This window comes from Notolepis coatsorum (assembly GCF_963971535.1).
Source record: "Notolepis coatsorum genome assembly, chromosome: 11".
Lineage (NCBI taxonomy): Eukaryota > Metazoa > Chordata > Actinopteri > Aulopiformes > Paralepididae > Notolepis > Notolepis coatsorum.
Genome location: NC_140175.1, coordinates 90109311 through 90181399, shown reverse-complemented (window position 1 = coordinate 90181399; position 72089 = coordinate 90109311). Strand labels below are relative to the sequence as shown.

At 42.7% G+C, this 72089-nt stretch overlaps 4 protein-coding genes across 5 annotated transcripts; 2 read left to right on the top strand and 2 right to left on the bottom strand.

The window, feature by feature from the left end:
• Positions 1-10279: 10279 nt before the first annotated feature.
• On the bottom strand, positions 10280-11935 carry LOC311237184 (tripartite motif-containing protein 16-like; the record flags this gene model as incomplete). Its single annotated transcript, XM_084324993.1, has 1 exon — positions 10280-11935. One exon carries the CDS (start codon positions 11933-11935, stop codon positions 10280-10282), a length of 1656 nt encoding a protein of 551 aa, XP_084181119.1.
• Positions 11936-26028: 14093 nt separating this feature from the next.
• On the bottom strand, positions 26029-27910 carry LOC311237342 (tripartite motif-containing protein 16-like; the record flags this gene model as incomplete). Its single annotated transcript, XM_084325164.1, has 1 exon — positions 26029-27910. One exon carries the CDS (start codon positions 27908-27910, stop codon positions 26237-26239), a length of 1674 nt encoding a protein of 557 aa, XP_084181290.1. The 3' UTR covers positions 26029-26236.
• A 3956-nt stretch (positions 27911-31866) lies between these two features.
• rad1 (RAD1 homolog (S. pombe)) lies at positions 31867-37331 on the top strand. 2 transcript variants are annotated; one of them, XM_084324480.1, is made up of 6 exons: positions 31867-32295; positions 32558-32651; positions 33318-33475; positions 33632-33732; positions 34855-34953; positions 36772-37331. In XM_084324480.1, exons 1-6 carry the CDS (start codon positions 32101-32103, stop codon positions 36947-36949), a joined length of 825 nt encoding a protein of 274 aa, XP_084180606.1. In that variant the 5' UTR covers positions 31867-32100; the 3' UTR covers positions 36950-37331. The 2 variants fall into 2 exon arrangements, with proteins under 2 accessions (XP_084180606.1, XP_084180605.1); XM_084324479.1 differs by having other exon boundaries at positions 32543-32651.
• A 244-nt stretch (positions 37332-37575) lies between these two features.
• bxdc2 (brix domain containing 2) lies at positions 37576-45739 on the top strand. The gene is made up of 10 exons (XM_084324742.1): positions 37576-37740; positions 38930-39041; positions 41292-41335; positions 41455-41525; positions 41817-41866; positions 41971-42044; positions 43758-43808; positions 43925-44026; positions 44642-44770; positions 45059-45739. Exons 1-10 carry the CDS (start codon positions 37591-37593, stop codon positions 45299-45301), a joined length of 1026 nt encoding a protein of 341 aa, XP_084180868.1. The 5' UTR covers positions 37576-37590; the 3' UTR covers positions 45302-45739.
• Positions 45740-72089: the final 26350 nt, after the last annotated feature.

Here is a 72089-nt window from a genome sequence, read left to right as displayed (position 1 = left end):
TGGTGCGCCTGCGCAGTAGAATCAGGAAGTGTCGGGGGCAGCGTGAGCCTCCCACGCGTTACTCCTCGCCAGAGGCGTAGCTGGGGGGGGGGTAGCTTAGGACGATTCCAAGGGCCCAGCACTGAGGGGGGGCCCCAAATTTTTTTTATTTTTTTTTATCACTCAGGAGTATTATTGATGCTCTCATTGATACTATGTTTGTTTCTGAAGTGTGTGTGTGTGTGTGTGTGTGTGTGTGTGTGTGTGTGTGTGTGTGTGTGTGTGTGTGTGTGTGTGTGTGTGTGTGTGTGTGTGAGATATATAGAGAGAGAGGGGGGGCTTTGGTAGACTATTGCATTGGTCCATTCATTGAAGATGAACGCAATGTGACATCCTTTACTAGGCTCACCCACCAACAGTGCAGGTGCTGAACTGCTGATCCAAATGTATAGGTAAAAACCATATTATGCGTTTTCATCAATAAAAAAATTGCCAAAAAAAATTCCGCTCGCGCGCTTACATTCACTGGGGGCCTACAAATACATTCTTTCATGGGGCCCAGAATCTGGAGCTACACCCCTGGCTGTGTCCACAGGGAATAGTTACCGGATACTTCAGTGGATCCAGACAGATAGAACAGCAGAACTGGTCCTGGTACATATCAACTCCTTGCTGCGCCATTTTATTCTACAAACAAAGAGACAACGACACTCTAAGTTTTGTTTTCTCAGGAAGAGTAAACTCGTGTGGGTGGGAGGTGCTTCCTGGTTGTAGAGTAAACTCTGAACGCGTCACGGGGTGGGAGGTGCTTCCTGGTTCTAGCTGTCCAGGGGAGGAGTCGCTTTAAAGAGACAGTGTCTATTTTACTGTGATTCATAGATAGAAGATGTTTTTTTTTACTTATACATTATTATACATGACTATTCTATGCAAGTAGGCTATGTCTAAGCTATTTTACAATAGTATACATGAACTGCTTGTTTGTTTTTTAATCTGTTTATTACTTGTTTTTTTATTATTATTTATTTTCAATTTATGTTCGAAATAAATAAACTCATTCATTCAAGATATTGTGTGAGCAAAAGTATAGTTACTGGCTGTACAATACTGCTGTATGCCTATAATACTGCTGTTGAATGAATTAATTAATTATTTTATTTCGAATGTTTACAAATAAATAAACAAACAAATAATTTTTCGAACATTTTCACAAATAAACAAAAAAAAGGATAGGTTTGAAGCCGAAGGCTTATAGAGCAACCTACCCCTAATTCAAAAAAACAAATTCAAAAAAGTTAGTTTTCAAAATATAACAAAAAGAAAATCACCAATAAAAAAAAAACGATCCAGAAAGAACAAAAAAAGTTCAAGTTTGCAAGATAAAACAAACAAACAAACAAACGAAAAATCAACAATCAACAAAAAAAAAGTTGTACAGTGTCCCCCACCCACCCCTCCTACCCAACCTACCCAACCCCCCCACCCCACCCACCCAACCACCTCCAATGTACAGTCCCCCCCCACCCCACCTACCCAACCTCCTCCAATGTACAGTTTCTACGTCAAATGTATATACACTCTTTTCTAGACTCTTTTTGTATCACAAACAGTTCTGTATTTGCAAATCTGGTATGTCATAAATGTATAGATGTAGCAGTACTGTCTATCTGTATGTCGTGTGTGTCATATATGTTATGAAATGGGGGACCCTGATGTAAACAAGACGAAACTCTTTCTCTGGTCTGCATCCCCTTAACAATTGTATGTATTGAGCTGTACACTGTACTGTACCCATTCTGCAATCTGTTAATAAAGTTTTCAATCAAACTCTATGTCACCATCTGTTGGTACAAACGTTTATGAGTGTATAATATGAGTGTTTAATATATGTTTATTTTTTTTTTTAAATCAAATCCACTCATTTATTTTGCTGCTATCTTTCATATACAGAGAGTTTATTGGGAAAAACTCACTTCATCGTACTTGGTCATTACACACATTATGCATGTATACACGTATGTGCTGTAATAGCCAATTTCATGTCTCTTCCCCTTTTCATATAGTTTATGACTATAGTTTATGACTGCTATCCTTAAGTGGCAGGTCTCTTACCCTGACAGGTATTTTCACGGCCCTTATCAATACACGTAAGTCATGTCCCACATTCCTACATGTGGGAGGAAACAGCAGTGTTCCTGTTGATTCTCTCCAAACGTGACAATCTGTCTTCAGACATAGTATAGTCTCATACTCTTCAACAGATAGAGCTGAAATATACCGGCCGTACTTACTGTCATTTCTGCAGGGTTTGGGTAAACGTTGCGGTGACATTGCTATTACATTCTACCCCATGTGTGTATTTGTCTATTTACACACCCTCAACGCAATGTCCATGTCTCGAAGATGTACACATGACTCCCTCTCTCCCTCTGGACAAAGGTGAAGGTCACTCTGTTTAGTTCACTTCCACGGGCACATAGGACTGGCACACGGAGACGGGGGAGGGGAGGTCTTGTGTTCTGTTCATCTCAGCTGAACAGACTGTCTCTGAAAGGTTAACCCTTTCACTGCCACACGACAAAGGGTTAACCCTTTCACTACCACACTACAGAAAGTGTGATAGTAAAGGGTTAACCTTCTGTATTGTGGTAGTGAAAGGGGTAACTATCAGCCTCAGCTTTAATCTTTGTTTCAACCTATCTCCACGTGTGCACACACACACACACACACACACACACACACACACACACACACACACACACACACACACACACACACGAGAGTAACACCCCTGCACAAAAAGGGCAGTAAATTAGACCCAGGCAACTACCGCCCTGTTTCTATCCTTACCTCCATCTCAAAAGTCATGGAAAAAATTGTATACGAACAGGTTGAAAAGTACCTCGCAGAAAAAAATCGAATCTACAAATTCCAATCTGGCTTCAGAACATCCCACTCCACTGACACATGTTTCAAGTTTCAAGTTTCAAGTTTCTTTAATAGTTGTCATACAGAAGTACAGAATACTTTTATACAAAATGCTTCTTACTGTTACGCTCCAGAGACTGTGCTAGACAAGATAAGTATCAAATAACATAGTATAGCATGTAAATTAGAAGTAGAAAATGAGGTCACAGTGTTCAGTATAGACATATGTACAATGTTCGATGCAGAATAGACGTAACTGAGTTACCATATAATATACAATACTATGCAGTGTACTAATATACAATACTATATAGTGCAAAGCAGAAATGGGATGAGGTACAATTTTAGGTACAATTTACAGTAAGGTGTACGAGTTGTAGTGCAAATCCTTTATCAATAAATATAAAGTGTGGGGAGTGGGTGCTACAGTGTGTTTGTTTAAAGTGAGTGTGTGCGTGTGGATGTGTGTGCTATGTGCGTTTGATGGTTGTTGTGTAGTGTTCATTGTTCGTTGAGCAGCCTGATGGCCTGGGGATAGAAGCTTCTTCTGAGTCTTTCTGTGCTCGCCTTGAGACTCCTGTATCGCTTGCCTGACCGCAGCAGTTCAAAGAGGCAGTTGTTCGGGTGACTGGAGTCCTTAATGATTCTCTTAGCCTTGCCCCTGCACCGCTTGTTGTAAATGTTCTGGAGGGTGGGGAGCCCCCCTCCAATTGTGCGTTCGGCTGAACGTGTCACTCTTTGTAGTCTGCTTCGGTCTTGTGCAGTGCTATTCCCAAACCAGGAGGTGATGTTGCCAGTCAGGATGCTCTCTATTGTACATGAGTAGAAGTTCTTAAGGATCTTCTGACTGACTTGGAACGTCCTTAGGCGCCTGAGGAAGTAGAGGCGTTGTCGTGCCTTCTTCACAACACTGTCAATGTGTGTGGTCCATGTCAAGTCCTCGGATATGTAGGCTCCGAGGTACTTAAAGCTGTTCACTCTCTCAACCGGTGCCCCGTCGATGCTGAGGGGGCTGTAGTCCTTGACCCCCGACCTCCTGAAGTGCACAATCATCTCCTTTGTTTTGCTGACGTTCAGGGAGAGGCTGTTTTCCTGGCACCATCCCGCCAGGACCTTGACCTCTTCCAGGTAGGCCCTCTCGTCGTTTGCAGAGATCAGGCCCACCACCACTGTGTCGTCAGCAAATTTGATGATTGTGTTGCTACTCCGCTGAGCCACACAGTCATGTGTGTACAGGGAGTAGAGGAGGGGACTCAGAACACAGCCCTGGGGGGCCCCTATGTTGAGGGTGATGGATGAGGAGTTGCAGTTGCCTGCTCTCACCACCTGGGGTCTGCCCGTCAGGAAGTCCAAGACCCACTGGCAGAGGTCATAGTTCAAGCCCAGGTCCCTGAGCTTGGCTATGAGTTTGGAGGGGACTATGGTATTGAATGCCGAGCTGTAGTCGATGAATAGCATTCTCTAACATGCCTTCTCTATTTAAACGACCACATCAAACAAGAGGTGGACGCGGGCAAATACTGCGGCATGGTCATGCTGGACCTACAAAAAGGCCTTCGACACTGTCAATCACACCATTCTGATTGACAAGCTAAAAGCAATTGGTTTTGATAGTCTATCAGTGAGCTGGATGCAATCCTACCTGGAGGGGAGAGAACAGATGGTGGAGGTAAACGGTACCCTATCCCCCCCCCCCTCACAGTGAGCTGTGGTGTTCCACAAGGAAGCATACTAGGACCGCTACTGTTCCTAATTTATGCAAATGACATGTCGTCAGCTTGTGACTGCAACTTGTTCCTGATTGCGGACGACTCAGCCCTGCTGGTCTCTGACAAGAACAAGTTACAGGTTGAAAAAACCCTCAGCTCGGAACTAGGCAAAATCTGCATATGGCTCGCTGATAACAAACTATCATTACACATGGGCAAAACAGAGTCCATTCTCTTCGGTTCAAATAACAAACTCAGCAAGACCGACGGCTTCTCAGTTACAGTGGGTGACAATATTGTCACAAGGAAAGAAGAAATTACCTACCTGGGTTCCATCCTAGAGGCAAATCTTTCCTGTGACAAAATGGCATCCAATGTAATAAAAAAAAGTCAACCAACAAACTCGATTCTTGTACCGGATCTCCTCTCTGGTAAACAAGAATACCCTGAAGACTCTGACAGGAGCACTCATTCAAGGGTACTACGACTATGCTTGCACCTCATGGTACCAAAGCACCTCAAAGGCGCTAAAAACAAAATTACAAACATCTCAAAACTAGCTGGTCAGACTACTGCTTGACCTTACTCCTAGAACCCACCTCACCCCTGCCCACTTTGACAACCTAGGATGGCTTAGAGTAGACGACAGAGTACAGCAACTTGCAATGGGCCTGGTCTACAAGATACACTACACCACTAAGGTACCCATGTACATGTCGAGGTACTTCCTAAAGGTCAGTGAATACCGTGGTTCACAACACCAGAGGGAGCTCGACAAATCATGTTAAACCCAGATTCGGCTCAAACAAGGGACTAAACACGTTTCGCAATTATGCCACATCAATGTGGAACGCCCTACCCAACGCTGTAAAGGAATGTGAATCACTACCCACTTTCAAAAACACTCTCAAAGAACACCTACGGGAGACTGCAATTCGAAACTGGCCCCTGTAAATGTCCTAACCCAACCCCCTCCAATGTACAGTAAATGACCATGTATGGTTTTGTAAATATTCCAATGTACAGTTTTGCTTGTACAGTTGTACAGTGTCCCCCACCCACCCCTCCTACCCAACCCACCCCCCCACCCCACCACCTCCAATGTACAGTCCCCCACGGCCCCCCAACCCCACCCCACCTACCCAACCTCCTCCAATGTACAGTCCCCCCCCACCCCACCTACCCAACCTCCTCCAATGTACAGTTTCTACGTCAAATGTATATACTCTCTTTTCTAGACTATTTTTGTATCACAAACAGTACTGTATTTGCAAATCTGGTATGTCATAAATGTATAGATGTAGCAGTACTGTCTATCTGTATGTCGTGTATGTCATATATGTTATGATGAATTGAAAATGGGGGACCCTGATGTAAACAAGACGAAAGTCTTTCTCTGGTCTGCATCCCCTTAACAATTGTATGTATTGAGCTGTACTGTACCCATTCTGCAATCTGTTAATAAAGTTTTCAATCAATCAATCACACACATACACATGGGGGCGACAGTGGATCAGGAGATAGAGCAGTTGTCTGGTAATATGGAGGTTCCCGGTTCGATCCCCACTCCTTCCGGGCAGCGTGTCTAAGTGTCCTTGAGCAAGACACTTGCATGGTTGGTGGTTGCCTCCGCCATCGGTGTGTAAATGTGTGAGTGAATGGGTAAAATGTGAGAAACAAATTGTAAAGCGCTTTAAAAAATACACACATATACAGTATACAATACCCTAATTTTCAGACCTGGGCATGTCATATCACTGGCCATAATGTCCTGGCTTTCCCCTTCACACTCATTGACAGAGGTTATTAAAGAGATGACTTACCTAGCTCTAACCTCCACACACAAACACACACCAAAGATATAACACTTCCAACCACCAACATTACCCTTTATTGGGCAAAGTGCTCAGACTGATGGAGGGAATGTGATGACACTTCAGAGCCTATAGGAGAGATTGAGCCAAGGCCTATGGCTCTTATAAAGGTGAAGTCTGCCCCCTTGTGATATAAATGATGTACAACACCAGTATCCTTAGAGAAATGGGCTATACTACATGTTTTTGTTTAGAACTCTTTTTTTGGCACATTGGCACACCTCTTTGTTTGGAGTTAATCATCCGCAATATTTCATTGCGCAATTCACTGCAGCCATTCAACAGTATGCGCAGTATGTTGAAGGTTAAATACATTAATCAGTGGTGGAAAGTAACTAAGTATGTCGACTCAAGTACTGTACTTAAGTACAATGTCAAGCTACTTGTACTTGACGTAACTATTTTCATTTTAGGGAACGTTATACTCTACTCCACTACATTTCAAAGGAAATATATAAGATTTTGCATAGCAAACATGGAAAATGTTTGAAGCCTGACAACTTCAAGAGGACATAATCAGAGCAGCATAACTGGACCACATCCCGCTTTAACATAACCTTTAATCAGAGCAGCATAGCTGGACCACATACCACTTTAACATGACCTTTAATCAAAGCAGCATAACTGGACCACATCCCACTTTAACATAACCTTTAATCAGCGCAGCATAGCTGGACCACATCCCACTTTAACATAACCTTTAATCAGAGCAGCATAGCTGGACCACATCCCACTTTAACATAACCTTTAATCAGAGCAGCATAGCTGGACCACATCCCACTTTAACATAACCTTTAATCAGAGCAGCATAGCTGGACCACATCCCACTTTAACATAACCTTTAATCAGAGCAGCATAGCTGGACCACATACCACTTTAACATGACCTTTAATCAAAGCAGCATAACTGGACCACATACCACTTTAACATAACCTTTAGTCAGAGCAGCATAGCTGGACCACATACCACTTTAACATAACCTTTAGTCAGAGCAGCATAACTGGACCACATACCACTTTAACATAACCTTTAGTCAGAGCAGCATAACTGGACCACATACCACTTTAACATAACCTTTAGTCAGAGCAGCATAACTGGACCACATACCACTTTAATATAACCTTTAATCAGAGCAGCATAACTGGACCACATACCACTTTAACATAGCCTTTAATCAGAGCAGCATAACTGGACCACATCCCACTTTAACATAACCTTTAATCAGAGCAGCATAACTGGACCACATCCCACTTTAACATAACCTGTAGAGGTCAATGGATCAATGCTTGAATGCTCCCAAGCACTGGAATACACAAACGTCGTGTACTTTTACTTTAGATACTTAAGTGCATTCAATAGAAAATACATCTCTACTCTCTTAAGTAGGATTTGAATGGAGGACCTTTCCTTTGACCAGAGTACTAATTTATCTGGGTATTTCTACTTTTACTTAAGTAAAGGAACTGTGTACTTCTTCCACCACTGCCTTTAATCTATGAGAGGGATCATCCCAGTATGGTGTTCGTGTTGTTATGGTGCACCTGTTTTTGTTACCCGTATAGCCCTTTAAAAGACCAATCAGTAGTGCAGGGCAGTCAGAGTATTCTTATTGACTAGTTCATTTCAAGTAAATGTATGTAAATGAGTCTTTTGAGTTTTGGGGCTCAGATTGAGCTCCCAGAGACTCCTCCTGAATCCAATTTAGTGAAGCCTTGGCTTCAGTTTGTCTCAATGGCATAGCAGCCAGACATGACTACCTCCCTCCATTCACACACTTATGACTGGACCTGAGTGAGTGGGCTGAGGAGAGGGAAGTCATGAGAATAATAACAGGCAGCACGGCTCATTTCAGGGAACTCAGACTGATCGGTACACACCGAATTCAATTTAAAATGTATTCATTCAAAATAATTTGTTAACTTAATTCGTTATTGGCCGACACTAGCAATCAGTGATCCAAATGTAAACACATGCCCCACCACCAAAAATAAGAAAAAGCCTAAGAATGGAGATACATTTTCATTCTGTAGTTGATTGACTGAGCTCTCGATACAAGGATTAACACTAGACATAGTAGACAATAGGTCATTGTATTTGTATTCTTGGCTGTAAATGTTTTTTTTTGTTTTGTTTACATTTGTACAATATTAGAGTACAACAGACTATATACCTACTCAACCCCCTCCGATGTACAGTTTCTTCCTCTTCGGATGTATATATTTTTTTATGATCTCTTTTTCTTACACTACTGTATATTTGTATGTCAAATGTCTTAATTAATTGAAAATGGAGGACCCTGATGTAAACTAGACGAAAGTCTTCTTTACATACCGGTATCTGTAGATATATTTATATATATCTATATCTGTACATATCCCTTACCTACTCTTACTAGTTACGCTGCTGGCCAGTATGACTTACTACCATACTGTCTTTATACCTGTATCACTGTACAATGGAAATGTTAGATTTCGACTGCATTTCTCGTGTAGCACATGGAAATAGTGAGTTCAAGTCAATTCGTTTGCATTGTTTTCAAAGTTCTATATTGAGGTTCAGTCTGTGAAACGGCAAGTTTCAAGCAAATATCCACACAGGTCCTTCTGGGTTTAGATGTCCACGTTTATTTAGTAAGAACACAAGAACAAAAGACAAAATGCACAATATTCAATGAATGGTCATTCTTCCTAAACCAGCTCCTGTCTAGGTCTGTCTCCCTGGAAGTCTGCCACCAGAAGAACAACTCTCTCTCTCTCTCTATAACGCAGATGGGTCTGTTCTGAAACTAAATAGTTGCATTTCCGACTGACCCATGCCCCACACATCCTGGCTGTGGGTTCAACCGAAGGCCTTGAAGATAGAAGAGTGTCCCGTATAAAGTGTCCCGGCTGCCCAGAGATAAGAGGTGAGGGAGAAGGTTATAGGCTGAATCCACCTCCCCATGGAGGTCCGGCCCCCACATTGTTACCAACCCCCCCTGGAACAGAGAGAGGAGAGACAGACCCAAATCCCACAGTAATTCAAAATGACCAAAGGTGATCAAATACAAATAAAATTGTTGCATATTGTTGTCCAGTCTACCCTGAGTATGAAAATAAAATGTTTGACTCCCCCGCATGCAAAGGGACAGAGGTATTGAAGATAGGAATCAAATATGTGAATATGCAAATATACAATCAAACAAACTTTACCCCGGTGATCCGCGTCTATTCTTTTACCAACTAACTTGCATTTTTCCGCGATCTAATTGGCCACTGACGTTTCTGGTCATGTGACATGTGCGCCAATCGCGTGACGCCCGTTTCTGCGCCTATTTCCGCCTCTAACAGCCTGCAAACTACCTAACGCCTAGTTCTATCACTGGTTAAGCTTAGGCGACTCTTTCGAAGTTGGTTAAGGTTAGAGTTTGGAATCAGGGCTGGTGTTCTATCGCCCTGCTCTAAGACAAACTCTAACCTTAACCACCTTCGAAAGAGTGCCTAAGCTTAACCAGTGATAGAAACAGGCGTCACACGATTGGCGCAGATGTCACAGAAACGTCAGTGGCCAATCAGATAGCGGAAAAATGCAAGTTAGTTGGTAAAAAAGTATAGACACCGGTAGGCTAGAAACTAGAAACAAAGCAAAACATAGCATAGTGTATGTGTCCCTCAGAAAAACGATAAGAGTGGCTGAGTGAATGAATGTAACTCCTAATTACCTCATCTTTCACAACTCGGCATATTCAAGATCAATTTAAATCCCAAACCCTGGTTAGAGGAGCTGTGAATCATTGAATGTCACTGATCTCTACTTCAGCTCACAGAACTCAGCCTCCCCATAGTGATATAGAATCCAAAGTCCAGGATAGAGAGGCTGAGTGAATGTGGTGTCGACTCTGTGCAGGAGGGTCATGGTGTCAGAGACGCTGTAGAAGGACAGAGTACCTGCGCTGTGATCCAGGTACACTCCTATTCTGGAGGACCGGGGGCCTGGTACTGTTATGCTCTTGGTATTGTGTCTGAAGAGGTAATTACCGGTACTTTGTCTGCACTCTAAAGCCCAGGATTTGGAATTGCATCCAAAGCCACATTTCTTCATTGTGCCTGTTCTACTAATGTCTTTGTAGGAGGCTGCTACACGAACCTCTCCACTCCACTCCACCTCCCAGTAACAGCGTCCAGTCAGACCTTCTCTACCCAGAATCTGACGCCATTCAATAAATCTTTCTGGGTGATCAGGATATGACTGCTTTTGATACACATATGTTGCTTTTCTGTTCCCCTCAGACAAAGACAGTTCTCCGTGTGTTGTGTTTGGGTCCAGTGTGATCCGAGAGGAATATTGTAAGAAGTCAGCTCTGGTCTTGGGCTCTGGTGGCAGTAAAACATTAACAGCATTCACTGTTGTTGAGATTCTGGACCACTGCTCTTTCAGAACGTCCTCTAGTTTGTCTCTCAGCTTAGACATGAACTCAGTCACATCTGCAAAGTACAGGAGAGGAAGGACACCGATGCTGGGTGAGTCTGTAGACTCACTGGGACTGGAGAGGGGGGGGTAACTCTGTAGAAAGTGGATGTGGTCCTCTGTGTGTGAGAGCTGCTCCAGCTCAGTGGCTCTCCTCCTCAGGTCCGCTATCTCCTGCTCCAGTCTCTTCTGCACTTCTTCAGCCTGAGTCACTGTGGTCCTCTGTTGGGCTCTGATGACCTTCTTCAGCTCAGAGCGCCTCGTCTCCAAGGAGCGTATCAGCTCAGTAAACATTCTCTCACTGTCCTCCACTGCTTTATCAGCAGAGCGATTGAGAGAATCAACAGCCTGTTGGGCCTCTTTGAGTTGCTTCTCTCTCTCCTGGACTCTCTGGTGGATTTTCTGCTGACTCATGCCAAGCTCTTTCTGTCTCTCCGTCCTTTCTGCTGCAGCTGAGACTGTATCGTGGCCTTTATGTTCATCCATGGAACACAAATAACAGATGCACTGCTGATCAGTATGACAAAACATCTTCATAGCTTCATCATGACGAGAGCAGGTGTTCTCCTGAAGCCGTGTGGAGGCTTTGACCAGCTTGTGTTTCTTAAAGGTATCAGATTGATAGTGAGACTGGAGGTGAGTTTCACAGTAAGAAGCCAGACATACCAGGCAGGACTTGATGGCTTTCTGCTTTCTCCCAGTGCAGAAATCACAGGCCACGTCTCCAGGTCCAGCATAACAGTGATCAGGAGGAGCAGAAGACAACAGTCCTGTCTTCATTAGTTGTTCTATCACTTCAGCCAGCATGTTGTTTTTCTTCAGAACTGGCCTCGGAGTAAAAGTCTCCCTGCACTGGGGACATTTGTAGATCCCCGTCTGATCGTCGTGATCCCAGCAGTCTTTAATACAGCCCATACAGTAGCTGTGTCCACAGGGAATAGTTACCGGATACTTCAGTGGATCCAGACAGATAGAACAGCAGAACTGGTCCTGGTACATATCAACTCCTTGCTGCGCCATTTTATTCTACAAAGACAACGGCACTAAGTTTTATATTCTCAGGAAGAGTAAACTCGTGTGGGGTGGGAGGTGCTTCCTGGTTGTAGAGTAAACTCTGAACGCGTCACGGGGTGGGAGGTGCTTCCTGGTTCTAGCTGTCCAGGGGAGGAGTCGCTTTAAAGAGACAGTGTCTATTTTACTGTGATTCATAGATAGAAGATGTTTTTTTTTTACTTATACATTATTATACATGACTATTCTATGCAAGTAGGCTATGTCTAAGCTATTTTACAATATTATACATGAACTGCTTGTTTGTTTTTTAATCTGTTTATTACTTGTTTTTTTTATTATTATTTATTTTCAATTTATGTTCGAAATAAATAAACTCATTCATCAAGATATTGTGTGAGCAAAAGTATAGTTACTGGCTGTACAATACTGCTGTAGGCCTATAATACTGCTGTTGAATGAATGAATGAATGAATGAATGAATTATTTTATTTCGAATGTTTACAAATAAATAAACAAACAAATAATTTTTCGAACATTTTCACAAATAAACAAAAAAAAAGGATAGGTTTGAAGCCGAAGGCTTATAGAGCAACCTAACCCTAATTCAAAAAAACAAATTCAATAAAGTTAGTTTTCAAAATATAACAAAAAGAAAATCAACAATCAAAAAATCAACAAAAAACGATCCAGAAAGAACAAAAAAAGTTCAAGTTTGCAAGATAAAACAAACAAACAAACAAACAAACAAAAAATCAACAATCAACAAAAAAAAGTTGTACAGTGTCCCCCACCCACCCCTCCTACCCAACCTACCCAACCCCCCCACCCAACCACCTCCAATGTACAGTCCCCCCCCCCACCCCACCTACCCAACCTCCTCCAATGTACAGTTTCTACGTCAAATGTATATACACTCTTTTCTAGACTCTTTTTGTATCACAAACAGTACTGTATTTGCAAATCTGGTATGTCATAAATGTATAGATGTAGCAGTACTGTCTATCTGTATGCCGTGTGTTTATTTGTTTATTAGCAAAGGATCCCCATTAGCTGACGCCGAGACGTCAACTAGTCTTCCTGGGGTCCAAGACAACATAAAAACATTACAACATATACATTGCAATTAAAACATAATACAATTAAAACATAGCAAGACATACCAAATAAGGAAACACAACATAGCAAGACGTACCAGCCGAGGAACCACAACAACATTAACACACAAACATATTATATCTAAATATGTACATCAACGGTAACATATTGCATATCTCAGGCAGCATTGTCAATATTGGCTACATGTAAGATTTTAATTTATTTTTGAAGCTTGCTACACCTCTTATGTCACGTATGTCACTTGGAAGATAATTCCATGCCCTGATAGCCCTATATAAAACTGTTCTTTGCATACTGTTAGTGTTTGTATGGGGTAGAATAATCTGCCCTCTACTTGCCCCTCTGGTAAAATGCATGTGCACATTTGAGGCGTAAATTATTTTATCCGTGATATATTTAGGACTGTGGGTTGTGATCACTTTATGAAAACAAATTAAAAGGTTGGCAGAAAGTCTTTTCTCAACACTCCTCCAACTAAGACGTTCATGCATTTGAACAACACTAGTCCTATATGAACAACCAAGAACGAGTCTTGCTGCCTTATTTTGTACCACTTGTAACCTATTTAGCGACTGCTTTGAAGCAGAAGCCCACACTACAGAACAGTAATCCAAGTGGCACAAAACCAAAGCACAAACAATCTGATTAAACAGTGCAAATGGAAGGAATGGTGCACATTTCCTGGCAGTAGCAATAGCTCTACCCATTTTAAAAACATTTTTGTTTATGTGATCAGACCATGATAAAGTACTATCAAGCCAAAGGCCTAGAAGCTTAGTTTTTTCAACCTGATGTATAGGTTGACCTGCAATTTGTAGAACCAATGTAGGTTTACGTGCCAATCTTTGATTGGTCCCAAAAAGCATACAAACAGTTTTTGATATGTTAAGCACCAGCTTATTTGTTTTTATCCAGTCATATAAAATGTCCAATTCACCAGCCAAAACCTGATTGAGCTCAGAGTTTGTAGCTGCAGCATAATAAAGGGTTGAATCATCAGCATATAAAGTCAGACTAGCCTGATGAATAGAAAAAGGCATATCATTAGTAAAAATAGAAAATAAGAGGGGCCCCAGGCAACTCCCCTGTGGGACACCGCATTCTAACCCTCTACTGCCTGACAAAGCACCATTAAAATAGACCCTCTGAGACCTCGAGGACAAATAACTCCTAAAAAATTAAATTGCTGAGTTATTAAAACCATAGCAAATGAGTTTTTGTATTAAAAGATTGTGATCAATCACATCAAATGCGGCACTGAAGTCTAACATAATAGCACCCACCAGCATTGAACTATCGATAGCTGAAAGCCAACTATCAGACATTTGTGTCAAAGCAGTACTGGTCGAATGACCTGCCCTGTATGCATGTTGGTGTACAGTTGTTATGTCATTAGCTGAAAAGTAGGCCTGGACTTGCTCAGACACAATTTTTTCCAGTAATTTACTGAGAACGGGTAAAATGCTAATAGGCCTACTGTTGGGACCTCCAAAAGGTAATTTAGCATCTTTAGGAAGTGGAATGATCTTTCCCTCCTTCCATAACAAAGGACACATGCCACTGATTAAACACCTATTAAAAATGTGACAGATTGGTGCAGAGATATGAGACACAGCTATTCTCAACAATTTGCTATCCAGGTGGTCATTACCAGTGGATTTAGAGACTGGTAGAGAGCGCAATAGCCTATCCACAGTCACAATATCCACCTGTTGGAATTCAAAGACACAGTTTTTATCCTTCATAATGTGTTCTTTTATCAACACATCAGAGTTGTTATTGACAGTATTATCCATTCCCTGCCTAAGCTTGGACACCTTGTTTACAAAATAGTCATTAAAATAATCAGCAATGTGAAGAGGCTTAGTCAGATAAATACCACCTTCTGATTCCACAAACGAAGCCAGGGCAGATTTTTTACCCATGATTTCATTCAGTACATTCCAGAGTTTTTTACTGTCCCTACTGCTTTCTGAGATTTTCTGCTTATAATAGGTTCTCTTACTTAATCTGTTAATTTTAGTAACCTGGTTTCTTAATTTACAGTAATGATTTCTATCTTCAATTAGACCTGATAAAAACGAAATCTTCTTGGCCTCATCTCTTTGCAACATTAAGTCCTTTAAAGAGTTATCAATCCAAGGAGCACATTTCGCTTTGACAGTGAACTTTTTTAAAGGGGCATGTTTGTTCACAATAATCATTAAATAACCCATAAATATATTTAGAGCTACCTCAGCATCATCTACAGACCTCACATCCTTCCACTGAACTGAACCAAGATCATCAAGAAAAGCCTCCTCACTAAATTTCTTATAGGATCTTGTAAGTACAATTTTAGCCCTGCCCTTTGGTAGTTTGGTTCTCCTGGAAACAGCAATAATATTATGATCACTGAAGCCAACTGGGATAGACACAGGTATGGAACACATTTCAGGATTATTAGTATAGATATGGTCTATACATTTGGAAGTGGTGATTCCATGACAATTAACAGATATCCTTGTATAGGTAGAGACATAATTTGAAATAATCCACAGGTGTTTGTAATGGATTTAAGCTTGGTACTCAGATAACAATTATCTGAGAGCCAATCAACATTTATATCTCCCAATAAATACAATTCACAGTCTTCTTCAGTAACCCTATCCAACATATCACACAATCTATTGAAGTAACGGCTATCCGAGCTAGGGGGCCTATAACAGCAACCAACCAATATGGGCTTTAGGTGTGGCAGCTGTACCTGCAACCAGATGGCCTCAATATCACTGATGTCAATGTCATTTCGTAGTTTTACCGGAAATAGATCACATATATATAATCCCACTCCTCCCCCAAATCGGTTCCTGTCCTTTCTATATAAAGTAAAACCAGCTATAGCCATACTAGAGTTACAGATACATAGAGTCATCCAAATGCGTTTCTGACACAGCAAGAATATGTATCCTATTAGCCTGTAAGAAGAGAGCCAGCTCATGTGTCTTATTCCTAAGACTACATATATTAATGTGGGCAAAGATTAAGCCCTTAGGTAAATTGCCCATAGACATGACGTATAAAATACCACACATATGTTAAAAAATACTCAAGAAACACCACAACAACCCAGGACACACATACATGGTCATCAGTGTGTGTCATATATGTTATGAAATGGGGGACCCTGATGTAAACAAGACGAAAGTCTTTCTCTGGTCTGCATCCCCTTAACAATTGTATGTATTGAGCTGTACACTGTACTGTACCCATTCTGCAATCTGTTAATAAAGTTTTCAATCAAACTCTATGTCACCATCTGTTGGTACAAACGTTTATGAGTGTATAATATGAGTGTTTAATATATGTTTATTTTTTTTTAAATCAAATCCACTCATTTATTTTGCTGCTATCTTTCATATACAGAGAGTTTATTGGGAAAAACTCCCTTCATCGTACTTGGTCATTACACACATTATGCATGTATACACGTATGTGCTGTAATAGCCAATTTCATGTCTCTTCCCCTTTTCATATAGTTTATGACTATAGTTTATGACTGCTATCCTTAAGTGGCAGGTCTCTTACCCTGACAGGTATTTTCACGGCCCTTATCAATACACGTAAGTCATGTCCCACATTCCTACACGTGGGAGGAAACAGCAGTGTTCCTGTTGATTCTCTCCAAACGTGACTTCAGACATAGTATAGTCTCATACTCTTCAACAGATAGAGGTGAAATATACCAGCCGTACTTACTGTCATTTCTGCAGGGTTTTGTAAACTTTACGGTGACATTGCTATTACATTCTACTCCATGTGTGTATTTGTCTATTTACACACCCTCAACGCAATGTCCATCTCTCGAAGATGTACACATGACTCCCTCTCCCTCTGGACAAAGGTGAAGGTCACTCTGTTTAGTTCACTTCCACGGGCACATAGGACTGGCACACGGAGACGGGGGAGGGGAGGTCTTGTGTTCTGTTCATCTCAGCTGAACAGACTATCTCTGCCGTAACGCTGTAACGCTGATGTGCTCTTTACTGCACTTTAACCCTTTCACTACCGCACTACCAAATGGTTAACCCTTTCACTGCGACAATACAGAAGGTTAACCCTTTCACTGCCACACGACAAAGGGTTAACCCTTTCACTACCACACTACAGAAAGTGTGATAGTAAAGGGTTAACCTTCTGTAGTGTGGTAGTGAAAGGGGTAACTATCAGCCTCAGCTTTAATCTTTGTTTCAACCTATCTCCACGTGTGCGCACACACACACACACACACACACACACACACACACACACACACACACACACACACACACACACACACACACACACACACACACACACACACACACACACACACACACACACACACACACACACACACACACACACACACACACACACACACACACACAAGAGTAACACCCCTGCACAAAAAGGGCAGTAAATTAGACCCAGGCAACTACCGCCCTGTTTCTATCCTTACCTCCATCTCGAAAGTCATGGAAGAAATTGTATACGAACAGGTCGAAAAGTACCTCGCAGAAACAAATCTAATCTACGAATTCCAATCTGGCTTCAGAACATCCCACTCCACTGACACATGCCTTCTCTATTTAAACGACCACATCAAACAAGAGGTGGACACGGGCAAATACTGCGGCATGGTCATGCTGGACCTACACAAGGCCTTCGACACTGTCAATCACACCATTCTGATTGACAAGCTAAAAGCAATTGGTTTTGATAGTCTATCAGTGAGCTGGATGCAATCCTACCTGGAGTGGAGAGAACAGATGGTGGAGGTAAACGGTACCCTACCACCCCCCCCCCCCCCCCCCCCCCTCACAGTGAGCTGTGGTGTTCCACAAGGAAGCATACTAGGACCGCTACTGTTCCTAATTTATGCAAATTCCATGTCGTCAGCTTGTGACTGCAACTTGTTCCTGTTTGCGGACGACTCAGCCCTGCTGGTCTCTGACAAGAACAAGATACAGGTTGAAAAAAGCCTCAGCTCAGAACTCGGCAAATGGCTCGCTGATAACAAACTATCATTACACATGGGCAAAACAGAGTCCATTCTCTTCGGTTCAAATAACAAACTCAGCAAGACCGACGGCTTCTCAGTTACAGTGGGTGACAATATTGTCACAAGGAAAGAAGAAATTACCTACCTGGGTTCCATCCTAGAGGCAAATCTTTCCTCTGACAAAATGGCATCCAATGTAATAAAAAAAGTCAACCAACGAACTTGATTCTTGTACCGGATCTCCTCACTGGTAAACAAGAATACCCTGAAGTCTCTGGCAGGAGCACTCATTCAAGGGTACTACGACTATGCTTGCACCTCAAAGGCGCTAAAAACAAAATTACAAACATCTCAAAACAAACTGGTCAGACTACTGCTTGACCTTACTCCTAGAACCCACCTCACCCCTGCCCACTTTGACAACCTAGGATGGCTTAGAGTAGACGACAGAGTACAGCAACTTGCAATGGGCCTGGTCTACAAGATACACTACACCACTAAGGTACCCATGTACATGTCGAGGTACTTCCCAAAGGTCAGTGAATACCACGATCACAACACCAGAGGGAGCTCCACAAATCATGTTAAACCCAGATTCGGCTCAAACAAGGGACTAAACACGTTTCGCAATTATGCCACATCAATGTGGAACGCCCTACCCAAAGCTGTAAAGGAATGTCAATCACTACCCACTTTCAAAAACACTCTCAAAGAACACCTACGGGAGACTGCAATTCGAAATTGGCCACTGTAAATGTCCTAACCCAACCCCCTCCAATGTACAGTCCCCCCACCCCACCTACCCAACCTCCTCCAATGTACAGTTTCTACGTCAAATGTATATACTCTCTTTTCTGGACTATTTTTGTATCACAAACAGTACTGTATTTGCAAATCTGGTATGTCATAAATGTATAGATGTAGCAGTACTGTCTATCTGTATGTCATGTATGTCATATATGTTACGATGAATTGAAAATGGGGGACCCTGATGTAAACAAGACGAAAGTATTTCTCTGGTCTGCATCCCCTTAACAATTGTATGTATTGAGATGTACTGTACTGTACCCATTCTGCAATCTGTTAATAAAGTTTTCAATCAATCAATCAATCACACACATACACATGGGGGCGACAGTGGATCAGGAGGTAGAGCAGTTGTCTGGTAATCCGGAGGTTCCCGGTTCGATGCCCACTCCTCCCGGGCAGCGTGTCTAAGTGTCCTTGAGCAAGACACTTGCATGGTTGGTGGTTGCCTCCGCCATCGGTGTGTAAATGTGTGAGTGAATGGGTAAAATGTGAGGAACAAATTGTAAAGCGCTTTAAAAATACACACATATACAGTATACAATACCCTAATTTTCAGACCTGGGCATGTCATATCACTGGCCATAATGTCCTGGCTTTCCCCTTCACTCATTGACAGAGGTTATTAAAGAGATGACTTACCTAGCTCTAACCTCCACACACAAACACACACCAAAGATATAACACTTCCAACCACCAACATTACCCTTTATTGGGCAAAGTGCTCAGACTGATGGAAGGAAATGTGATGACACTTCAGAGCCTATAGGACATTTACATTACATTTACATTTAGTCATTTAGCTGACGCTTTTATCCAAAGCGACTTACAAGTTCTGTACGACAAGCCATCAGGAAGGGCACAACTCTATCAGCTGAGCAACAATGTTCATCAAAGTGTTGAGTGCTACAGTGTAGGTTAGTTTATTAGGACAAGTGCATGACAGTCCGGTTAGTTAGGGTTAGATTTTTTTTTTTTTTTTAAATTCAGATAATGGTTGAAGAAGTGCGTCTTTAGTCGACGGCGAAAGATTGGACGTGATTCGGCTGTCCTAACTGGGGTGGGTAGTTCATTCCACCATTGTGGGGCAAGGACTGAGAATAGGCGACTTCTCTTTGATGACCCTCCCGGAGCTTGGATAGGAGTAGGTCTGAGGCGGCCAGAAGATGCAGAGCGTAGGGGTCTTGAGGGTGTGTAGTTAGAGACCATTGACCGGAGGTAGGCGGGAGCGGTTCCCTTTGCCGCACGGTATGCTAGGTCGAGGGCCTTGAAGCGGATTCGTGCAGCAATGGGGAGCCAGTGCAGGTCCCTAAGAAGTGGGGTGACATGGGCCGACTTCGGTAGGTTTGAGATCAGGCGGGCCGCTGCGTTCTGAATGAGTTGAAGAGGCTTAGTGGCAGTGGCCGGGAGGCCAGCGAGCAGTGCATTGCAGTAGTCGAGGCGGGAGATGACTGTTGATTGGACGAGGAGTTGGGTGGCTTCTTTTGTCAGGAAGGGGCGTATCCTTCTGACGTTGCTCAGGAGGAATCGGCAGGTTCTGGTCGTCGCTGCGATGTGAGCAGAGAAGTTCAACTGGTCGTCGAGGACAACACCAAGGTTCTTGGCGGTCGGGGACGCAGTCACAGCTGTATTCTCGACTGTGATTGAAAGGTCGGTTAGGGGGGAGGATTTGGCCGGCAGGTGGAGCAATTCTGTTTTGCTTAGGTTCAGTTTGAGGTGGTTGGACGTCATCCAGGCTGAGATGTCGGACAGACAGGCCGAGATCCGCTCAGAGACGTGGATATCTGAGGGAGGGAAGGAGAGGAAGAGTTGAGTATCGTCGGCATAACAATGGTAGGAGAAGCCATGAGACGTGATAATGTTACCCAGTGATTTAGTGTAGAGGGAGAAGAGAAGGGGTCCTAAAACCGAGCCCTGGGGGACACCCGTCCGCAGGGGGCGGGTGGCCGACAGGGTCCCTCTCCATGACACTTGGTAGGAGCGGTCATTGAGGTATGATGACAGCCATGTCAGCGCAGAGCCAGCCACTCCCATTCCTGCGAGGGCCGCAAGGAGGATCTGGTGGTTGACTGTGTCGAAGGCTGCAGATAGATCTAGGAGAATCAGGACAGAGGAGAGGCCTTTCGCTTTTGCTAAGTGAAGTGCCTCTGTGACCGCAATGAGGGCTGTCTCTGTGGAGTGACCAGTCCTGAAGCCTGACTGATTAGGGTCTAGGAGGTCATTCTGTAAGAGATAAGCAGTAAGTTGGTTGGATACAGCACGTTCAAGTGTTTTAGAAAGGAAGGAGAGAAGAGAGACAGGACGGTAGTTGCCTATGACGGTAGGGTTCAGGGTTGGTTTTTTTATGAGCGGCGTGACTCTGGCTTGTTTTAGGGAGGTGGGGACCACCCCCGAGTTGAGTGAGGAGTTGATGGTTGCAGTTAGGAATGGGAGGATGTCTGGTGCTATGGTCTGGAGGAGTGGGGAGGGTAGCTGGTCCAGCTGGCAAGTAGTCGGACGGTTTGACGTTACCAGTGTCAGGGTCTCTGCTTCTGTAATGGGAGAGAAAGATGACAGAGTGAAGGATGAGGTTCTCGATTCAGCATTTGGAATGGGTGGGGGTTGGGAGAAGGAGCTGCGGATGTTCTCCACTTTTTCCTCAAAGAAGATCGCAAAGTCTTCGGCAGAGAAAGATGAGGGAGGGGGGGGTGGGGGGGGAGTGAGGAGGGAGGACATGGTAGCATGCAGTTTGCGAAGATTCTTGGCAGAGGCCTCGATCCTATGGTGGAAGAAAGAAGCTTTGGCATTAGTGATGGTTTTGGAGAATGTTAACAAGAGGTTGTGATATGTGTCGATGTCAGCAGTGAGGCGTGACTTTCTATACTTCCTTTCAGCTACTCTCAGGACCTGTCTTTGTTCTCTCACTGGATCTGTCAGCCATGGACTGGGTGGGGAACGGCGGGCAGGTTTCTCAACGAGGGGACAGAGCTTGTCGAAGGAGGTTGCAAGGGCTGAAAGGAGGGTGGAGGTTGCCATCTCTGTGGAGAGAGCAGAGAAGGTGTCACTCAAAGGTAGAGCGGATAGTATGTCAGAGGAGAGGGTGGAGGGGGATAGGGAGGGCAGGTTGCGTCTGAGTGAGACTGTTTGAGTTGGGGTGAAGACCTTTCGGTTAAGCATGAGAGTTAGTGAGAAGGATATGAAGGAATGGTCAGATACATGTAGGGGAGTTACCGTGGTGTTAATGATGCTGGAGTTACGGGAAAATATGAGATCCAAGGAGTTGCCTGCTTTGTGGGTGGGAGGCATGGCAGTGGGAGTCAGGTCAAACGATTGTAGGAGGGAGACTACTATGACTGACTGAGATGAGTCAGGCAGGTTGAAGTCGCCCAGTAGAAGGAGAGGGGTACCATCTTCCGGTAAGGAGCTAAGAAGCATGTCCAGCTCATCTGTGAAGTGATCGAGTGTACCTGGAGGGCGGTAGAGTGTAACAATGGTGAGATTGAAAGGATTAGAGACAGATACTGCATGATATTCGAGAGAGGAGAGTGACAGTTCTGGGAGTGGTGTTACGTTTGTAGCCCATGAAGGAGATGTCATGAGGGCAGTGCCTCCACCCCGTCTGGAAGGTCGAGGTGTGTGAGTGAAGTTATAGTTTGTAGATAATGCTGCAGGTGTTGATGAGTTATTGGGGGTTATCCAGGTCTCAGTTAGAGCCAGGAGCTGCAGATTTAGACTATGGGCGTAGGCAGTAATGAAGTCAGCTTTCTTGACTGCTGATTGACAATTCCATAAGCCTCCCCGTACTGTGACAGGTGTATTAGTGGCTGTAGGAGGGTAGGAGAGATTAGCCGGGTTGCTAGCAAAGGAGAGATTGAGCCAAGGCCTATGGCTCTTATAAAGGTTAAGTCTGCCCCCTAGTGATATAAATGATGTACAACACCAGTATCCTTAGAGAAATGGGCTATACTACATGTTTTTGTTTAGAACTATTTTTTTGGCACATTGGCACACCTCTTTGTTTGGAGTTAATCATCCGCAATATTTCATTGCGCAATTCACTGCAGCCATTCAACAGTATGCGCAGTATGTTGAATGTTAAATACATTAATCAGTGGTGGAAAGTAACTAAGTATGTCGACTCACTCAAGTACTGTACTTAAGTACAATGTCAAGCTACTTGTACTTGACGTGACTATTTTCATTTTAGGGAACGTTATACTTTACTCCACTACATTTCAAAGGAAATATATAAGATTTTGCATAGAAAACATGGCAAAATGTTTGAAGCCTGACAAATTCAAGAGGACATAATCAGAGCAGCATAACTGGACCACATACCGCTTTAACATAACCTTTAATCAGAGCAGCATAACTGTAACTGGACCACATACCACTTTAACATAACCTTTAATCAGAGCAGCATAACTGGACCACATACACTTTAACATAACCTTTAATCAGAGCAGCATAACTGGACCACATACCGCTTTAACATAACCTTTAATCAGAGCAGCATAACTGGACCACATCCCACTTTAACATAACCTTTAATCAGAGCAGCGTAACTGGACCACATCCCACTTTAACATAACCTTTAATCAGAGCAGCGTAACTGGACCACATCCCACTTTAACATAACCTTTAATCAGAGCAGCGTAACTGGACCACATCCCACTTTAACATAACCTTTAATCAGAGCAGCATAACTGGACCACATCCCACTTTAACATAACCTTTAATCAGAGCAGCATAACTGGACCACATCCCACTTTAACATAACCTGTAGAGGTCAATGGATCAAGGCTTGAATGCTCCCAAGCACTGGAATACACAAACGTCATGTAGAATGTGTACTTTTACTTTAGATACTTAAGTACATTCAATAGAAAATACATCTCTACTTTTACTTAAGTAGAATTTGAATGGAGGACCTTTCCTTTGACCAGAGTACTCATTTATCTGGGTATTTCTACTTTTACTTAAGTAAAGGAACTGTGTACTTCTTCCACCACTGCCTTTAATCTATGAGAGGGATCATCCCTGTATGGTGTTGTTGTGGTGCACCTGTTTTTGTTACCCGTATAGCCCTTTAAAAGACCAATCAGTAGTGCAGGGCAGTCAGAGTATTCTTATTGACTAGTTCATTTCAAGTAAATGTATGTAAATTAGTCTTTTGAGTTTTGGGGGTTTTAAAAAAAGAATTCCCCTCAGATTGAGCTCCCAGAGACTCCTCCTGAATCCAATTTAGTGAAGCCTTGGCTTCAGTTTGTCTCACTGGCATAGCAGCCAGACATGACTACCTCCATCCATTCACACACTTATGACTGGACCTGAGTGAGTGGGCTGAGGAGAGGGAAGTCATGAGGATAATAACAGGCAGCTCGACTCATTTCAGGGAACTCAGACTGATCGGTACACACCGAATTCAATTTAAAATGTATTCATTCAAAATAATTTGTTAATTCGTTATTGGCCGACACTAGCAATCAGTGATCCAAATGTAAACACATGCCCCACCACCAAAAATAAGAAAAAGCCTAAGAATGGAGATACATTTTCATTCTGTATTTGATTGACTGAGCTCTCGATACAAGGATTAACACTAGACAGAGTAGACAATAGGTCATTGTATTTGTATTCTTGGCTGTAAATGTTTTTTTTTGTTTTGTTTACATTTGTACAATATTAGAGTACAACAGACTATATACCTACTCAACCCCCTCCAATGTACAGTTTCTTCCTCTTCGGATGTATATATTTTTTTATGATCTCTTTTTCTTACACTACTGTATATTTGTATGTCAAATGTCTTAATTAATTGAAAATGGAGGACCCTGATGTAAACTAGACGAAAGTCTTCTTTACATATCTGTAGATATATATATATATCCCTTACCTACTCTTACTAGTTACGCTGCTGGCCAGTATGACTTACTACCATACTGTCTTTATACCTGTATCACTGTACAATGGAAATGTTAGATTTCGACTGCATTTCTCGTGTAGCACATGGAAATAGTGAGTTCAAGTCAATTCCTTTGCGTTGTTTTCAAAGTTCTATATTGAGGTTCAGTCGGTGAAACAGCAAGTTTCAAGCAAATATCCACACGGGTCCTTCTGGGTTTAGATGTCCACGTTTATTTAGTAAGAACACAAGAACAAAAGACAAAATGCACAATATTCAATGAATGGTCATTCTTCCTAAACCAGCTCCTGTCTAGGATGGTCTGTCTCCCTGGAAGTCGGCCACCAGAAGAACAACTCTCTCTCTCTCTCTCTCTCTCCTTGAGCTCTTTTGATAACGCAGATGGGTCGGTTCTGAAACTAAATAGTTGCATTTACAACTGACCCATGCCCCACACATCCTGGCTGTGGGTTCAACCGAAGGCCTTGAAGATAGAAGAGTGTCCCGTATAAAGTGTCCCGGCTGCCCAGAGATAAGAGGTGAGGGAGAAGGTTATAGGCTGAATCCACCTCCCCATGGAGGTCCGGCCCCCACATTGTTACCAACCCCCCCTGGAACAGAGAGAGGAGAGACAGACCCAAATCCCACAGTAATTCAAAATGACCAAAGGTGATCAAATACAAATAAAATGGTTGCATATTGTTGTCCAGCCTACCCTGAGTATGAAAATAAAATGTTTGACTCCCCCACATGCAAAGGGACAGAGGTATTGAAGATAGGAATCAAATATGTGAATATGCAAATATCCAATCAACCAAACTTTACCCCGGTGATCCGCGTCTATTCTTTTACCAACTAACTTGCATTTTTCCGCGATCTGATTGGCCACTGACGTTTCTGGTCATGTGACATGTGCACCAATCGCGTGACGCCCGTTTCTGCGCCTATTTCCGCCTCTAACAGCCTGCAAACTACCTAACGCCTAGTTCTGTGACATCTGCGCCAATCGTGTGACGCCTGTTTCTATCACTGGTTAAGCTTAGGCGACTCTTTCGAAGTTGGTTAAGATTAGAGTTTGGAATCAGGGCTGGTGTTCCATCACCCTGCTCTGAGACAAACTCTAACCTTAACCAACTTCGAAAGAGTGCCTAAGCTTAACCAGTGATAGAAACAGGCGTCACACCATTGGCGCAGATGTCACAGAAACGTCAGTGGCCAATCAGATCGCGGAAAAATGCAAGTTAGTTGGTCAAAGTATAGACACCGGTAGGCTAGAAACTATAAACAAAGCAAAACATAGTGTGCGTGTGTGTGTCCCTCAGAAAAACGATAGAGTGGCTGAGTGAATGAATGTAACTCCTAATTACCTCATCTTTCACAACTCGGCATATTCAAGATCAATTTAAATCCCAAACCCTGGTTAGAGGAGCTGTGAATCATTGAATGTCACTGATCTCTACTTCAGCTCACAGAACTCGACCTCCCCAGAGCGATATTGAAGCCAAAGTCCAGGATAGAGAGGCTGAGTGAATGTGGTGTTGACTCTGTGCAGGAGGGTCATGGTGTCAGAGACGCTGTAGAAGGACAGAGTACCTGCCCTGTGATCCAGGTACACTCCTATTCTGGAGGACCAGGGGCCCGGTACTGTTATGCTCTTGTCATTGTGTCTGAAGCTGTAATTACCTGGACTGTACTCTAAAGCCCAAGATTTGGAATTGCATCCAAAGCCACATTTCTTCCTTGTGCCTGTTCTACTAATGTCTTTGTAGGAGGCTGCTACAGAAACCCCTATACCACTCCACTCCACCTCCCAGTAACAGCGTCCAGTCAGACCTTCTCTACCCAGAATCTGACGCCATTCAATAAATCTTTCTGGGTGATCAGGATATGACTGCTTTTGATACACATATGTTGCTTTTCTGTTCCCCTCAGACAAAGAGAGTTCTCCGTGTGTTGTGTTTGGGTCCAGTGTGATCCGAGAGGAATATTGTAAGAAGTCAGCTCTGGTCTTGGGCTCTGGTGGCAGTAAAACATTAACAGCATTCACTGTTGTTGAGATTCTGGGCCACTGCTCTTTTAGAACGTCCTCTAGTTTGTCTCTCAGCTTAGACATGAACTCAGTCACATCTGCAAAGTACAGGAGAGGAAGGACACTGATGCTGGGTGAGTCTGTAGACTCACTGGGACTGGAGAGGGGGGGGTAACCCTGTAGAAAGTGGATGTGGTCCTCTGTGTGTGAGAGCTGCTCCAGCTCAGTGTCTCTCCTCCTCAGGTCCGCTATCTCCTGCTCCAGTCTCTTCTGCAGTTCTTCAGCCTGAGTCACTGTGGTCCTCTGTTGGGCTCTGATGACCTTCTTCAGCTCAGAGCGCCTCGTCTCCAAGGAGCGTATCAGCTCAGTAAACATTCTCCCACCGTCCCCCACTGCTTTATCAGCAGAGCGATTGAGAGAAGCAACATCCTGTTGGGCCTCTTTGAGTGGCTTCTCTCTCTCCTGGACTCTCTGGTGGATTTTCTGCTGAGTCATGCCAAGCTCTTTCTGTCTCTCCGTCCTTTCTGCTGCAGCTGAGACTGTATCATGGCCTTTATGTTCATCCATGGAACACAAATAACAGATGCACTGCTGATCAGTACGACAGAAAACATCCAGAATCCTGTCATGACGAGAGCAGGTGTTCTCCTGAAGCCGTGTGGAGGCTTTGACCAGCTTGTGTTTCTTAAAGGTATCAGATTGATAGTGAGGCTGGAGGTGAGTTTCACAGTAAGAAGCCAGACATACCAGGCAGGACTTGAGGGCTTTCTGCTTTCTCCCAATGCAGAAATCACAGGCCACGTCTCCAGGTCCAGCATAACAGTGATCAGGAGGAGCAGAAGACAACAGTCCTGTCTTCATTAGTTGTTCTATCACTTCAGCCAGCATGTTGTTTTTCTTCATAAGTGGCCTCGGAGTAAAAGTCTCCCTGCACTGGGGACATTTGTAGATCCCCGTCTGAGCGTCGTGATCCCAGCAGTCTTTAATACAGCCCATACAGTAGCTGTGTCCACAGGGAATAGTTACCGGATACTTCAGTGGATCCAGACAGATAGAACAGCAGAACTGGTCCTGGTACATATCAACTCCTTGCTGCGCCATTTTATTCTACAAACAAAGAGACAACGACACTCTAAGTTTTGTTTTCTCAGGAAGAGTAAACTCGTGTGGGTGGGAGGTGCTTCCTGGTTTCCTGGTTGCCTGTTCCTTAATGATAAGCAAGCAGTGCAAGAATGCGGAAGCATTCTACCGTAGTGGCGTGCGGTAATGCGCCTTTCATTTTCCGCCGCCCAGCGCCCAGGTGCGTGCACCGGCGGCGGCGTGCTCGCTCAGGTGCGTGCGTGCGCCGGCGTGCTCGCGCGAGGTGCCCGCGCATGCGCATGAGATCCCGCCTTGGTTCGACACGAGCGGAGCTCAATATATATAAGTCACCGCCCCTTATTCAGTATCGAGAAATAGCTCAATTGGCAACACTGCATGGCTGTGGATCCTACAGCTCGTTTTCTGGCGAGTTCGAATCCCATAAAATATATTTTTTTTAACGTGATTTTTTTTTAACGTGTATTCTTTCGCCGGTTAAGGTTAGGCATGGTTAAGGTTAAGGTTAAGGTTAGGCATTGTTTCGGAGTTGGTTAAGGTTAGAACGGTTAAGTTTAGGCGCTGTTAAGGAGCTGGTTAAGGTTAGAGTTTGTCAAAGAGAATGGCAATATTCTTTCTATGGTTAAGGTTAGGCATGGTTAAGGTTAAGGTTAGGCATTGTTTCGGAGTTGGTTAAGGTTAGAACGGTTAAGTTTAGGCGCTGTTAAGGAGCTGGTTAAGGTTAGAGTTTGTCAAAGAGAATGGCAATAGACAGCCTATTTCCGCGCGACAGCTCCCAAAGCGGGCCTGAAAAGAAAGGCGCTTTACCGTAGTGGCGTGCGGTGACGAATGCTTCCGCATTTTTGCACTGCTTGCTTATCATTAAGGTAGACGCTTCCTGGTTGTAGAGTAAACTCTGAACGCGTCACGGGGTGGGAGGTGCTTCCTGGTTCTAGCTGTCCAGGGGAGGAGTCGCTTTAAAGAGACAGTGTCTATTTTACTGTGATTCATAGATAGAAGATGTTTTTTTTTACTTATACATTATTATACATGACTATTCTATGCAAGTAGGCTATGTCTAAGCTATTTTACAATAGTATACATGAACTGCTTGTTTGTTTTTTTATCTGTTTATTACTTGTTTTTTATTATTATTTATTTTCAATTTATGTTCGAAATAAATAAACTCATTCATTCAAGATATTGTGTGAGCAAAAGTATAGTTACTGGCTGTACAATACTGCTGTAGGCCTATAATACTGCTGTTGAATGAATTAATGAATTATTTTATTTCGAATGTTTACAAATAAATAAACAAACAAATAATTTTTCGAACATTTTCACAAATAAACAAAAAAAAGGATAGGTTTGAAGCCGAAGGCTTATAGAGCAACCTACCCCTAATTCAAAAAAACAAATAAAAAAAAGTTAGTTTTCAAAATATAACAAAAAGAAAATCACCAATAAAAAAAAACGATCCAGAAAGAACAAAAAAAGTTCAAGTTTGCAAGATAAAACAAACAAACAAACAAACAAACAAACAAACAAACAAACAAAAAATCAACAATCAACAAAAAGAAAGTTGTACAGTGTCCCCCACCCACCCCTCCTACCCAACCTACCCAACCCCCCCACCCCACCCACCCAACCACCTCCAATGTACAGTCCCCCCCCCACCCCACCTACCCAACCTCCTCCAATGTACAGTTTCTACGTCAAATGTATATACACTCTTTTCTAGACTCTTTTTGTATCACAAACAGTACTGTATTTGCAAATCTGGTATGTCATAAATGTATAGATGTAGCAGTACTGTCTATCTGTATGTCATGTGTGTCATATATGTTATGAAATGGGGGACCCTGATGTAAACAAGACGAAAGTCTTTCTCTGGTCTGCATCCCCTTAACAATTGTATGTATTGAGCTGTGTACACTGTACTGTACCCATTCTGCAATCTGTTAATAAAGTTTTCAATCAAACTCTATGTCACCATCTGTTGGTACAAACGTTTATGAGTGTATAATATGAGTGTTTAATATATGTTTATTTAAAAAAAAATCAAATCCACTCATTTATTTTGCTGCTATCTTTCATATACAGAGAGTTTATTGGGAAAAACTCACTTCATCGTACTTGGTCATTACACACATTATGCATGTATACACGTATGTGCTGTAATAGCCAATTTCATGTCTCTTCCCCTTTTCATATAGTTTATGACTATAGTTTATGACTGCTATCCTTAAGTGGCAGGTCTCTTACCCTGACAGGTATTTTCACGGCCCTTATCAATACTTGTAAGTCATGTCCCACATTCCTACATGTGGGAGGAAACAGCAGTGTTCCTGTTGATTCTCTCCAAACGTGACAATCTGTCTTCAGACATAGTATAGTCTCATACTCTTCAACAGATAAAGCTGAAATATACCAGCCGTACTTACTGTCATTTCTGCAGGGTTTGGGTAAACGTTACGGTGACATTGCTATTACATTCTACTCCATGTGTGTATTTGTCTATTTACACACTCTCAACGCAATGTCCATGTCTCGAAGATGTACACATGACTCCCTCTCCCTCTGGACAAAGGTGAAGGTCACTCTGTTTAGTTCACTTCCACGGGCACATAGGACTGGCACACGGAGACGGGGGAGGGGAGGTCTTGTGTTCTGTTCATCTCAGCTGAACAGGCAGCCTCTGCTGTAACGCTGATGTGCTCTTTACTGCACTTTAACCCTTTCACTGCCACACTACCAAATGGTTAACCCTTTCACTGCGACAATACAGAAGGTTAACCCTTTCACTGCCACACGACAAAGGGTTAACCCTTTCACTACCACACTACAGAAAGTGTGATAGTAAAGGGTTAACCTTCTGTAGTGTGGTAGTGAAAGGGGTAACTATCAGCCTCAGCTTTAATCTTTGTTTCAACCTATCTCCACGTGTGTGCGCACACACACACACACACACACACACACACACAGGGGCGTAGCTGGGGGGGGTAGCTTAGGATGATTCCAAGGGCCCAGCACTGGGGGGGGGGGGGGGCCAAAAAAAAAAAAAAAAAAAAAGGGGTTTTTTTTTACTAGACATCACTCAGGTGTATTATTGATGCTCTCATTGATACTATGTTTCTTTCTGAAGTGTGTGTGTGTGTGTGTGTGTGTGTGTGTGTGTGTGTGTGTGTGTGTGTGTGTGTGTGTGTGTGTGTGTGTGTGTGTGTGTGTGAGATATATAGAGAGAGAGGGGGGGCTTTGGTAGACTATTGCATTGGTCCATTCATTGAAGATGAACGCAATGCGACATCCTTTACTAGGCTCACCCACCAACAGTGCAGGTGCTGAACTGCTGATCCGAATGTATAGGTGAAAACCATATTATGCGTTTTCATCAATAAAAAAATGGCAAAAATAAATTCCGCTCGCGCGCTTACGCGCGCTCGCATTCACTGGGGGCCTACAAATACATTCTTTCATGGGGCCCAGAATCTGGAGCTACACCCCTGCTCCTCGCCACTGAGAGATCGAGCTGCGCAGATGAAAAGATGCGACTGCTGTTACCTCAAGTACTGGAGGGGACTTGTGCTATGTATGACTTAGTCCACATTGCAGCCGGCTTGTGGGAGGCAAGAAACAGCGTTCGTGACAGGGGAGGGTTGAATTGGATGATACGAAATTGGGATGGGAGAAAATATAGAAAAGTGGGAGAAAAAGTGGATAAAAAAGAAAAAAAATTGTGTGTATTGAGCTGTACTGTATTCTACCAATTCTGCAATCTGTTAATAAACTTTTCAATCAATCAATCAATGGTGATGGAGGAAGGAGAGTGGGAATCGAGGATGACTTTTAAAAACATATTTAAGGCAGCAGAAGATGGCGGTAATGCACCAATACTGGGCGCTAACCGCCGTAAAAGTCAAGAAGAAGAAGAAGAAAATAATAATACGGAAGCCGGGCTTTTCAATGGCGCGTTGCTTCAAAACAAACACTCCTTAACCAAAGTTTCAATCTTTTATTTACTAAGTGGGAGAACTGATAACTTCTCTGTATTGAAAATAGCCAGACATGGGTTGGATTAGCTCTCAAATACGTCAGGGTTGTAAGTAACTAACGTTACGTTATTGTGGAACAAGACGTAACGTTAGTTTGGTGTGGGCTAACATTTTTAGAGCTGATTATCAAGCTTTGTTTGTTTATGTTATACTAGTGCAGCAATGCCTCTGACCTCTCAGTCTCAAGCTGGAGATGACCAGTATATTCTTGTGGCCAGTTTGGACAATGCACGGCACCTCTCCAACATCTTGAAAGCCATCAGCTTCAAAGAACATGCCATCTTCAGTGCCACTCCCAATGGGCTGAAGGTCACTGTGGAAGATTCCAAGTGCCTGCAAGCCAATGCCTTCATCCAGGTGTGTATAGTGTCATAGCATTTTAGCACCAGGGCCATTCCTGCTCCACTCTCTCACACAATGGAAAGCATATCACCATGCTTGGTTCAAGGAGCTTAAAGGATGGTTGATTTCTTCTTGAATCGGCAACGCTTCCATAAAAAAACAATGCAATTCCGTAGACACATTCTATGCCTGACTTTAGAGAGTTTATGACACTACTATAATGGTTGCAACTAGCCTAAACAAACCTTGCCTTTCCTTCTAGGCTGAGATCTTCCAGGAGTTCACCATCAGAGACGACACAGTGGGCTTTCAGGTCAACCTGGCTGTTCTTCTTGACTGCCTCACTATATTTGGGGGAAGCACAGTGCCAGGTAGGTGAAGAGGGAGGCCTCCTCTGTTTGGAAGCAGCATCTCTTACTCTGCCCCCACAGACTCTGGACTAAGAACCCACCCCCACTGGCGCACACACACACACACACACACACACACACACACACACACACACACACACACACACACACACACACAAACACACACTGCCACTTTACTAACTCTCTGCCACTTTACTGCCATTATTTTATTTCACTGCCATTATTTATATGTACCACTGCTGCTAGAAGATTTGCACTAAATTCTCGTTGTTATTGTGTGTGTACATTGTGTCCTATATGTTACTTTATGTTTATAGTGTCCTATATCATGTTACTTTATGTTTATATTAGATATTTTTATATACACCGTGGGAAGGGGGGAACGCAATTTCATTTTTCTGTATTTCTTGTACATTATGGGAAATGACAATAAAGTTGACTTTGATAACATGTTACATTACTGACTCGCTTATCAATCATGCTAAGCACAAGTTCAAGTAGCATCTGTTGAATACTGTCACTCTTCCATAAATGTTATGCGTGATGAGTGTTATTCTGCACAACTACCGCCTTATTGCTGTATTTCAAATATGTTCACAGGTGAAGTGGTTTTGTTCATATTTAATATCTTCATTACACTTTTCTACCTGTACCACGTGTTGCCAGGAGTGACTACGGCCTTGCGGATGTGCTACGCAGGATACGGCTACCCTCTGACACTGTTCCTGGAGGAGGGCGGGGTGGTGACTGTGTGTAAGATCAACACACAGGAACCGGAGGAGCCCATCGACTTTGAGTTCTGCAGCACCAACGTCACCAACAAGGTGGGACTCCACAGTTTGACACCATCATCAAGACACGCAGTGCACCTTGCAAAGGCAAAATGCAGCTATTAGGCTATCATCATAAATAAGAGACTGAATCCTGTCTTGAGATGACATAGTGTAACGTATGTCTCCCCATCCTGGTTGTACATCAAGGTAATCCTACAGTCTGAGAGTCTGAAGGAAGCCTTCTCGGAGCTGGACATGACCAGCGAGGTGCTACAGATCACCATGTCTCCCAGCCAGCCGTACTTCAGGTGTGTGTTTTAGAAAATTCCCCCTTTAATTAAAGAGATTTTTTTTTCTTCTAGTTTTCACAGCCTTATCTACTGTATGTGAACTTGGTTTCAGTTTATTTGTTAGAGAGGGACAACGTACAGGAACGTTTTATAAAATAGAATGTAAATGTACCCAATTGTAGCCAAAAGGCTAGTTAACATCGGCAGTCCCCCTGCCAGAAATAATGGGCTAGTACCTAGTACAAAAAGATTAAAACACAAGTACAAACAGTACACATTAGCAATAACATACATAATTTTTTTTTTATTTCTTTATTACAGGAAAAAAATTATTGAACATCTCAAATGTAAATATTGTACATTTTCCATTTTTTTTCTTCTTCTTTTTTTCCCCTTTCATTCCCCCTTCCCCTCCCTCATTCCCACCCCATCCCTCCCACACCGAGGTTATTGACAAACGCATCTGCAAAACATAACATACATAATTTAACCCTTATATACACAGTTCAATCCCCACATAGTATACACATCAGTGTTCACATCTTTGGTTATCAACCAATTCCTAAGATTACATTTGAAGGCGTTGAATGAAATGGACTCTCTAATGTGGGATTTTATTCCACTCAGGCGCTGTTCTATAAGAGAATTGACAGTGTTACACAGGGAAATATTGGTATTACAAAAAACAGTGGCTTTGCACTCAAAAGGATGACTTGAACACAACTATGTTTTAAAAAAAGACATGATTACTTGAAAGGTAGAAACAATGGTACAGACGTTTCAACCCTTGGCCTTCATCAGTGTACCGAGTGTACTGCTGAGGTCAGTACACTAATGAAGGCCAAGGGCCAAAACGACCTTTGTTTGTACTCAAATAATCATTCAATGTTGTATACACTGTTACATTTCGGTCACCCTTTTTAAGTGCAACCCCACTTATTTTGCTATATGATAATATTTGGTGAAGTGAATCATTTTGTCTTGAGCAAAGTGAAGTGTCTCCCTTTTTTCAAATCTTGATATTCCTAACAGTATCAACCGCTTGCTCACATAATTATGATCTTAGATTATTATTATTATCTTGAGGCTACAGTTGATGTTTTTCTTTTGTCTAATTCTTGTCTTTGTTTTGCTCCTCAGATTGTCTACTTTTGGGAACGCTGGCAATGCCCACTATGACTACCCAAAGGACTCTGATATGATGGAGCTGTTCCAGTGCACTAAGTTACAGACCAACAGGTCAGCCTGCAGTCATCTATGTCGTACATAATGTGTGCTCGCTGGAAGTTATTCTATTAGGAATATAGAGAGAAAGAATGATCTGGGTGTATTTACTCTATAGATTGATATAAATTAAGATAAGATGTTCTTTTATTGATCCCCTTGGGGAAGTTCAGGGTTCATAGCCGCATGGGGCAGGGGAGGTACAGGCAGGGTAATATAAATAATAGAAGAAAAGGTGAGAACAAGATGTGGACAACAAGAAAATAAAGGTGAGGATCTGATCTACCGGACCGGTGAGACATATGTTACTCTATCAATAATAACAACACAATGACCGGTGAGACATATGTTACTCTATCAATAATAACAACACAATGACCGGTGAGACATATGTTACTCTATCAATAATAACAACACAATGACCGGTGAGACATATGTTACTCTATCAATAATAACAACACAATGACCGGTGAGACATATGTTACTCTATCAATAATAATAACACAATGACCGGTGAGACATATGTTACTCTATCAATAATAATAACACAATGACCGGTGAGACATATGTTACTCTATCAATAATAATAACACAATGACCGGTGAGACATATGTTACTCTATCAATAATAACAACACAATGACCGGTGAGACATATGTTACTCTATCAATAACAACACAATGACCGGTGAGGCATATGTTACTCTATCAATAATAATAACAATGCGCGTATGTATAGCCTGCCCCTGGTATAATATACATATTATAATCTGTAATAATATAGCTAACTAAGTCTACTCTAGTCTGTACAATGTGCAATACTCCATACCGAGTCTTGGTCTACCCTGGGCATACTCGGCCAGGCACCCAAGAGCCCACCATCCAACAAGATCATCAAGCAGTCCCAAAATGCAAGGTTATTGGGGTCCTAGAAAAGGTTTAGAGTTGTCTTGGTGCCTCCAAGAAAGGAAGCTTGTTCTAAGTATTTCTAAATTCTGGTCAGGAGGGAACCACTCCAAACGGGGAGTGGTTTCTCCACTGTGAAGTTTCAGAAGCCCAAGAATGCTTGACAAACACCTTCATTTATAGCCTTTATAGCCTCCGCATCAAACCAGTTTAGACCAGCTCGCAGGCTTCTCTAGCTCAAAACCACAGGCCTCTCTGTGCTGTGCATAGCTCATGTGCGAATTGCATTGAAATAGTTATATAAAAAATATTGCATTATAATTATAAGCAAAGCAAACTATCATAACCCATCTGGTCAATACATGAATGATCATGAGGCCATCGTTCATAAAACATCTTACTTGTCCTGTGTATAACCTTGATTAAAAACCATCACTTCCTGTTACTCTCTTGCTCCCTACTTGACCTTGGTCATTCAATTCAAACACAAAATTATAAGTACGGTAATATGCAAGCAAAGCAAAGATATGCAAGCAAGCAAAGATAATAATACCATAATAGATGAATATCGTATAAGTAATTAATAAATGAGTACATGTATTGTAAGAATTGATTATAAATGGGGAAAGGGGTTTATAATTGTTATTTAAGTGAGTGTGTGTGTGCATGAGAGTGTATGTGCACCCTTGTTGTGTGTGTGTGTGTTTACATACAGTTCTCTACTCTTGACAGTCCTCTTGTGAGAATCGGTACATAATATGGAGAGAAATTCTCCATAATTTCACATTTAAATTTGTTTGTTTTCGTTCTGTTTCTGTTTCACCCTTCCATTCTGGGGAGGCTTTCGGGTGCACTCAGCAATTTGCAGAAGTGAATGAATTGACCCGAGCCCAACCCTGGCTCTGTCCTTGTCTGTGGCCCGGGAACAGGTACAAGATGTCCCTGCTGAAGCCGTCCACCAAGGCCCTGGCCCTGTCCTGTAAGGTGTCCGTGAGAACGGACAGCCGGGGCTTCCTCTCTCTGCAGTACCTGGTCAGGAACGACGAAGGACAGATCTCCTTTGTGGAATACTACTGCTGTCCCGATGAGGAGGTGGGGGAGGAGTGAGGAGAAGATGCCACTAAATACAGGCCTTTGGTTTATTATGGATGAAAAAGCAGAGACATTTTCATTGATTTGGCCCAGTTTTTAGGGCTATGGTTGTTAAATGAGTTATTGTAAATAATGGTGCGGCAGTGGCTCAGAAGGTAGAGCAGTCGAAGTGTCGTTGAGCAAGACACTTAACCCCTAACTGCTCCCGATGAGCAGGTTGGCACCTTGCATGGTTGCCTCTGCCATCGGTGTGTGAATGTGAGGAACAAAAATTGTAAGGCGCTTTGAATAAAAGCGCTATATAAATGCACCATTTACCGTTTTAAATAGTTCATGATTATTATGCTATGTACATGTATGCTCGTTTTAAGCTTTTGTTAGTAAACGATGACTGTGACATCTTTCTGGTTCGTGACTTATTTATTGAACAACCCCCCCCCCTTTTCTATTGGCACACATACATTTTGTTTTAGGTCCATTGACTGACTGACATTTAAAAAATACTGGTTGTACAATTTGTAGCTCACTTGAGGTTTAACCTCTTTACACCTCCACTACACTAGGTGGCGACCGTGTTCAATATTTTCACAGCGCCCACGTGTGTTTTCGTACCGGGGTTCACGTTCTTCCTGTGACGACTTCCAGCAGAAAGCAACATGTCGCCGCTCAAGAGAAAACGTGGAGGAAGAGGTCCAGCTGGTAAAAACGCCAAGAAACAAAAATTGTCTGAAAATGGAAGTCAACCACCGACTGAAATGGAACAGGGGCAAAGTAATGAAATCCTCGTCCCTGCGCCAGTTTCATTGGTAAGTGCCCTGCAAGATACTGGACGGCTAGTTCATATTGCTACTTGCTAACTTAGCTTAGCTTAGCTGCAGATCATTCAATGTTGGTTACACACCCTGACAACAATCTACCTCGCGTTATATATTAGATTATATTGAAAGTTATTGTTATTATACAGCACAAGTACAGTACAACGAAAATAATGTTGGCATCTAACCTGACTTTAAGTTTATTTGGATACCCATAGCCACAGCAGTGCTATTCTTCCTGGGGTCTATAACACGTACAACACAGTTACAGAATTTATACACTGGCAACACACTCGTGTCATATAGACAATTAAAACAACAATAAATACTCCTAATCAAATTCATAATTAAATATAATACCTACTCCCAATCAATTCATAATACAATACAACAACAATACCTACTGATAATTAATTCATAATACAATACACAGCATAATAATATACTATTTAGCTTTTTACATACATTATCTATGTTCATATCAACCAATTATACAATATTTTAATAATATATGAGTGCAAATATAACCGTAAAGTGTGCAATAGTAATATGTAACAAGTGATTAAACTGGCTATAGAATATATAAATGAGTGCTACTGTGATAGTGTTAATCAAATGTGTGTACGGAGTTGTAGTATTACAATATGTACAGTGGTACACTACAGATATAAAGGTAAATTTGGTAGTAAGTCATACTGGCCAGCAGTGTAACTAGTAATAGAAATAGTATCTAGATGTGTAAAAATAATATATTTCCACACAGTCTATTTGGTATGCACACAGATATATATACGGTAAGAATAAATGTATATATATAATGTGTGTGTGTATATATATATATATACAGTATCTATCTACAGCATTATTGTACATGCTATCATACAGCATTATATGGGTTATGCAGGTGTATATATTGATCGACTAATATAGTCTGAGGTAGGTAGTTGTGATTATTATTATTACAGTATAGGGCAGTTGTAGACAGTGAAAGCAGTAGGTAGGTATACATTGAGTCTAGGCAACAGAGTTATGCCTAACACAGCCTAGGGTGTAGGCAATGGAGTTCAGTCTTGAACATAATGATGTCTAGCAGGAGAAGTTAACCACAAACCGTTATAACCGGTAACTTGTGGAGTCCCTGAACTGTTTGTATTCAGACAAACCTGTCTTTGTACATTAGGGGAAATGGAAGAACAAGGAGAGGGTCCTCATCTTCTCCTCCAGAGGTGTCAACTTCAGAACAAGACACTTGATGCAAGACCTGAGAACTATCATGCCTCATGCTAAAGCAGGTTAGTATCACAACGTCCTCATTCACCCCAAGGAAACTATAAAGGAAGGAAGGCTCAGGCTCATCATGTCGCCATGTAGCGCGTGATGAACCCACATTGGTGCCAAGTGTGGAATGGAAACATTCGGTTTGCCCAACATTGAGGTGAATGGGATCAGCCGTCTCCTCATTTATGACATTTACCCTCTTAAACCAGAGCCCTATTTTCAGGAAATCCGCCAAAAAATTAATACCTAACCTAAGTAAATGGAAGATTGCTCCACTTCTACATCTGCATCTATGGATCTCAGGGAATGTATTCCCAGTGTCAGAAATATTGTGTCTGTGTTACTAGTAGTAGGCTTGAGTAAATTGTAATGAACCAAAGGACTATCAAAAATATTTGTCTTTTTTTCATATTTGATGGTGAATAACACCATGCTAAAATTGACCAGACATGAAAAATTGCCACTGAGCTCATTCAGCACCTTCTTGAGATCACATGTACAAAGATTCTAAGCAAATTAATAAAGGACAGATGATCAAACAGAAGGTTTTTGTATACAGTATGAATTCTGCCATCAGGACACATGCTATTTGAAATATGATTATAGAATATCAGGCCTATAAATTACCTTATTATGGCCTAGTGACTCGAGTCGCACATGGATTTAGTATCACCAGGTGTGCAGCAAAAAAACGTGAATTAAATCTACTTTATGTACAGTTACTTTTTTTATAATGTACATTTCTCCGCCATTTTTCATCAGATTGCAATGCCGTCTTTTGCTAGACGTTCACAGAAAGGTAGAGAAACGAACTGCGTTCTAATTTATGGCAAGGTTTGTTCCACCTGTGAGATATGATCCCGAAAATAAAGAGGACAAAAATAACTGAAAAAATAAGTCTGATGATTGACAGGGGCTGGTGTTTTTTGAAATTCAAAGCCCATCGAAAGTCCTGGGTCTCTTCTCTCGAAAGACTACAATCAAGTTAGGTTGAGATTTCTACAAACTAATATTTCACTAAAACACTTAAAAATCATTGGTAAACAAACGTAGTGCTGAAAATATACACGTTGACTGCTGTTTCGGCAGGGTTAGAGTCTTTACTCTTGCCTACATTTGAAAAAAAACTCAACATTAATTCATACATTCTGTAGAATACCATAGGCCAGAAAACAAATGCTGCCATATGGCTGCAACTCAAGGTAAAGACTTCAAAATGACTGTTGGCTTTGTCATTACAATTCTTTTTTTTATCCACTTTTTCTCCCATTTTCTATATTTTCTCCCATCCCAATTTCGTATCATCCAATTCAACCCTCCCCTGTCACGGACGCTGTTTCTTGCCTCCCACAAGCCGGCTGCAATGTGGACTAAGTCATACATAGCACAAGTCCCCTCCGGTACTTGAGGTAACAGCAGTCGCATCTTTTCACCTGCGCAGCTCGATCTCTCAGTGGCGAGGAGTAACGCGTGGGAGGCTCACGCTGCCCCCGACACTTCCTGATTCTACTGCGCAGGCGCACCAACCGACCTGTAGGAGTCGCTGTCCACAACGCCCGATCCCCACCCATCAGTTTCCCACCCCCTAATACGGCCAATGTGTATTAGTACGGACGACCAGCTAAACTGAAAGCAAATGTGGAGCGCTGGGCTCGAACTGACGAGCCCAGCGTCTCCAGCATTTTGTGGCGAGCGCCTTGCCCACTACGCCACGTGATTATTTGTCATTACAATTACAATTACAATTACAATTCATTACAATTCTTAAAGTTGCTATATTCACTCGATCACTTGTAAGGGGCAACGTTTATTAATCCCAGCACTGTTTTTACTCAAACGGAGCTACGGAATCTGTGAATCTGTGTGGCTGCATTTGCAAGTGACCTGCCATGCCAAAATAAGGGTTTCTCTAATTGAAGTTACCTGCCATGTTACTTATTTTAGAAGGGCAGGTCACCTGCAAATACAGTCACGTTACAGATTGCATAACTCCGTTTGAGGGAAAAGCCATATGCCGATTATAAACATTGCAAATGATCGAGTGAATATTGCAACTTTGTGCCATCGGTGCAGCCAAGGTATTAATATAATGATGAAACAGAGTCATTTTGAAGTCTGTACACGTATAGTGAGCATTTGTTTTCTGGCCTAATGGTATTTTCAATCTCATACTAGGAGGCTGATCGTTGTATAGGTTGGGTCCACCAGCTGTTTCAGCTGCTGCATTCTTTGCTTGATGTAATTCACAATGTTTTGTCTTTCAGACACAAAAATGGACAGAAAGGACAAGCTATTTGTTGTAAATGAGGTGAGTCTGCTTGATGATGTCAGAAATACTATGGTTGATGATGTTGTAGCCTAGTCCATGACATTTCTGTGTTGGTGTTTTGCTCAGATCTTTACTAGGATTTAAAATATTTTGTACAGGTGTGTGAAATGAAGAACTGCAATAAATGCCTCTTTTTTGAAGCAAAGAAGAAGCAGGATCTGTACATGTGGTGAGTACTTGATATTTCTGACCAATCAATGTCTTAACTGCTAGCAGAACAATACCACTTAGCCACCAGAGGTGAACCCTTCCTGCAAAGTCACTTTGGATGAAAGTGTCAGCTAAATTACTTAACCCTTTCACTGCCGCACTACCAAACGGTTAACCCTTTCACTGTGACAATACACAGAAGGTTAACCCTTTCACTGCCACACTACAGAAGGATAACCCTTTACTATCACACTACCGACAGTGTGTGTGTGTGTGTCTGTGACCTGACTTCAGTGTTTTTGTCCTACAGGATTGCAAACAGCCCTCATGGACCTTCGGCCAAGTTTCTGGTCCAGAATAGTAAGTTGATTCCTCGTCTCATCCAGTCTAGAGCGGCAGCAGTGATCAAGAAGTGAAATAATGAACACATGAAAAGGTCTGATCACCTCCTCTCTGCCCTACAGTCCACACGCTGGCTGAACTCAAGATGACGGGGAACTGTCTGAAAGGGTCCCGTCCTCTGCTGTCTTTCGATCCAGTGAGTAGTGTCCAGACCAGGAGCCTGGCGTAGTGATGCTGTAGAAAGTCTGTGAATATGTTTACATCATTGTGTGTGTGTGGTAGAATGGACATGTCCAGGCTGCCTGAATACTTTCGACAACAAATGTTTGTTTCCGCGTCTCTGATTGGCCCGCGTGTTTCTGGTCATGTGACATGTGCGCCAATTGTGGGGCCGCAAGTTTCTACACTGGTTAAGCTTAGGCGCTCTTTCGAAGTTGGTTAAGGTTAGAGTTTGTCTTAGAGCATGGCGATAGAACGCCTGCCCTTCTTTCGACGGTTAAGCTTAGGCACTCTTTTGAAGTTGGTTAAGGTTAGAGTTTGTCTTAGAGCATGGCGATAGAATGCCAGGTAGTTTGCAGGCTGTTAGACCCGGAAATAGGCGCAGAACTTGCTGTGCCACGATTGGCGCACATGTCACATGACCTGGCCAATCAGAGCGCAAAACTCGAACGCGGAAACAAACATTTGTTGTTGAAAGTATTCACGCGTCAGGCTAGGGTGTGTGTCTGCTTTACTGGGTGCTCTGATATATATTTAATCTGGAGGGTGGCATTTGTTGTCGATGGATTAATCAAGGCGAAATTGAATAGTCATATTCTATGCACATAATATGCCAGTTAAGGTATAGCCCCTTTCGTGACTGTGATGCACCGAGTGAATCCACAGTCACTCTCAGGTGTACCGCGACCAGTTTAAAAAAGAACTACCAAGCGTGATCGGGGGGCTGGGGGTGGGTCAAAAATATATCATATATGAATTTCAAAGATACCCAGCGTACAATATGGGTTTAACACAGTGGGGTCTGGAAGCTCTGAGTTGCTAATAAACAGTTTAAATCATTGTTACAAAACGAGTGGTACTTACAGAGCGAGCCGTCTATTTCCGCCATTGGTGTCACCGCGCATGCGCACCAGGCATTTGGCTGTGTTAAACCCATATTGTACGCTGGGTATCTTTGAAATTCATATATGATATATTTTTGACCCACCCCCAGCCCCCCGATCACGCTTGGTAGTTCTTTTTTAAACTAGTTAGGGTACCTTGTGTATTCATGCCAGTTAGGGTACCTTGTGTATACTGTTTACTTTTACTCTAACTCATGGTATATATTCAGATTTTATTGTAACGTATAATATAATAGAGGCGACAGTGGCTCGGGAGGTAGAGCAGTCGTCTGGTAATCCGAAGGTTCCCGGTTCGATTCCCGGTCCTCCCGGGCAGTGTGTCAAAGTGTCTTTGAGCAAGACACTTAACCCCTAATTGCTCCTGATGAGCAGGTTGGCACCTTGCATGGTTGCCTCCGCCATCGGTGTGTGAGTGAATGGGTCAAATGTGAGGAACAAATTGTAAAGCGCTTTGGATAAAAGCACTATATAAATGCAGCCATTTACCATTTATAACCGATACGGCATACAGACCCTCATCTACACCTTTGTCTACACTGTTTATTTTTCTCATATTTTTATATTCAGATCTAACTGCATTGCCTACATTTATGTCTTTCTACTATCACCCTGCCCATACCTGTACCTCCCCTTCCAAATGCTGCTATGATTCCCGTATTTCCCAAAGGGGATCAATAAAGGAATATCTTCTCTTATCTTATTCCACTCCAAGAGCAGGAATTGTATTTTTTTTTTGTAAGTAAATCGATGTGTAAGTTGGATGTATCTTTCTTTTCTCCCATCAGAAATTTGACACGGAGCCCCACTATGCTTTATTAAAGGAGCTGTTCACCCAGGTCAGTTTTTACTATGAGATGTTAAGTTAAAGTATTAGGCCGCTGGTGTTCTATCGTCCACAGAGAAATGACAGCACTGCTCACAGTGGCACTGATTCTGTATTCCCCTCCTGTAGACATTTGCCACTCCACACTACCACCCCAGGAGTCAGCCCTTTGTCGACCACGTCTTCACGTTCGCCATCGTAGACAACAGGATATGGTTCAGAAACTACCAGGTGAGGTTGTGTTTAAATGTGGCACGGCTAGAGGCGGCTAGGTGGTGTAGTGGTCTAAGGCACTCGCCACCAGTGTGGAGACGCTAGGATTCGCGTGTTCGAATCCAGCTCTCCACATTGTTTTTCAGTTTGGCTGGTCGTCCGCAGTAATACACATTGGCCGTATTACGGGGAGGGAAAAACTGAAGGGTGGGGATCGAACGTTGTGAACAAGCGACTCCTACAAGTCGGTTGGTGCGCCTGCGCAGTAGAATCAGGAAGTGTCGGGGGCAGCGTGAGCCTCCCACGCGTTACTCCTCGACACTGAGAGGTCGAGCTGCGCAGGTGAAAAGATGCGACTGCTGTTACCTCAAGTACCGGAGGGGACTTGTGCTATGTATGACTTAGTCCTCACTGCAGCCGGCTTGTGGGAGGCAAGAAACAGCGTTCGTGACAGGGGAGGGTTGAATTGGATGATACGAAATTGGGATGGGAGAAAATATAGAAAATGGGAGAAAAAGTGGATCAAAAAAAAAATGTGGCACGGCTGATCATTTTTACATGCATTATTTTGAAATGTAAAGTTTGCCCTGTGTAGAGTAAACATAAATGTGATGTTTTGCTCATTCCTCCCAGATTATGGAGGAAGACGCGGCTCTGGTGGAGATCGGACCTCGCTTCGTTCTCAACCTCATCAAGGTGTTCCAGGGGAGCTTCGGAGGCCCCACTCTATACGAAAACCCATACTTTGAATCTCCTAACATGGTAAAATCATATAGGAAACGATATCAACATCTGATGATAGTTCATCAATCATTTATGTTCCATTAAGCAGAAATGATCATTCCTTAAGCTAAGGCTTGGTAGCATGCACATAATTAAACTAAGCCTTGTATGTGGTTACTCTGTTTAGCCTTGAATTGCCTGCTGGCTTAAAATGCCACAATATTAGCAAACGGGCCAAGTATTGAGAACACCTCTTGAACTACTAGCTTGTGGGTCCCTCCCCGATTGGCTCCCTACTCACATCTATCTGGTTGCTCCCCCCCGCAGCACCGGCGACAGATCCGATTGGCCACTGCAGCCAGAATGCGTGAGAAGCAGATGGTGAAGGAGCTGCAGCAGTTGAAGAGGTTGGAGGCCAAGGAGGTGATGGTCGACGACGTGACGGACGACGTCTTCCTCACGCTGGCCAAGGAGAGGCCCATCCTCATCCAGACGGAGGCTCCCCCACTAAAACCAGTGAAGAAGAAGAAGCACAAAAAATTCCCACGGCAGCGGAGGCAGACACGTTAGGGACCTAGCGGACCAAATGGATGAAGTTCAACAATGAACTTGCTTTGATGAGGTCATGATACAATGGCGTTTTTGAGAAAATGCAGTGCTGATCGCAACAAGGATGGAGTTAGCAGTCGATGTGTCTGTGTCCTAGCCTTTCCTTTGCTTGTACTCTGAGCAGGGTGAACACGTGTACATTGTGTTTTAAAATTCTGTTGCCATGTTGCATGGTTACAATATGTATTTTGCTGAAAGCTCTGGGCAGGGCTGTCTGTTTAAGTTGACCGTGAAGGCTCCATCCTGTAGATGATGCCTCAGAATGCATTTAAACTGTGTACGTTTATGTACATTATTTTTGATGGAGATTTTCCAGCTGTGTAAAAGCTGCTGTAAATAACTTTTCAAATGTATCCAACACCTTTTTTGGATTTGTATAATTAAACTTTTCAAACTTGACTTGTTGGGACAGTAAAGAGGGGTGTTTGTGTATAGCATAGAAGATTTTATTAGATCCAAATGTATTGTCTATATACAGCACAAGTACAGTACAATGAAAATTTATTTTTATTTAACAGAAGTTTGGCATCCAACCGGAGTACTAATGTAACAGTAAAGTGCAATAGTAATATATAATGTACATGTGATTAAACTGGGTATAAAATATATAAATTAATACTACTGAGTAATAGTGCTAGTAAGATGTAGGTATAGAGTTGTAGTATTAATATGTACAGTAAGTCATACTGGCCAGCAGCATAACTAGTAAGAGTAGGTAAGGCATATGCATAGATATAGTATCTACAGATGTAAAAAAAGATTATATGCAGGTGCAGCTCAATAAATTAGAATATCGTGGAAAAGTTCATTTATTTCAGTATTTCAATTCAAAAAGCGAAACTCGTAGATTATAGATTCATTACACACAAAGTGAAATATTTCAAGCCTTTATTTTTTATGGTTTACAGCTGATGAGAACCCCAAATTCAGTATCGGAACATTTGAATATTTGTGTGTAATGAATCTATAATATGAGTTTCACTTTTTGAATTGAATTACTGAAATAAATGGACTTTTCCACGATATTCAAATTTTGAGCTGCACCTGTATATATATGGTAAGAATAAATTATATATATATTGTACATGCTATTATACAGACTGTTATATGCAGGTGTATAAGGTATATAGAAGGATTATATGCACATATATTCAGACATGGATAATATATGGTATATACAGCACTATTGTACATGCTATCATATGAGTTATATGGGTAGGTAGTTGTGATTATTACATTTAAAATTAGAATGACTAAAACTAACCCAAAGAGCTAGACTACTCCCTCTGCCTAACCCGGCCTAAGCCATTTACTGTACGGTGTACCTCAGACCTTTTACAATTGTACTAGAAATTGGACATCACTGAAACTGCCCCCACTATCTTTTAACTTTCACTAGTGACTGGAGGGTGATTTATATGTACTTTGTATTGTACTCTTGAAAATCCCATTCAAATATATTGAGGGGCATTGGTCACTGCGTTAAAAGGAAATACAAAAATAATACCGTGATTTAATACAAGAGTAATCCCAAAGTAAAGTCTTAATCAGAAGATATATCTATTAGATGTTCATAAGAATGTATCGGGTGCCAATGATTGTGAGGTTGGATTTCTCATATTTTAAGTAGATCAAACTGATTACATGTAGCCATAGAATTTTGCTTGGTTTTGATAGTCTATCAGAGAGCTGGATGCAATCCTACCTGGAGGGGAGAGAACAGATGGTGGAGGTAAACGTTACCCCCCCCCTCCCAGTGAGCTGTGGTGTTCCACAAGGAAGCATACTAGGACTGCTACTGTTCCTAATTTATGCAAATGACATGTCGTCAGCTTGTGACTGCAACTTGTTCCTGTTCGTGGACGACAGCCCTGCTGGTCTCTGACAAGAACAAGTTACAGGTTGAAAAAAACCTCAGCTCGGAACTAGGCAAAATCTGCATATGGCTCACTGATAAACTATCATTACACCTGGGCAAAACAGTCCATTCTCTTCGGTTCAAATAACAAACTCGGCAAGACCGACGGCTTCTCAGTTACAGTGGGTGACAATATTGTCACAAGGAAAGATGAAATTACATACCTAGGTTCCATCCTAGAGGCAAATCTTTCCTGTGACAAAATGGCATCCAATCTTTCCTGTGACAAAATGGCATCCAATCTGTAATAAAAAAAAGTCAACCAACGAACTCGATTCTTGTACCGGATCTCCTCTCTGGTAAACAAGAATACCCTGAAGACTCTAGCAGGAGCACTCATTCAAGGGTACTACGACTATGCTTGCACCTCATGGTACCAAAGCACCTCAAAGGCACTAAAAAACAAATTACAAACATCTCAAAACAAGCTAGTCAGACTACTGCTTGACCTGACTCCTAGAACCCACCTCACCCCTGCCCACTTTGACAACCTGGGATGGCTTAGAGTAGACGACAGAGTACAGCAACTTGCAATGGGCCTGGTCTACAAGATACACTACGCGACCAAGGTACCCATGTACATGTCAAAATACTTCCCAAAGGTCAGTGAATACCACGATCACAACACCAGAGGGAGCTCCACAAATCATGTAAAACCCAGATTCGGCTCAAACAATCTTTTAATTTTGTGTTGAAAAGGTTTGAGAACCCTTGCTCTAAGTAAGTCTAACACAACATAATGGCCAAAAGGAACAAGGCAATTCATGATGAATTGAAAATGGAGGACCCTGATGTAAACAAGACGAACGTGTTTCTCTGGTCTGCATCCCCTTAACAATTGTGTGTATTGAGCTGTACTGTACTTTACCCATTCTGCAATCTGTTAAATAAAGTTTTCATTCATCCATTCATTCAAACCACCCACCTATGGTCTCCTTGGTGCTGCAGGGGCCGGTCTGGCTGCACGGGGCCGGGGGACACAGGAGGCTGGGTGTCCTGGCTGCACGGGGCCGGGAGCTGCTTCTGACTCTCTTCTATTATCCTCTGAGCCTCAGCCAGCCGTGAGAATGTGGCCCCCACCCTCATCAGCATAACGTTACCTTTTACCTGTAGGCTGTAATAACTCCACTGTATGACAAGGAGCACATTATGAGCAATAGGCCTACTGTGCGAAAAGAGACAGGAATATCCGTCTTGAGATTATGGTTAACGTTGTTCTGTCATTGTATGAATAAAATTAAATCAGCTGGCGAAGTAGCCATGTAGGACAGGCCTAAAGAGCTCAGTCTGCAATCACACACACGCACACAAAAAGCTGCTAAAGTTAGTTGCTAAATTATTATGCTTTTAAATGCTAAATGATCTGGTCTCCTGAAACGGTTTCCAGTTCAACTCTATTCAATTGTGTTGTAGCAGTAGCAGCACAAATATTAAACTTGCCTTTCGTAGAAAATGTCTAAATATAATCTAAATCGCGTTGACGATGTTATCTTGGTGGTTGTTAGTGTAGCTTGTAACTTTTTACAAGTTCTCCGTTTAACCACCATGTTGGTCAAGTATCTAAATATCTGATAAAATATAGTTTAATCTAATCCTAGGTTTGGGGATTTCAATTTGTGAGAATAATACAATTATAATAATACAAAATTCTAAAAAGGTCTAAGTAAGACGGCCGGTGTAGAGTGGTCCACCACATTCCTCCCTGCGTCGAATCTGGCCACGACAGTATCTGGGACAAGCTCAGTTACCAACCAGCCAAGGTCAGGGGGACATTAATAATGTAAAATAAATACATTTTATTTTAGAATTCTTCAAATTATATTTTTAAAATTTGTACTATGCCGTTTCGGAGGACATTGACTGTGATCCTTAGTTATTATATCTTTCTTTTAATTTTATTCATATATAAATTAAAACAAAATATTATTTAGGCATTGTGAACCAAATCTAAGCCTAGAATATATTTAACAAAATAGCAGGCCCTGCCTTTGTAAATGAAATAGTAACTTTTCAGTTCAAACTGAGGATCCAATTTTCCTCTGAGAACAGTTGGTTTATTCAGTTATGAAAACATACCTTCTCTGACTCACTAAACTATAGTGCACCTTTATTAGCCAATCAATAAGACAGATGTATGACGATTTGATAAGAAAACATTCTACTCAGTAAAAGTGAGACATATTGCTTGTTTTGACAATACATTTTATTACAGGGAGCGGAAGAATGAACAATTTCACACATATTCAAGTAAACTTTCAGCAAACAATATAAATGTGTTCCTTCTGGCATCATCAGGTCCAGAAGACATTTTGGACACATTTTCTGACGATTTTATAAACCAGTTGTGGGCATTTTGAGGAAATTATATATATGTAACGGTTGTGACAACGTCACCTCAAACTTCGAGGCTTCAGAAACTGGCTGAGCGCTGACATTTGGGTTTTCAGGTGGAGGTCACGGGGTCCTCAGTGGGGGGGGGGGGTCCTGAGAGGAGGCCGGGGGGGGGGCGCCTCCTCGCTGAACACGACTCGCCGGAGGACCCCCGAGTAGAAGGGTCCGTAGACCTGCTTGTTGTGGTTGACCAGGCCGGTGAAGACGGTGGAGGACCCCCGAGTAGAAGGGTCCGTAGACCTGCTTGTTGTGGTTGACCAGGCCGGTGAAGACCCCCGAGTAGAAGGGTCCGTAGACCCGCTTGTTGTGGTTGACCAGGCCGGTGAAGACGGTGGAGGACCCCCGAGTAGAAGGGTCCGTAGACCCGCTTGTTGTGGTTGACCAGGCCGGTGAGGACGGTGGAGGACCCCCGAGTAGAAGGGTCCGTAGACCTGCTTGTTGTGGTTGACCAGGCCGGTGAAGACGGTGGAGGACCCCCGAGTAGAAGGGTCCGTAGACCCGCTTGTTGTGGTTGACCAGGCCGGTGAGGACCCCCGAGTAGAAGGGTCCGTAGACCCGCTTGTTGTGGTTGACCAGGCCGGTGAGGACCCCCGAGTAGAAGGGTCCGTAGACCCGCTTGTTGTGGTTGACCAGGCCGGTGAAGACCCCCGAGTAGAAGGGTCCGTAGACCCGCTTGTTGTGGTTGACCAGGCCGGTGAAGACGGTGGCCAGAGCGGTCAGCTCGGGCTTGATGGCGCTCAGGCCGGCGGGGACCTGGGGAAGGACGGTCAGGTGGTTCTGTGCGGAGAGGAGGGCCATGAAGTACTGCTGGGCGCGCTCCTCTGGGGGGGAGAAACCAGACAGAAGAGGAGGTCAGGATAGTTCCACAAATCATGTCCCAACCCAGATTCGGCTCAAACAAGGGACTAAACACGTTTCGCAATTATGCCACAACGATGTGGAGCGCCCTACCCACAGCCGTAAAATAGTGTGAATATCTACCCTCCTTTAAAACCGTGCTAAAAAAAAAAAGCACCTACGGGAGGCCGCAATTCGAAACTGTGTTTCCAATGTGTATTGAGCCACTGTATTGTACCCGTTGTGCAATGTGTTAATAAAATGTTCAATCAATCAGTTCCGTCCTGGTAGAACACCTTCGTAGTTGAATCAGTGTTGGTTTTTCTCCCAACTCGGTTTGTTTGTGTGAAGACAGGTTTAGTAGTTTGGGACTCAAAGCGCGCACGAACACGAACACACACCAGTGCTTACATTTCTCCAGCTCTTGTGTTTTTGTAAAGTAGGCTTAAAGGTGCTATATATATATATATATACACACACATCCACAGAGATTTTAGAAAGGTGTGGAGTAAAAGTAAAAGTATTGCGCCCCCCCCCCCCCCCCCGCAAAAATGATTGATTCATGAATTTAGCATTTAAAAAATGTTTATGGGTCCAAAATAAATGTTGTTGTTTACATGTTGCGTGCATGTATCCACTCCCTAGTTCCCATGTAGAATACACCCGATTAGATACATGACATGCTAGTGCCACATGTAGTGGCTGAATGGCAGGTGGCACGGTGGTGTAGTGGTTAACACTGTTGCCTCACAGCTAGAAGGTCCAGGGTTCGATTCCCGCTTGGGGACCAGGTTGCCAGGTACCCAGGTGGGGTATCTCCCAGGCCTTTCTGTGTGGAGTTTGCATGTTCTCCCCCTCTGTGCTCGCAAGGGTTTCCCCTCCCGATAAGATAAACCCAATGGAAAAACATGCACACAACAGATCGCTTCCCTGACGAAGATGGACAGGAGCACTTGGATTGGTCCCCGGGGTGCGGCCCCTATCTGCTAACGACTTTTCTCGTGATTGGCGCTCAACCACCGGCGAGATAACCCTACTTTTTTCGTCATTGGCGCAGAATGAGTTAAGACATAATACCCGTAGCCTTATTCCAAAAACAAACTGGATTGGGCCCGAGCGTGTGAGTGTCAGGGACAGGTCGAGTGTCTTACCCACGAGAGTGCGGATGGGGTTGTCCTTCCTGGTGATGTCACAGACCAGGCCTTTCAGAGTGGCCTGCAGTGCTGGGCTCAGCGCTGGGTAGTTCCTCTCGGTAAGAGACTTGTTGAGCTCACAGCAGATCTGGGTATTGGCGCCATCTAGTGCCTCGTCTAGGTTAAAGTCCCTGCAGATTGAGAGGAGAGTTCTTGGTTTCAAGACGAGGTTGTGTGTGTTGGTGTGTTCCGATTGTTGAATGTGTACATTTAGCGTATGAGGAGGAAGCATGCACATATACAACAGGGTATGCATGAGCCTAAGTGTGTCTCAAAGCTCCTCTGTAATTTAAAAGATTAAAAAAAGAATATTCATAGAACAATCATTTGGACATTCTCAGTATTAGAATCATCATCTTAGGTCATTGGGAATCAAAAGATACATCTTTTTGAGACAGTGTGAACTACACATGTAAGCCTAGAAGATACCTCTTTGTATAGTAAATATATGTATTAGAAACTAAAGTTGTAGGCCCAGCACATGTAAACAATACGGGAAACTGTAAGCAAACAATCAAACTTGAGATGAATATTTTCATCTCAGGGCAGCTAGTTTATTCAGTTGTGAAAAATTTGATTGATTAATTCGAATGAATGATTTAGGACATATTTAAAAAAAAAAAAAAAAATGGAAATCGGTTTAAAAGGTTAACCCTTTACCATCACCGTGAACCTTCTGTCGTGTGGTAGTGAAGGGGTTAAATAAAGGGTTTGAGCTGAGGGGCTGTGCATCCCCTCCAGCAGCGCGCCGCCATCCTCTTGGGGCGCGCGGCCAGGCAGGGCAGCCCCTGGATGGGGCCTCCGACGCTGCTGTACACCATCAGCAGCTCCTCGTTCACCACCTGCAGCAGCTGCAGCCGCCTCTGGATCTCCCGCAAGAGCACCTCGTCCGTCATCAGGGTCTGCGGGGGGGGGGGAGGGGCGGAGCGGGGGGGGGGGGAAGGAGGGGCAGAAAAATGGGGGGGGGGGGGGGGGGGGGGAGCGGAGCGGGGGAGGGGAAGAAAAGGGGGGGGGGGGGGCGGAGAAGGAGGGGCAGAAAAGGGGGGGGTGGAGAAGGATGGGGAGGGGCGGGGGGGAGGAAAGGTGGAAAAGGAGGCGGAGGGGTGGAAAAGACAAGTTGTTTAGAAACCAAACTCTAATCCTAACCTTAACCGACTAGAGAGATGAAAATAATGTTGTTTTAACCGAATGCGGACACATTCTAGACACCACAGAGTGATAGGAATAATAATAAATTCCAATTCTCCTCTGTCCTGATTCTCCTAGACCTATCTGCAGCCTTCGACACAGTCAACCATCAGATCCTCCTCGCGGCCCTCGCAGGAATGGGAGTGGCTGGCTCTGCGCTGACATGGCTGACATCATACCTCAATGACTGGCTCAATTGGCAGAGTCAGCGGGTGGAAGTCGATGGGTGGTAATCTGGACGTTGTGGACAGCGACTCCTACAGGTCGGTTGGGGGACACCTGCACAGCAGAGACAGGAAATGGCGGGGGTAGTGTGAGCCTCCCACACGTTACACCTCGCCAATGAGTCCGCGCTGGCAGGTGAAAAGATGTGACAGGCTGCCTCCTCGTGTCCCTACGACCGACCTGTGGGGGGCATATGCGAGCAACGTTCAAGACAGGGGAGGGGAGAATTGGAAACAGCGAAATTGGGATGGGAGAAAAAAAAAGATATCCTGGAAGTCGTGGCTGTAGGCCCCCTGGTGGTCAGGTGGAAGGTAGCTGGATCCTGGTGGTCTTGGTCCACCGTCTTCCCTCAGGTCCACGTCCTGGATGCACACAAACAAACAAACACACACACAGAAGCCAGGTGAGTGAGCGACAGTGGGTCAGGAGGTAGATCCGGAGGTTCACGGTTCGATTCCTGCACCTCCCGGGCAGTGTGTCTAAGTGTCCTTGAGCAAGACACTTAACCCCTAACCCGATGAGCAGGTTGGCACCTTGCATGGTCGCCTCCGCCATCGGTGTGTGAATGTGTGAGTGAATGGGTAAAATGTGGGTAAAATGTGAGGAACAAATCGTAACGCACTTTGGATAAAAGCTGTTATATAAATGCAGCCATTTACCATTTTAGTAGACATGAAACAGGAAATGCCCTTTGAATGGTTAATAGGCTACATGTCATGCATATTAAAAGGAACACGCCAACATCATAGGAAATGCGCTTACCGTCTTCTCCAGAGTCAGACAAGAAGATAGATATACATTTCCTCTCTGTGCGTTCGGTAGAAAGCTATCCGGCTGCAAGCTAGCCTAGCTTAGCACAAATGAATGGAAGCGGATATGGACAAACTAGCCCAGCTGTTGGCCAAAACACCTCTCACTGAGTTTTATGCTAGGCTAATGGTCAGTATCTGCTTCTATTCATTTGTGCTAAGCTAGGCTAGCTTGCAGCCGGATAGCTTTTAACCCTTGTGCCTCCTTAGCAACTATTTCCTGTATTTAGCCTTTTTGTTGTGTGTGTGTGTGTGTGTACAACGGTGGCTGTGTTGATGATTATGTCATGAAATTGGGTCCGTTTGCTTATTTTGTATATATTTACAGAATTTGAGAAGATTATATTTTGAAAACTTCTACAAAAAAAAGTTACCAATATTAGAGGACAAAACGACCCCAGTGGTTTATTTCATGCATTAGGGGTTAGGGTTAATAAGGGGTTATAAACGGGAATATAAGGGGTTACAATTCTGAAATCTTTGGAATCTTTTGATAGATATGTTGAGTTATGTTCATAGTGGTATTCATAAAAAAATTATTGGAACGAAATATTACAAATGACGTTTGACCTTGAACGTGATGCAATCTTTTCATGCACTGATGTGCAGTTACCTAACAAGGCAGAAGGGTTAAATCAATTCAAGGGCGGCTAGGTGGCGCAGTGGGCAAGGCGCTCGCCACCAACGCCGGAGATGCTGTGTTCGAGCCCAGCTCTCGGCGTTGCTACCAGCTTGGCTGGTCGTTCATACTAGGGCTGGGCGATATATCGAGTATACTCGATGTATCGCGGCTTGTTCTACGTGAGATGTAGTAAATTACTATATCGTGAACATCGAGTATATGTTGTCACGTCGCGGCTGATATGAGACTTGCTTTAGTGCAGAGCGTTCCTCATTATAGACAGACCAGCGCGGACCTTAAATTACATGCAATTGTAATTTCATTACACAGACCAGCGCGGACCTTCAATGACATGCAATGGGCTAACGTTAGCTGCTAAGTTAAACCATAATAGGCTAAGCTAACTAGCATTAGCTCTTAGCTGCTAGCGTTAGCTCAAAGCGGACTCCACGACACTGCCTACGGCAGCTTATACGCTCAAAACGCAAACGTCTCTCTCTCTCTATTCAATGATTTAAAGTGGCCAAACGTTACAGTATAGATACTAACTGGATAGTTGATGATATAAACATTTCATTTCATTATCTGAAATATTCTAAAATCATTAAGTCTGCTATAAGCCATTATCCCTTTGTAAGGCTTTGTGTGTGATTATTATTTTCTCACAGTAGTGTGTATATATATGTGTGTGTGTTTGGCTAAAGTGGATAGAAAACACAGTACTGTGCAAAAGTCTTAGGCACCCAATAGTTTTTATATAAATTGTCTTAGATGTAAATATTTTTTTTATTATTGTGTCAGTAGACTACTCTTAGTACATTTTCATTTAATTATTTTTTAAAGCATCTTCATGGTTTAATAATGGAAACATATTTCGCAGGGACTTATTATAATCATCATATTGGCGTGACTGTATGCATCAAAGGGTTAAATCAAGCATTTTGAAGTACTTTAGAGGAAATGTCAAAATATCGCGATATATATATTGTGTATCGTGATATGGCCAAAAAAATATCGCAATATCATTTAGAGGCCATATCGCTATTAGGGGGTGGGAAGCTGGTGGGTGGGGATGGGACGTTGTGGACAGCGACTCCTACAGGTCGGTAAATAAAATGTCTTGAACATTTTTATCATGGATGAACAAAACGTTCAATGCGAATGGTTGATTTGAATTTCAAGGACTTTTTAAGCACCTCGTTAAAAATGGGCTGTTCCAAGGAATTCCAGGCCTTGACTTTTTTTTGTATCAAGCACTTTAAGCACTTCAAGGACCTTGTGCAAACCCTGCCTACCGTGCCTGCTGGCTGGGAAGACCGGGGCACATGACCACAGCACCATTCAAGACGGCACTAGTCAAACGGTTGGAACACGGCCTTTAGGAACGGCTTTTATGCAGGGTTTCTGCAGGGTCCTAAAGTCTTAAATTGAATCAGAATGTTAGACCTTAAAAAGTATTTAAAAAAGTCTTAAATATGATTCTGATATATATATATATATATATATATATATATATATACATACAGAACCTAGAGGTGTGAGAGCTCACCTTCACACTTGTGTTTCTTCAGATTGTTAGACCGGCTGAAGCTCTTCCCACACTGGAGACACTGGTGGGGCTTCTCTCCTGTGTGGATCCGGTGGTGGGCCTTGAGGTTAGACAACACACTGAAGCCCCTCCCACACTGCTCACACTGGTGGGGCTTCTCTCCTGTGTGGGTCCGGCGGTGTTTCTTCAGGTCAGGTAACAGACTGAAGCCCTTCCCACACTGCTCACACTGGTGGGGCTTCGCTCCTGTGTGGGTCAGCATGTGGACCTTCAGGTGACCTACCTGACTGAAGCCCCTCCCACACTGTTTACACTGGTGGGGCTTCTCTCCTGTGTGGGTCCTCCGGTGTTTCTTCAGGTCACCTGACTTACTGAAGCCCCTCCCACACTCTTCACACTGGTGGGGCTTCTCTCCACTGTGGGTCAGCTGGAACAGAAAACAAGGAGGGGTCAGATTAATAGGAGCAGAAAACAAGGAGGGGTCAGACTGCTTCTCCTCCAGGAGCCACTGCATGGCCTCCTCCAGGATCCACTGCAGTGTCTCCTTCTCCTCCCCCTTCTCCCCTTCCTTCTCCTCCTTATCCTCCTCCTTCTTCTCCTCCTTCTCCCCTTCCTTCTCCTCCTCCTCCTTCTCCTCCTTCTCCCCTTCCTCCTCCTCCTTCTCCTCCCCCAGGATCCACTGCAGGTCCTCCTCCTTCTCCTCCCCCGTCTCCTCCTTCTCCTCCCCCTTCTCCTCCAGGATCCACTGCATGGCCTCCTCCTCCAGGAGCCACTGCAGGGTCTCCTCCTTCTCCCCCAGGATCCACTGCAGGGTCTCCTCCTTCTCCTCCCCCTTCTCCTCCTTCTCCTCCTTCTCCCCTTCCTTCTCCTCCTCCTCCTTCTCCCCCAGGAGCCACTGCATGGCCTCCTCCTCTAGGAGCCACTGCAGGGTCTCCTTATCCTCCTTCTCCTCCCCCGTCTCCTCCCCCTTCTCCTCCAGGAGCCACTGCAGGATCCACTGCAGGTCGTCCTCCTTCTCCTCCCCCAGGATCCACTGCAGGTCGTCCTCCTTCTCCCCCAGGATCCACTGCAGGTCGTCTTCCTTCTCCTCCCCCAGGATCCACTGCAGCTCCTCCTCCTATGAACATACATTAGAACAGGTTAGTATAGTTAGATTCATACATTAGAACAGGTTAGAGTAGTTAGATTCATACATTAGAACAGGTTAGTGTAGTCAGATTCATACATTAGAACAGGTTAGAGTAGTCAGATTCCTTGGTGTGTTATTTGATGAAAAGTTTACCTGGAAACAGCATATTGATCAAGTAAAAAATAAATGTAAAAAGGTCAATAATCTGTTAAAATGTCTGTCAGGGAGAGATTGGGGAGCAAACAGCATCATTGTTTAATGTGTATCAGGCATTGATGAGGGCCTCTTTAGATGATGGATGTTTAGTGTGTCAGCAGCAGTAAGTCACCTGAACAAGTTGGATGTGCAGCAAACACAAGGACTTATCTATTTATTTAAGGCGAGACACTGCAGGTGAATAGGCAAATATACTTTTTTTGTTGATTTTGATATTGTTATATTTTGCTTCCTAAACTAGTGACAATAAAACGTCAATAACACACATTTAGTTGTTTATTTTACTTCATTTTGCCTTATTGCATCCATAAATGTGCACATATTTAATGGGGAAGTGCCTCATTTACATATATAAAAATAAATTTCAGAAAACTTGCAATATATTTTTTCTTAGTTTATATGTACATAACAAACTGGGAAAGTTTCATAGTGATATCTATTTAAATATGTTTTGCCTATTAGAGGGTACTACACTGTACTACACTGTTTGTAGCCTGTGTGTAGTTCTGTTCAGTTCAATAACATCATTATTATTATTCAGTTATCAGGCATGTGTTTAGGTTGTCTATTACTAATGGTTTGATTAGGTATTGTGTTTGTAAATATCTGTTTAAAATAAAAAGTATGGCATTTTACAATACAGAACTTTGAAGGCGTTTTCCCAAAAATGAGTTTTGAGAGTTTTTCCCTCATACTCTGAGCCAGAAATCTCCACTTCAGTAGCACTCACATACACCAAACAACAACTGTAGCGTGTGCTTGTTTATTACATAACCCCTTTCATGACTGTGATGCTTGAATACAGGGGCAGGGCTTGCATCACAGTCAGTCAATATTTCATATAATTTGTACAAGTAGTCTAAGAGGTACTAAGTACAACCATGGCAGTTTCATAAAGTGCTTATGGGAAAATCTTTTTTTATCCCACATCAAAGTTAGTCGAAAATGCTGATTCTGAGGACTTTGAAACTCAAATTACTCAAAAAGTACACAGTAAAAATATTTCATATAATTTGTACAAGTAGTCTAAGAGGTACTAAGTACAACCATGGCAGTTTCATAAACTGCTTATGGGAAAATCATTTTTTATCCAACATCAAAGTTAGTCGAAAATGCTGATTCTGAGGACATTAAAACTCTAATTACTCAAAAAGTACACAGTAAAAATATTTCATATAATTTGTACAGGTAGTCTAATAAGTACTAAGTACAACCATGGCAGTTTCATAAACTGCTTATGGGAAAATCTTTTTTTATCCAACATCAAAGTTAGTCGAAAATGCTGATTCTGAGGACTTTGAAACTCAAATTACTCAAAGTACACAGTAAAAATATTTCATATAATTTGTACAAGTAGTCTAAGAGGTACTAAGTACAACCATGGCAGTTTCATAAACTGCTTATGGGAAAATCTTTTTTTATCCAACATCAAAGTTAGTCGAAAATGCTGATTCTGAGGACTTTGAAACTCAAATTACTCAAAAAGTACACAGTAAAAGTAGTTAATATTATTTGTGCAAGTAGTCTTGAGAAGTATTAAGTACAAACATGGCAGTGTAATAAACTACTTATGAAATAATAGAAATTAACCACATGCCATCCTTTACTTTGAAATCCTCACCGGAAGTGTTCCTCTGTGGAATTGTCTGTAGCTTTAGTGGTCGAATATACTGCGCGTCCTATTGATTCGATGTTCAATAATACTGCATTGATTGATTGATTGATTGAAAACTTTATTAACAGATTGCAGAATGGGTACAATACAGTACAGCTCAATACACACAATTGTTAAGGGGATGCAGACCAGAGAAAGACTTTCGTCTTGTTTACATCAGGGTCCCCCATTTTCAATTTTCAATTTTCACATACGAAACGTCCTATTGATTCGACTAAACGTCCTATTGATTCGATGCGCATTCAATGTCATATTAAGTATTTCTGTAAGATCTACTTGTGAGACTGTGTTCAAAAGTCACGTCGGTTCATTACAACAGCGCCCCAGGGTTGTTTGAATGCATTACCGTAAACCTGGAACTAATTGCGCACTCGAAAAACAAGAGCGGCTGATTTGACCACGCAAAAGCAAAAGACGGCTCACTTGACCGCAGTATGAAAGGGGCTAGTTTATAGAGCTGGTGGTATGACTTGCTGGCTGAAATACGGACGAGAGGGAACTAGGTAGCGAAGCTATATTACTTTTAACATGTGCTTAAACCCAGTGTTCTCGACAACGGAGTATGGTCGCAGATCTGCTGCTACCTCTTAGCTGGTACTACTGGTTATCGCTGGCTCACGCGTGGGCTTCAGTCAGTGTCACGTGAACTACAATGCAGGTGTGTGGCGTCTTTTATTCCTCGTAGCTGCGTTGGTAACGGTTAGAAAATCAACTGAACTGATGACGTTAACTTTGTTTGCAAACGTTAACGGCCGTTAGCATAGTGACGTTAGCTCTTAGGCTAGCTCGTTATTAGCTATCTATAACATTAAACATTATCCAACATGTTTAAAATACCGCGACAGCCCTAAATTATAACGTATATTATATTTAGCTCCCAAATGTAAAATAAATGTAACTCACTTTTCCACAGATAAACGACATCTTGCTTGAGAAATAATCCAATCTGTTGTCAGTATGTTCAGTTCTCTTGGCAAAAGCTGGTGTAAATTCAGTTCCGTTAAGTTCTGAATACTAGATGAGTTAACGTTGACACTTTTATACCTGACACTTCGCAAAGCCACGCCCCTAAATTCCCGTCATATTCGATCACGTGACGTCATCCGTTACGTACAGCATTTTAAATTCATAGGAGGGCATCCGAACAGCCAATCACGACACGGCGTTCATGAAAATCCCCCTAACCTCGTTCACAGCTTTATCTCATCCGCGACGTCATCCCTTACGTAAAGCATTTTAAATTGGCATCCGAACAGCCAATCACGACACGGCGTTCATGAAAATTCCCCCAGAAACAATCTCGTTATCGTCGCCTCGCGATACAATTGCTGCAAGAAATCGGCTATTTCTGAATTAATAAAGCATCCTATATGACAAGCATGTTCTTGAATAATTTGTGTTTTTTAAACTCAATGCCTCTCTGTGGGGGGTGAGTGGGCTAATCAATTATATTGTGGTACAGGTATTATGCTAGCTAAACAAAACAGCGATAATGACACGTTTGAATGGTGTGAATTGAGTCATTGTTAGTATAAATAAGAATAATAAATTTTGTAATGTTGGGCAATAAGGCATAACGATAGAGCCTCTTGAGAGATATTTAGCTAAATAGCTCTAGAGAAATAATATAGATTTGGGGGGGGGGAGTAAGTTAATTCTACTTAAACTTAATGCAACATCTATAATAGTAAATATAGAGTTCTATTCTATTCCCTTTATTACCCTGCCCATACCTGTACCTCCCCTCCCCCATGCTGCTATGACGCCTGCATTTCTCCAAGGGGATCAATAAAGGAATATCTTAGCATGTCCATCAGAATATGCAGGTAAACTGGGGAAGTAAAAGTGTCAGTCAGCAGTGAAGTCAGACGAGGGAGACTTCTGCCCCCAGTTGTTTGAAAGCCTGTAATACTGGGTGCATGACTGGTGATACTCTAGTGAACCATAGAATGTAGCAGATGATCTTGTGGTCTTTAGTCCAAGTAGCCACAGTGGCTCAGGAGGTAGAGCAGTCGTCTGGTAGTCGGAAGGGTTACCGGTTTGATTCCCGCTCCTCCCAGGCAGCATGTCGAAGTGTCCCTTAGCAAGACACTTAACCCCTAACGGCTCCTGATGAGCAGGTTGGCACCTTGCGTGGTCGCCTCCGCCGTCGGTGTGTAAATGTGTGATTGAATGGGTGAATGTGAGGAACAGAAATTGTAAAGCGCGTTGGAGAAGAGATATATAAAATGTACCAGCAGCTCCTTACTATAATGTTCTGTGTCTGGTGTAGAACATGACATCAAATACAGTGTTCTGTGTCTGGTGTAGAACATGACATCAAATACAGTGTTCTGTGTCTGGTGTAGAACATGACATCAAATGCATCACATCAAACCCATTTTACAGCTTACGATCCCAGGACTATTTATATGCCTCAGTACCCAGAACCCGCACAGAGTTTGGGAAAAGGGCCTTCATGTTCTCTGCTCCCTCTGCCTGGAATGGACTTCAAAAAACTTTGAAACTGCAGGCCCTCACTACCATATCTGATTTTAAAGTTCAAATTAAGGGCATTTTAAAGAATGAGATAGGAGAATGTCGCTGCTTCACTGCATAATGTGCTGTTATATTTTATGTTTTTAACCTGACCTTCTCTCCCCAGCAACCTCCTGCAGGGCCTCACCTTCCATCCTCTTTCTACCTTTTTACCCTACCCTCCAATCTCCCCCAATCCCATTCAATCTGATTTGCTGCAGCTCAAATGTATCCCCTTGCCCCACTTTGCCTTTTATGTCTTTGTCTGTGTTTTGTGTATTTTTGTATGTTTGTTTTTTGTTTTTGCTGCCATTTTGGCCAGGTCTTGCTCGAAAAAGAGATCTTTGATCTTAAGTGACTACCTGGTAAAATAAAAGTTAAAAAAAAATACAGTGTTCTGTGTCTGGTGTAGAACATGACATCAAATACAGTGTTCTGTGTCTGGTGTAGAACATGACATCAAATACAATGTTCTGTGTCTGGTGTAGAACATGACATCAAATACAGTGTTCTGTATTGCTCCCGATGAGCAGGTTGGCACCTTGCACGGTCGCCTCCGCCGTCGGTGTGTGAATGTGTGAGTGAATGGGTCAAATGTGAGGAACAAATTGCAAAGCGCTTTGGATGAAAGCTCTATATAGAGATGGACAGGGGAGTAGAAGAGAAAGGATGGGAATATTGAGTGAGAGAGAGGCTGAAGAATAGGAGAGACCGATGGAGAGAGAGATAGAGAGACACTAGTGAGAAGAGAGATAGAGAGAGACTAGTGAGAAGAGAGATAGAGAGAGACTAGTGAGAAGAGAGATAGAGAGAGACTAGTGGGAAGAGAGAGATAGAGACACTAGTGAGAAGAGAGAGATAGAGAGAGACTGGTGAGAAGAGAGAGATAGAGACACTAGTGAGAAGAGAGATAGAGAGACTGGTGGGATGAGAGAGATAGAGAGAGACTAGTGAGAAGAGAGAGATAGAGAGACTGGTGGGATGAGAGAGATAGAGAGAGACTGGTGAGAAGAGAGAGATAGAGAGACTGGTGGGATGAGAGAGATAGAAAGAGACTAGTGAGAAGAGAGAGATAGAGAGACTGGTGGGATGAGAGAGATAGAGAGAGACTAGTGAGAAGAGAGAGATAGAGAGACTGGTGGGATGAGAGAGATAGAGAGAGACTGGTGAGAAGAGAGAGATAGAGAGACTGGTGGGATGAGAGAGATAGAGAGAGACTAGTGAGAAGAGAGAGATAGAGAGACTGGTGGGATGAGAGAGATAGAGAGAGACTAGTGAGAAGAGAGAGATAGAGAGACTGGTGGGATGAGAGAGATAGAGAGAGACTAGTGAGAAGAGAGAGATAGAGAGACTGGTGGGATGAGAGAGATAGAGAGACTAGTGAGAAAAGAGAGATAGAGAGACTGGTGGGAAGAGAGAGATAGAGATACACACGTGGGAAGAGGGAGAGACAAGAAGCAGGAGAAGATAGTGTAAGATTAGAGGAAGAGAAGGTGACAGGATGAGAAACGATGTATGACATGTTAAACTACTGCCTCTGAACCTATCAACAGAAGGAGAGAGGGGGAGGGAGAGAGAAAAAGGAAGAGAAAGAGAGAGAGAGGGAGTGAAAGAAAGAGAGAGGGAGAGAGAAAGAGAAAGGGGGAGGGAGAGAAACAGAGAAGGTGAGAGAGGGAAGGAGGGAGATAAACGGAAAGAGGGGGAGAGAGGGAAGGAGGGAGAGAAAGAGAGAGGGAGAGTGGGGGGTAGAGACATCTCAGTGATGTTCATGTCACTGTGACTCTGTCCTACAGGACGACCAGACAGGCAACTGATAACCTAGGCTTGTTTCCCAAAGTCTCCATTTAACTGTAAATGGTGCATTTTATTCAAATCGCTTTACAATTTTGTAGCTCACATTCACCCATTCACTCACACATTCAGACACCGACAGCAGAGGCAACCATGCAAGGTGCACAACCTGCTCATCAGGAGCAATTAGGGGTTAAGTGTCTTGCTCAAGGACACTTCGACGTGCTGCCCGGGAGGAGCGGGAATCAGACCGGGAACCTTCCAGACCTACCAGACGACCGCTCTACCTCCTGAACGACTGTCGCACCCGGTAGCGGTAATGCCCAGTTCACGGTCCACTTTAAAACCCATATTTAAATGCTTTTTTTTAACTAAGTCAGGAAAAAAAAAGGTCATTTCAAACCAGTGTTCTGTAGTGAACTAACCCTGTTGTTAAGTCCAGTGTTCTGTAGTGAACTGACCCTGTTATTAAGTCCAGTGTTCTGTAGTGAACTAACCCTGTTGTTAAGTCCAGTGTTCTGTAGTGAACTGACCCTGTTGTTAAGTCCAGTGTTCTGTAGTGAACTAACCCTGTTGTTAAGTCCAGTGTTTTGTAGTGAACTGACCCTGTTATTAAGTCCAGTGTTCTGTAGTGAACTAACCCTGTTGTTAAGTCCAGTGTTCTGTAGTGAACTGACCCTGTTGTTAAGTCCAGTGTTCTGTAGTGAACTAACCCTGTTGTTAAGTCCAGTGTTTTGTAGTGAACTGACCCGGTTGTTAAGTCCAGTGTTCTGTAGTGAACTGACCCTGTTGTTAATTCAATTAAATTCAAAAAACTTTATTAGTCCCGCAAGGGGCAATTTAGAGCATGATACGGCAAACAGCTGCATTTCTCATTCAAGACAAAACAGGACAAAACAGGGACAAGAGACATACATGACACTTCAAAGCACAAGAGACATGACACTGCCAGAACGGGATCCCTACACTGTTGATCTGTCCAATAAATAAATAAATAGATTTGGTCAGTATAGAAAAGTGCACTTTTGTCAAAAATGTTAAAATCAAGGGGTCAAAGGGTGCACGTTAGTAAACTGACCTTTCCTTGGACTGTGGCCATTCACCAGTCGAATGGCCTCTGGAACAAACCCAAATTTTCTTCTGTTTGTTTTACAGGCAGGCTGTCTAAAGCGCTTTCCTGAGGGCAGCAGGTCAAAACACACACGAAGGACATGTGTGGGGTCATCAATTATTTTATGTGCTTTCTTGAGCACTTGAGCATTGACAAACTGCATTAGGGATATTTGTGTTCTGCCGATAATTTTTTAGTCAAGGTTGACAACACCTTGCAGTTAGTTCTTGTCTCTTTGACAGAGGGATGTGAACCAGCATACAAATGAAAAGGTTAAAATACTCTCAATAAAGGAAGAATAAATCATTGTCACTATTTTTTATTATAACATCTGTGTTGTCACTAAATTTAAGTTTGTCATCAAACACAGTTCCTAAGTATTTGTAGTTCTGGACAATTTCCACCTCAGCTCCGTGGATGGTTGTTGGGGCGACTTCTATGTGTTTTGGTGAGATAATAATTTCTTTGGTTTTGGATACATTTAGATCCAGAAAACAGCCATCACACCAGTCTACAAAGTCTTGTATTATGGGTCCATGTGATTTATCTGACTGACTGAGAAGAGATCGGATAATACTGTCATCAGCAAAGTCCAGTGTTCTGAAGTGAACTGACCCCTGTTGTTAAGCCCAGTGTTCTGTAGTGAACTGACCCCTGTTGTTAAGCCCAGTGTTCTGTAGTGAACTGACCCCTGTTGTTAAGTCCAGTGTTCTGTAGTGAACTGACCCTGTTGTTCAGTCCAGTGTTCTGTAGTGAACTGACCCCTGTTGTTAAGCCCAGTGTTCTGTAGTGAACTGACCCCTGTTGTTAAGCCCAGTGTTCTGTAGTGAACTGACCCCTGTTGTTAAGCCCAGTGTTCTGTAGTGAACTGACCCCTGTTGTTAAGCCCAGTGTTCTGTAGTGAACTGACCCTGTTGTTAAGCCCAGTGTTCTGTAGTGAACTGACCCTGTTGTTAAGTCCAGTGTTCTGTAGTGAACTGACCCTGTTGTTAAGCCCAGTGTTCTGTAGTGAACTGACCCTGTTGTTAAGCCCAGTGTTCTGTAGTGAACTGACCCTGTTGTTAAGTCCAGTGTTCTGTAGTGAACTGACCCTGTTGTTAAGCCCAGTGTTCTGTAGTGAACTGACCCTGTTGTTAAGCCCAGTGTTCTGTAGTGAACTGACCCTGTTGTTAAGCCCAGTGTTCTGTAGTGAACTGACCCTGTTGTTAAGTCCAGTGTTCTGTAGTGAACTGACCCTGTTGTTAAGCCCAGTGTTCTGTAGTGAACTGACCCTGTTGCTAAGTCCAGTGTTCTGTAGTGAACCGACCCTGTTGTTAAGCCCAGTGTTCTGTAGTGAACTGACCATGTGCACGGGCCACTCTGGTTGCAGTAGGGTCTTCTACTATGATGCACTCCTCCACTAAATAATCTTCCTTGTCTATATTACTACCTACTATACTAATATGTCTCTACTACTATGCACTCAACTCTGCAGCACGCACGTTTCAACACTGTTTGATGAATATTGTTACTCAGCTGAAAGAGTTGTACCCTTCCTGCTGACTTGTCGCTTTGGATAAAAGAGTCAGCTAAAAGACTAAATGTAAATGTATGTACTACCGGTGCTAACTATTAAATATACATGACTTTAAATACTATTTATTATTTGTGGGTGACTGTTGTATGTACAGTAAGTTGCTACAGCGCCATGTTGTAAGAAATATCAAATAAAGCCACTTTTCAGTAATTTTTTTTTTTTATCCACTTTTTCTCCCATTTTCTATATTTTTCTCCCATCCCAATTTCGTATCATCCAATTCAACCCTCCCCTGTCACGGACGCTGTTTCTTGCCTCCCACAAGCCGGCTGCAATGTGGACTAAGTCATACATAGCACAAGTCCCCTCCGGTACTTGAGGTAACAGCAGTCGCATCTTTTCACCTGCGCAGCTCGATCTCTCAGTGGCGAGGAGTAACGCGTGGGAGGCTCACGCTGCCCCCGACACTTCCTGATTCTACTGCGCAGGCACACCAACCAACCTGTAGGAGTCACTGTCCACAACGCCCGATCCCCACCCATCAGTTTCCCACCCCCTAATACGGCCAATGTGTATTAGTACGAACGACCAGCTAAACTGAAAGCAAATGTGGAGCGCTGGGCTCGAACTGACGAGCCCAGCGTCTCCAGCATTTCGTGGCGAGCGCCTTGCCCACTACGCCACATAGCCGCCCACTTTTCAGTAAAACATTACTCTTTTCTACATACCAAATTTACAAAAAAAAAATCCTATAATAACGGAATTATCATTTGAGTCAAGACAAGTGGTCATTTATTTTCAAATATCAAACAGTCAAAGATGATCTATTAATTTAAAAAACAGTGGAACATATACACATATAAAAACAGATCAATCATAAACTGCATGGTAAACTGTATACTTTGAACAGAACAATGTATACACACATTTGCCATAAGTACTTTTTCTTTTCTTTTCATAAAAACAACTATTTAAAACTCATTGTGGAACTTGTAACGTTTCTTTCATAGAGGAATAGTGCCACCTGCATATGAATTCCTGTAAAGCACTCTGTCGCACAAACACTCTGTTGGCTCTGGGTCCATAACATAAAATCACAACTTTGTGAAGCTGAATAAAATGTCAGATCACATAATGAATGTGTCTGCCTATTAATCAATACCCGATACGTTTGTCTTACAGCTACCCGTCCATAGCTAGGCCACAATGAACACCGGCCACCGGAAGGTTAAATAAATAAATATAAATAAATAAATTAACAATAAATAAATTGAACAAAAGGTGAGGTAATGTGGTGTTTTGGAGGTCACTCTCCTGCTCTTTCACTCTTCTCTCTTCTGCTTGTTGTCTCTGTTGTTTCCTGGTGGAGGGGTATTTTCAATAGAGGCTGTTCTGGAAAGCCCTGTAATAGAGAGAACAGCAAAGCACCATATGAATGAATGAATGAATGAATGAATTTATTCACACACACACACACACACACACACACGATATATTACATGTTACATATCTTCATGTGAAACAACAACGACGCAATTGTGTGCACACCTACCTACTAACTGACATAAAACATAGATACATAAATACAGACAATTTCTATACCTAAGTTATGATTCTATTTAGAGATATGATTTAAGCAGTTCCTCTTTCAGTGATTTTTTTAATGTTTTGAAGGATTTAGACAGTTTCAGACTCTCGTCAAGCTCGTTCCAGATCTGTGGGCCCCTGCATGCTATGCTGGCACATTTGAGTTTTCTCCTCTTGCCAAAGATAAGATGCCTATTTCTTGTGTTGTGGATGTGCAGTAGTCGGCAGACTGGGACAAGCTCAGACAGTCTGTGATGCATGTTGTTGACAACTTGATACATAATTGATGCGTTTTGGTGTATGTTAAACTCAGCGAGCCTCAGGAGACCAAAGCGATGGAACAAAGGGCGTGAGGGACCATGACACTACTCGTAGTATTTTCTTTTGTAAGCTTTCAAGTTTCTTGAGATGGCTGGGGTAAGTGTTGCACCATATGACATTACAATAATTAATGAGTGGTTCATACAAGGTTTTATATAGAGTGAGAAGGGCATGCAAGGGAAGAAAATTACGTATTTTACAGAATAAGCCAACATATTTGGACATTTTTGTTTGTAGATATTTTATGTTGCATTTGAAATTTAGTGACTCATCGATGACGACCCCCAGAAATTTTGTGGACACCACTCTTGACAGCTCCTTTCCATTCATTTGTATGCACATATGATCTGTGCGCATCCAATTTGAGTGGAAAACAATAAAGTTTGTTTTGCTGAGATTAAGTGATAATTTATTGTATTTAAACCAGGTGTCCACTTTTTGTAGTTCAGTGTTGAGTAAATCTTGTAGCTCGAGTGGATTTTTATGTGACAAAAACAAATTTGTGTCATCAGCTAATATTACTTTGTACAGAATTTCAGATGAGTTGACAAAGTCATTTATATATAGAATGAATAGTAAAGGCCCTAGAATTTACCCATGTGGGACCCCATATTTGATGTCCATTTTTATTGATTTGTGATTGTTTATATCGACATACTGTTGCCTACCATGTAAATAGCTACTGAACCAGTTGAGAGCCAGACCCCTTATGCCATAATGGTGTGGCCTTTGATAAGTCCAAGAAAACGCCCACCCCACAATCGCCCTGATCAATGGCATCATTTATTTTTTCAATTCGGTCTAATATTGCCATATATGTTGTTCTCTTTTTCTAGGGATGCCCCGATCACGGTTTTTCCACCGATACCGATCACTGATCGTCTATGAGCCATATCGGCCGATACCGATCGTTTTTGGTTTTATAAAAAATAAAAATATATTTTTTTAAATGTATTATATATATTATATAATTATACTTGTAGTTGTATTATCTGCAAGACATCACCACCACGCAACAAGTCAAAATGCTCGCTATCTGCAAACAGCTCCACTGTCTGTGTGTATACTCTGCTTTGGTCAAATCACATTCAGCATGCCCTCATTACATTCAGCATGCCCTCATATACATTAGGATGAGACAAGAGGCTGTGGAAAACATTCTCATTTCTACCTGTTTTAGAGAATCTCCATGCACATCCACAAGGTGCTTAAGAAAGGAAACGGTCATCTGCAGAGTGGTGGCTCTGTCCGTGTCCTGGGTACATAATGGCACCAGCATGTTCAGCTCATTGCAGCACAGGCGGATCCGTCTCCTGTTGGCACAACAACATGGGCAATTCATCGTATTCTCATGACGTGTTTTGCCAAACAATATGGCACAAAGCCATGTAGCTCATCACCTGCTATTTGATTACAATCAATTGTCATTTGCGACCAAGATTTCGTCAATTAAATACAGATGTTTAACAAGGACTCAGGCCTAGAACTGCACCCTGAGAGAGGGAACTGCACCCTGAGAGGGAGGTTTGCCCTGGGTGGGAGGTTAAAAGGGTCAAAGTGGGTGTAGAACAGGAGGGAAGACTGTTTTAAACTGTGGATACCAAACAGAGAAGGTAAAGATGACTTTGAACAGTTGAACAGTAATCCAGAAGTATTTTATTGCACTGTAAAATATATATATTTTTTAATCTATTCTATTCTACAATTTTATTGCACTGCACTATTGCACTATTTTACTCTGTCTATTTTATCTTACTCTTTTTATTATTGTCTATTTAAAACTGAATCAAACCATAAACAAGGTGGCCTGTTGGGATGTTAGATCCTAATGTAAAAAAACTGTGATTTTATATGTCTGCACTTTATGTGCTCATTTTATGCCTGTCTTTTTTCTGTTGTGAAGCACTTTGAGCTGCAGTTTCTGTATGAAAGGTGCTATACAAATAAAGTTTATTATTATTAAGTGTAATGATGCAGAATAGAATTATAGAGGTGAGGCATTTCTCTAAGTGGACGTGTTCCTATTAGTGTGCTACAATAAATAAATAAAAATGTAAAGGAATAGTTTGGATACTTTATACCTGTATCACTGTACATATTAATATTACAAATCTGTACACACATCTGATTAGCACTATTACTCAGTAGTACTAATTTATATATTTTATACCCAGTTTATCACCTGTACATTGTATATTGCTATTGCATTTTACTGTTACATTTGCACTCTGGTTGGATGCAAAACTTCTTTGCATTGTACTGTACTTGTGCTGTATGATGACAATACATTTTAATCTAATCAAACAAATCTGGGTGTTTTTGATGTCTTGACTGTTTACCTGCGCTCCCGCTCCCTGCTGTTGTCTAACTCCCTGAGATGGCCTCTCTTCCTGGTGCTGGTCCCACCCGACTTCACCTCTTTGGAGTCGGGGGCGGGAATGGCAGCCTTACGGGTCAGAGGGTCGCAGATCTGAGGGCCGCGGGTCTGAGGGCCATGGGTCCTCCTAACACGCTTGACGGGGGCGGCGGTCTGGGCCACAGCCTCGTCTACATAAGACAGTGATGGTAAGAGAGTGTATGGGACTGAGTTCAACACTGCGACGACCCCCCCCCCCCTACTGGTTAGTTTGTGTTCCGTTTTCTCTTGTTTCCAGGTTGGGAGAAAGGAAACTATAAAAGGAAGGGTCATCACGTCAGAATCCCAGCGTTCTATGCTCTGCTTGGTGCCAGACTTTGGTGCCAGTTTTATTAAAGCCTGTATTAAAATTCTAAATATACCAGCTATCTGAGGAAATGAACACCAACCAATATAGCAAACGTTAGCTAGTTAACAATGCAACAAATTACAGATGATTAAACGAGGAGACGGCTGATCCCCTTCAACTCAATGTTGGGCGAACTGAAGGTTTCCATACTTGGCAAGCGCTACAGAGTGACCTTTCCTTCTTTTATAGTTTCCTTGGTTGGGAGGTGGCTCGTCAGGGCTGCGGAGTCTGCCCCAGTATAAAGTCTGCTGCCAGGATCAATGTGGTCTCCCTCTTGCTGCAACACCTTCTTGTTGATTTGATGCATGGATTAGTTGACACCTTACAACACACACCACATATTCTACACACCCACCCACCAACGTACACCACTGATTTACTGACACTCACCCATACCTACCTTGTAGTATTTAGTTTATTTAATTACTTTTGTTAATACATTATTTGATTATTTAAATAGTTTCATGTGTGTGTCCCCCCAAAAAATAACATATGTATCCAGTAGGGTTGGGTACTGAACCTCATGCTAGATCAATCTGTAGCAAATGTCTGTACCTTTACATGTTTAATATAAGAGTGTAATATACTAGACAAGAGGGAGCCTTTTCCACAAATATATATATTACTGTCCCGTCTCTTGGGTCTTTGGAAAGACCAGATGAGGTCAGAGGAGTTTGATAATATTTACTGAGGATGGCCAGATAATGTTGATATTTGAAAATGTAAAAACATAATACATTTTGTGTGGTGTGTGTGTGACAACCATAACTAACTAAATGTTCTAAATAAATACCAATGTTGAAATTGAGAAGTTTGGACTTCTACAACTGAAATACAAAATGTTTGTTATTACAGAGTGTTAGGTAGTAGGTACCGCAAAAAGGTACCGCGCTGGGTACCGATGCCGAATTAAAGGAACTGGTAAATGTGAACGGTATCCAGTACTACATGGCAGACACAAAGAAGGAAAAGGGTAGAAATGTAGATGCAGATCTTTACGTTTCACCGCCTGCTGCTGGTCGCAGAGAGTGATGCGCTGGGTGACCCTCTCAGAGCTGTAGCTGAGCGAGTAGTTGTGGGGGAAGACACAACTGAGTCCGGATCTGTTCAGAAAGCTGAAGCACAGAAGAGAAGAGAAGGAATACATTCTGAGCATAAGAACTCAATAGTCAAATATCCTCTGGTTGCTCTGACCAAATCATTTAAAGTCTCGACTTTTATCAGTCTATGATTTATAGTATTTATTAGGCATGAGCACAGTATTCATTGTGATTGTAGAATGAAGTCAATAAACGTTTCTATGCTGATCACTTCTTATTTACGATTGTGAAGCACCGGATATCAGAGTGCTATGCCTTATATGAATCAAGGAGGCGTGAGCACTGTGAT

Coding starts and splice junctions, on each gene's coding strand:
- rad1 (XM_084324479.1), top strand. CDS start 32,101: ATGCCTCTGACCTCTCAGTCTCAAGCTGGAGATGACCAGTATATTCTT. Junction 32,296..32,542: donor AAGCCAATGCCTTCATCCAG/GTGTGTATAGTG, acceptor CTTTCCTTCTAG/GCTGAGATCTTCCAGGAGTT. Junction 32,652..33,317: donor TGGGGGAAGCACAGTGCCAG/GTAGGTGAAGAG, acceptor ACGTGTTGCCAG/GAGTGACTACGGCCTTGCGG.
- bxdc2 (XM_084324742.1), top strand. CDS start 37,591: ATGTCGCCGCTCAAGAGAAAACGTGGAGGAAGAGGTCCAGCTGGTAAA. Junction 39,042..41,291: donor CATGCCTCATGCTAAAGCAG/GTTAGTATCACA, acceptor TTTGTCTTTCAG/ACACAAAAATGGACAGAAAG. Junction 41,336..41,454: donor AGCTATTTGTTGTAAATGAG/GTGAGTCTGCTT, acceptor TATTTTGTACAG/GTGTGTGAAATGAAGAACTG.